The sequence below is a fragment of the Silene latifolia genome, chromosome 7 (genome assembly GCF_048544455.1).
Source record: "Silene latifolia isolate original U9 population chromosome 7, ASM4854445v1, whole genome shotgun sequence".
Classification (NCBI taxonomy): Eukaryota; Viridiplantae; Streptophyta; class Magnoliopsida; order Caryophyllales; family Caryophyllaceae; genus Silene; species Silene latifolia.
Genome location: NC_133532.1, coordinates 83,966,526 through 84,038,614, shown reverse-complemented (window position 1 = coordinate 84,038,614; position 72,089 = coordinate 83,966,526). Strand labels below are relative to the sequence as shown.

Here is a 72,089-nt window from a genome sequence, read left to right as displayed (position 1 = left end):
AAGAATGACAAAGGGAAGAAGAAAGTGAAGGCGTATGTGGACGCGAACTATTCTTCTTCTATCAATACAAGTTCAAGCTCATGGCGATCCAAGAGGACGGTCCGCAATGCTGAAGGAACCTCCTCCAGTCAGAAGCCCCCTTTTGGGCTGTTGAAGTGCTTTGGAAGATAAGCGGGAAATGTCCCATTGTAAAACTTTGTAATTTGAATTTCCGTTAGACTTTTTAAATTGCGTTTAGACTTTTAGACAATAGCGTAGTTAGTTTTAGCGTAAGACCGGATATAGACTGCATATTTTTGTGAATTTGGTATTTGCGGGAAGCATTTTTCTGTGTTTTTATGCAGGTTTGGGGAAGATATGCTGCATTGGGATACGTGCCAAAGGAAAACAACTCGATCGAGCACATTTTGTACTCGATCGAGAGAAATGTCCAGGAAAAGTTCTCGATCGAAAGGTATTTGGTCCTCGATCGAAAGGTCAAAACAAGGAAGTTCTCGATCGAGCAGATTGGAGGAAAAAGCTCTCGATCAAGTGATTTGAAATCACTCGATCGAGTGACTGCTGCTTATACACACGCAAGGGAGTCTTTTCTTCCTTTTCTATTTTCATTCTAATTGTTCATCTTCCCTTTTGTTGCGATAAACCCTCCAAAAATCCCCCAAAACTCCATTTTTTATTCCCCTTTACCAAATTAAACACCCACATTGTGTTTCTTGCTTAGTTCTCGACAAAAGACCTCTACTTTCCCCTTCAAACTCGTGCTATTTGCGGTTTAGTTAGGGTATTAGGTTTGCGAAAATCGGGTCTTAATCCGATTGTTTTGTTGATTTTTGTTGATTCTAATTGCATTTGTTCGTGGGTAATCATCAAGTAAGTCCTTCCCCTTGTTTTTCATTTTTTAATTTGTTATTTTTCGACCTAAATTAGGGTTTTTAGGTTTCGAAATTTTCGAAAATTGGGGAAAACTCGAGTTATTGTAAATTAATTGACTGATTTAAGGACTTATTTGACTGATAGGATGGATAGTAGTACCGTACCCTCTTCTAGTTCGACTGCTAGTCCATCTGTTTCTGAGACGGTGGTCCCTGCTGCTACCACCGTCACTAGTCCTGTTGTTACTGTTTACTGCTGCTGATGTCACTACAGCTTCTGTCCCATCCACAGTGTCGACCCCTGCTGCGTCGTCACGTCATCATCCTGTTGCTTTTTTCGTCTGCGCTTGTCCCCGGACCGATCCGAGCCGCACTGGATTGCTGCCGCCGCTTCACGAGGACGGGGATAGGGACGAGGGGTCCCTACTACTGCTGGACGCGCTGCTGCCACGTACCATGGAGACGACTCTCTTGATCCGCTTCGATTTTTTTCCGAGGTAACGTTTCGTGAATTCTATTCATCGTAAACGTTTTAAATCTTTAATGCGCTGTGACATCACTTCCACTAAGTTTTTGTGTCGTAATTCACTTGAGAAATTAGGGATTTACGAGTCTGTGGCTGAACTTTTGAACGGGACGGGGATCACTAGGCTGACCACAATGAGTGCTCTGACTTACGAGCAGCTGACCCTTGAGTTTTTCAACTCTTTTACCTTCTCAGCTGGTGCCTACGACACTGACCCGGAGAGCTCTTGTGTCTCCTTTAGATTGTTTAACCAGACCACCACTTGGACCTTAGCTGAGTTTGGGAGGAGGTTAGGTTTGTCTTCTCATGGCCATCAGGACCCTCCTCGGAAGGTCCTGGCTTTACTTTGGCCCACTTTGGCACAGACTCCCTTTGACCAGCGGAAGTTGGCTCACATCCATCTTCCCCCGACCCGTTACTTTCTTCGTCTTATTGGAGGGACGATCTTCGGCCGAAAGGAGCCTAAAACCGTTAACAACGTTGAGTTGTCTATTTTAGGGGGCTATTTAAACATTGATAGCGCTGGCCCCTTTGTTTTTAACATTGCTTACTTGACAGCTAAACATTTTAACGATGTCGGGCAGAAGAAGACGTGCACGATTTCCTGTGGAGGCAAAGCCTCCTACATTGCTCGTTCCCTCTTCACTGACTTCCCCAGAGGCTTGACACATTTAGATAGGGATGCGGACCTAGATATTAATGCCATGTAGGTAATGTTTTGGTTAACTGCAGACCAGCGGACTTGGAAGATTTGTAGTTCCAGGTCTGTGACCTTACCATTTCTCGACCTATCCCGTCTTGTACCTTTGACCACTGTGTCGGGTAGGTTGCCTCCACCTCTACCTTCCTACCACCTTCCACTTACTCCTTTCACTTCTTTCGCTTCTAGAAAGCGGAAGCGACCTGAGACTAGAGAGGGGTCCACACCGACTCAGGATGGGCAGACGTCCACGTCCACGCCGACCCCTATCCCTACTCCTTCTGTTCCACAGCCGGTTCTGCCGGCTAACTTTATTCCCCCTACTCCCTTTGAGGCGCCTGAGGTCATGGACCAAGGGCGTCGTGACGGTCTTCTTCCTGAGTTTTGCACCAGGCAGGCTCGTATGGAGCGGGACTAGGCACTTGCCTTATTTGCTCTATACGAGTACCATATGATGAGGAGACGTCCCATTCCTGAGGGCTGACCACACCCTTCTTTCTACCGGTACCCGGCGGAGGGGTACCCACATCATGAGAGTGAGGAGGACACAGCCGAGCGGGAGGAGAGGGTACGAGCTGACCTTGCTGCTGGGGGTCGACAGAGGAGAGGAGAGGAGGAGGTAGACCCCACCTACGTGGTGGTTGAGGAGGAGGAGGCTGACGAGTAACTACTGGTCTACTCACTTCCCCAGTTTTCTGGCTGGTTTGGGGAAGTTCGCTTATTTTGTAAGTATTTCTGCTTTATTTATTTTTAATTTCCTTTATTTATTCCTTCATTTATTGGCTGTAATTATCCCGTTCCCTGTATATATACTGCTGGTGTATGCTGGAGGACAACAAGGGCGTTGTCCGTTTTGGTTTGGGGAGGGTATTGCATCCTTTGAGTCTGCATTTGCATTTGTTTTGCATTCACGTTTATTTTTCTGCTTGCATTTGTTTTTAATTTCAAATAAAAAATTGAAAAATCAAAAACAAAAAAAAAAATAAAATAAAAATCGAAAAATTCAAAAAATATCACGTTTCATTTTGCATATAGGTCGAGTCGGAACGGTAGATTTCCATGATGACATTGCACTATAACTTGTCATTTCGCTTATGCCTTGCATCAGATTGATAGTTATTAGCTTTGTCATGCGCATAATCTACGAGTTAATGTCAAAAATACAGCTGAACATATAGACTTGACCTGAAAAATTGGCAAACTACTTTAAAATTTCTAAGATATTAGAGCCGTATGACTGGTGTCATTCATGACCAGTTCATGTAGGAATTGAGAGTAGTATACTCCTTGCATAACATGTTCATCACTTTGCACTTTTATGAAATTCGATTGCTTTTTGCTTGCATACATTCGGGTTTGTGGTCGGTGTCACGTGCAGGGAGGTGCTTGCAATTTTTTTTCCCTTTCTTTCATTTTCACCCATTTAGCTCCACATTAGCCAAACTTAGCCTTTTGACCCATTAACTACACCCAAATTAAGCCTGCCTGTCAAGCTAGTTTAGTGTAATTTTTGCGGCATACTTTCCATTGATGCGAGTTGGCTCGTTCTATTTCATATGGAGTTGGTAGAAAAAGAAAAGAAAGGAGGATATGTTTTTTTTTGGTAGAAGGTAAGTTCTCATTAAGCACAAAAGCAACTATTACAAACTAAGGACAATAATAATTAAGAGTAGCTTCTATATTATAGAAGCCATCCAGTTTGCATCTACACTTGTTACAATCTTACATCTAATCATTCTTAATTTGAGACATTGTTGAATCTGGTGAATCACAATGCTCGGTCTCAAAATAATTCCTTCCAATCTTGCTTGATTTCTTTGATGCGACACTGCATAATAGACTGCCATGACAGCAGCCAGACATACATTCCTCTTCAGCAGGCTCCAGTTTCTTCTCCCCACCCAAATTATCCCATTCACAGGAGGTTTAGGAATACAGAGCCAGTCACATATCCCTGCCAGTACCATTGATGCATACTGACAATCTTGAAAAACATGCTCAACTGTCTCTTGACCAGCATTGCACAGGCAACATATATCATCCTGGCAAATGCCATGCTTGAACAGTCTAGCTTTGACATTCAGAGCATTCCTAAGGATTAACCATGATAGAAATTTATGTTTAGGCAATGCCCAACTCTTCCAAATCAGTTTTGCCCATCCAACTTTCTGTTCCTTATGTCGAATCCAGTCATATCCTGAACACACAGTATACCCCTTCTTATCAGCAAGCCAAGTACCAGCAGCATATCCAGACTGAAAATCATCTCTAATTTTGCAGATAGTCTTCCAGTTCCAGCTCATATGAGTCTTAGGAACATGACTATCCCAACTGCTACCTCTGATATATACCTGATGCACCCATTTGACCCACAAACTATCAGGCTTGCTATATATCCACCATACTAGTTTCCCAATGGTAGCCCTATTCCAGTCAAGGCTATATCTAAGTCCAAGGCCCCCCTCACTCTGAGGAGTACACACCTTTTCCCAGTTAACCATAGGTGTTCTAAGGTAGACACTAGTGCCATCCCATAGATAATTGTTGGAGCTTGTGTCCTCCACAAATTAGTGTGATAACATTTGTAAATCTCTTACAGGTTCACAAGGGTATACTTCGTATATTTAATCAGTTGATTAACGTTTACCTAATAACGGTTGGCTTGCTAGAAAGTTTGACGTTATTATCATACAGATGGCGGTGATCAACTGGTCCCTAAAGGTCACACCTATAGGATGTGTTTGAGAAATGTGGTTATAGAAATATAATCACATTGATGCCCAAAATGACTAAAAAGTTAGTCGATGTGTTGATGAGATAATTATTTAATGAAAATTAAATAATATTAGTTGAGACGAATTAACTGTCAATTCGTAAATTAAATATAATAAGTTATATCTAATTAAATATATGTAATGTTAGCTTGGACGAATTAATCTGTTAATTCGTAATTAAATATAATCAGTTGTATTTAATATCAACAAGTTGAATGTGTCATAGTGGTAATAGTGAGGGTACACAAGCCAAGAGGTCATGGGTTCGATCCTCACTAGATGACAATTTAACAAACTTTATATATTTTTGGAAAGACCAAAAATAAGGAGCTTATAGTCCTTATTTCGGTCTGATGGCCGAAAATTAGGAAAGTATTATTCTTTCCTAATTAACTCGATAATTCGGTCAGTATAAAAAGAAAGGGAGAGAATTATTTCTACCCTAATGCTTTTTCTTGACCTTGCCTCCTCTCTCTCATCACAAAACACAAAAACAACTAAATTTTACAGAAAATTTTAGATCGATTTCTAGCATAATCAAAGGGCATATCTCATATCGTCTTGGGTGCAACTAATAGGCGAATATCAATTTTGATATTGTTCTTAGGCCAATTTTGCTAGGACCGAAGGTTAATTCTAAATCCTTATACTTTGTTTATGTATTTTGTTTATGACCTTTAATCATCATTGTTAAATTCGTTATAATCCTTCTAGTTTAAGGGAAGTATACAGATTATTTCCCACAAGTGGTATCAGAGCACTAGGCCACGATTTTAATCTTGATGATTTTCATAAATTTGTATGTGAACAATAGGATTTTCGGAAAAAAAATTTTTAGGGTTTCGGATTTTTTTTAGGGTTCGGAATTTTTTTTTTTTGTGCCGTTTTTCCTGCCGTTTTTCTTTTAGTTTGATGATATTTTTCCACTTTATTTTTCATATTATAGTTTATAATCAGTTAAAATTATCATATGAAGAATTGGGAGTTTTTGATTTAATGCAGATTAAGTTAAAATTAAATGGAATCGTCATGTTTACGATAAAAAGATTGTTTTTGCTATATAGTTTTTGGCATATGAATCAATCATGTTCATTATTTCATATGCTAATCATGTTCTAATAGCAAAGGTAAACAATTTAGTCATCAAATTTTGTTTTAGGGCATATTGCCGCAAAAGAAAAAGAAAAAAAAAGGAGGGACGGTTCTAGGGTTTGCCGTAGGAAAAAAAAAAAAATTATTTTTGTTTTTTTTTGGTAAACCGAGAAAGAAAAAAAAAAGGGAAAGTTTTGTTTTCTTGTTTTTTGCCATATTGCCGAGAAAAAAATTATGGTAAGTTTTTTTTTTGTTTTTCCTAAATTGCCAAAAAAAAAAAAAAAAGTAGGCTGTTTTTTTTTCGGCCGTGTAGGAGCTGAAATAATAAAAAAAAAAAAAATTTTGTTGTTTATTTTCAGCCGAGACCAATTTTAATTGGTTTTTTTTTTGTTTTTTTATTTTGGCCAATTAGTTATTGTGAATCGGTTCACAATTTAAAGATACCGAGTTATTTTAAAGCGGTTTAAAATTTAGACGGATAGAATTCATATTACAAGTTTAATATGGATTAAGTATGAAATTAATGTGATTAAATTGCGGAATTGTCTCTTAATTTAATTTAAATAGGTGATTTGGATAAATTAATCAACATAATTAATGTATTGTGTTATGTATGTTTAATTTATTTTAGTTGATGCTTTTAATTTTGTTGAATGAATCGAATGAATGAATTTTATTTACGTATTTATTTTTGCAATCGGTTGTAATTTGTAATACTTAGTGTGGCCTTAGTCAAATTATGTTTTCGTAATGGAGGAAACATGATTTCTTATGTAATTATGAGATCTCGAATCTCCTTTATTTTAGTTTTGGGTTTTTGAAATTAGAATGTAATTAATAGGTCAATTATGTAATTTTATTTATTGTAATTTCAAAGAAGACTAAAGATGGAGATTGAAGCTCACTCCCGCTACATGGATCAAGATGGAACATCAAGACAAGCTTCTCGGGTCCAAGGATGGATTCCAAACTTGTATTTATTGTTCATTTTGATAGGATAGGCCACACTAGGACTTTTACAGTATTTTACGTTTTTTTCATTCTTATTGCTTTTCATTCACATGTTAGTTTATGCATCATTTTCCGCCTAAAACCAAACCACCTACTACTAAAATGCATGAAAATTGACTCATATAGGTTGTATGTTTGTTTTCATGGACATGCAGATGTCATAGTCTTTAAGCCATCACCTTAGTTTAATCATTCTCGCATGCTAGATTATAGTTCACTTAAAATGAATTAAAATTAAGTTGATGTGACCTTCCTCTAAAACGGAAATTGAGATTAGTCTTTATAAGGGCAAACATCTATGAATCCCTTCTTCGTCGGTAGGCCTAATATGACCCGTTCTACGTTGGGTAAGTAGTTGTGTTGACTTATTTTACCTCAACATCATAGTCCGAAGAGTTTCTCGTGATTATGATGGACTATAGATAGAATTTACAGAAATTTATCGACCAAGAATTCTAACGGTAGAATTAGCTAAAAGGTTAGCTTATCAATTTACAGAGAATTGAGTCTTGGGGTCATTTATATAATTCTTGAGGGAGGTCAATTGTATAAATGTTTTTGAATCTTCGCGTTATGACATTAGTTCATTAGACTTAAAATAAAAATGATGCACATGCTTATTATTTTATTCTTCTTTCGCAGTGTAGAACACGTTTATTATCGATAATCTTTGTTACAACAAATGGCCGGAAATAACGCAATCCCAATGCCTAGTGCCACACTAGATCGTTCGTCCTGGCTAAAAATGTTCGTGGACCAAATGAATCAGTCCACTCGATCAAGAATGATGGGTCCAATTTTATGGATCGGGAGGCGGCACTACGGAATGCTGCCACTGCTGACGGTAAGCTCAGGTATTTAACTGAGCCAATACCGGTCAACCCAGGCCCAAATGCAGGAGCCGACGAGTCATTCGCTTATAGTGACTTCGTTATGGAAGCAGGTGCGATAAAGAACGTACTCATCTTTGCAATGGAAACCAATTTGCAGAGACGCTTCATTGCCCAAGGTGCAAACAAGATTTTCACCACGCTCACTAACGAGTTCTCAAAGGCACCGAGGATCGTTACATATGAGCATACCTGTCGCTTCTTTGATGCGAAACTCCAGAAGGGCCAACCGGTTAGCCCACACATTCTTCACATGATTGAGAATGTCGAGAAGCTGGAGGCACTGAATTGCAAAATCAGTGAGAGCATTGTCATTGACCGAATGCTTCATTCTCTTCACGATGGTTTTGCCCTTTTCAGGGCGAACTATTACATGAATGACTTGAAAAAGAGTCCTCATGAGCTACACTCCCTTCTCGTACAGACCGAGAAGGATATGAAATTGAGTGGGAGCATGAAGCAGGATGTTCTCACGATTTACAACAAAGGTAAAGGTAAGGGCAAGGCTCATGGCGACCTAGCTGTAGGTAAGCCAAAGTTTAAGAAGCCAGGAAACGGTAAGAGTGCGCCTGGTGAGACTAGTGGCTCACAGGGCAAGACAAAGAGCAAGGGCGGTGACATAGAGTGCCATCATTGTCACAAGACTGGACATTGGAGGAGGAACTGTCCCGTCTACCGTGAGGACATCAAAGGCGGCGCGTCGTTCTGTTGGTATGTCATCTTATATTCATATGATTGAGATTAACCATGCAAGTTTGAACTTGGGTACTAGATCTTGGTTGTGTTCTTCTCATCTGTGTAATCATTTGCAGGGCCTAAAGAACATCACACCTCTCGAAAAAGGTGATGTGGACCTGCGAGTCGGGAATGGAGCACGAGTTGCTGCTGCCTCGAAGGGAACATAAGTAATCCAACTCCCTAGTGGTTTTGAGTTATCTTTAAATAACTGTTACTATGTACCCAGTTTATCTAAGAACATTATTTCTATTTCCGTACTTGCTAAAGACGGTTTTGCATTTTCAATAAAGGATAATAGTTGTATTTTCTCTTTTAATGAAATGATTTATGGCAAAGCAGTTTCCATGAATGGAATTTACATCTTAGATCAAACCACGGAAGTATTACACATGAATAATAAGAAATTAAAGGTTGGTGACAAAGATCAAACCTATCTATGGCATTGTCGAATGGGACACATAAATGAGAAACGCGTGAAGAAACTCGTTGATAATGGGACTATTCCCACATTCGATTTTTCTACATATGGCACGTGTGAATCATGTCTCATTGGCAAGATGACTCGAATTTCCTTCAAAGGTGTTGGAATGCGCGCTAGTGACCTATTAGGACTCATACATACGGACGTATGTGGACCTATGTCAATTACCGCTAGAGATGGCTATAGATATTTTATCACTTTCACGGACGATTTGAGTAGATACGGATATGTCTACTTAATGAAGCATAAAAGTGAGTCCTTTGAGAAATTCAAGGAATACCAGAATAGGGTACAGAACCAACTGGGCAGAAAGATTAAAGCACTCCGTTCAGATCGGGGTGGCGAATATCTTTCAAATGAGTTTGATCAACACATTAAAGACTGTGGAATCGCTCTACAGTTAACTACACTTGGAACACCTCAATTGAATGGTGTGTCCGAACGGAGAAATCGAACCTTACTTGATATGGTTCGATCCATGATGAGTCACACCGTAGTGCCTGATTCATTATGGGGTTATGCTCTTTTGTCATTTTGCTCTTATACTTAACCGAAGTCCGTCTAAAGTCGTCGACAAGACTCCATATGAAATGTGGAAGGAACGGTACCTAACTTGTCCTTTATTCGGGTTTGGGGCTGCGAGGCTTATGTCAAGTGGTGACACGAGGATAAGCTCGGCCCGCGATCGGTCAAGACATACTTTATATGTTATCCAAAAGGAACATTTGGTCATTACTTCTATTCGCCTACCGAACATCGAGTTTTTGTTGCGGCTAGTGCGACGTTCTTAGAGAAAGAATTTCTCGAGAACAAGACGAGTAATAGAACCTTCGAGCTGTCGGAGATTCCAGAACCAACGACCGAGGAACGGATGGAGGAAGTGTACCTCCAAGCGATGATACGGTTAATATTCCGAGGAACCTAGGAGGTCGGGTAGAGACTCTCATCCTCCGGACAGATACATTGGTATGGTCGAGGAGAATGACGTTTTACTTCGAGAAAGTAATGAACCCGCAACCTATAAAGGTGCTATGGCACATTCCGACTCAAAGCTATGGCTTGAAGCCATGCAATCCGAGATGGACTCCTTGTATGAGAATAACGTATGGGATTTAGTTGATTTACCTAATAAGGTAAAACCTCTACAGTGCAAATGGCTTTACAAAATAAAGCGTTCTGTAGACGCGCAACCAGATATCTATAAGGCACGACTTGTGGCAAAAGGTTTCACTCAAGTGCAAGGATTGCATTATGATGAGATTTTTGCACCAAAGAGTCATGCTACGTTCCATTCGGATAATCTTAGCGATTGCCGCATTTCATGATTATGAAATTTGGCAAATGGATGTGAAAACCGCCTTCTTAAACGGTTATTTGGAGGAAGAGTTGTACATGGTGCAACCCGAAGGTTTCATAGATCCTAAGCATCCTAAGAAAGTATGCAAGCTTAAGCGTTCCATTTATGGACTTAAGCAAGCTTCTCGGAGTTGGAATCATCGTTTCGACCAAGTGATAAAAGAGTATGGTTTCACTCGATCGGTCGAAGAACCATGCTTATATATCAAGTCGAGTGGGAGCAAGATTGTATTCTTGATATTGTATGTCGATGACATACTCTTGATTGGGAATGACATTCCTCTCTGATCTTCGGTTAAAGAATGGTTGAAGAACCATTTCCAGATGAAAGATGGGTGAGGCACAGCGTATTTTGGGAATCCGTATCTACCGAGATAGATCACGACGGACGTTATCACTTAGTCGAGAGTCTTATTTGGATAAGGTTCTTGAGAGGTTGCATGACCAACTCCAAGAAGGGGAACCTTCCTATGACGACCGGGATGCAGTTGAGCAAGTCTCGATCACCCACGACGCCTTTGAAGGGATTGAGCGCATGAGTCGTGTTCCTTATGCATCCGCAATAGGATCGATCATGTATGCCATGATATGCACACGTCCGGACGTGGCATATGCATTGAGTATGACGAGTCGGTACCAAAAGACTCCGGGTGAAACACATCTTTGGATAGCGAGTCAAAAATATCCTCAAGTACCTACGGAGGACTAAGGATTGGGTATTGACTTATGGAGGCGATACTAAGCTATGCGCAACGATTCTGTGCAGATGCTAGCTTCCAAACGGATCGAGATGATTTAAAATATCAGTCCGGGTTCGTCTTCACTCTTAATGGTGTCATGCGGTCACCTGGAAGAGTTCCAAACAGAGTGTTGTAGCAGATTCTACATCGAATCCGAGTACTATGCCGCTTCGAGGCGAAAGAAAGGAAGCGATATGGATGCGTCAATTCTTACAAGGGCTTTCGGTAGTTCCTAGTTCGAATGACCCGATCACCATCTATTGTGACAATAGAGGTGCCATCTTCCAGGCTAAGGAGCCAAAGTCTAGAGGCCATGCTTTGTCTATGGGTTTGGGGGAGTTTGAGCTTGTAAACGATGATGTGTTTATACCTTCTGGGGAGTCGGTGTCATGTGTCAATTTGTATAGGGATGTGTCCATGTTGGTTGGAGGGGTTGACTTACCGGTCAACTTGCTAAAGTTCCCTATGGATGGGTTTGAGGTCATAGTCGGGATGGATTGGTTGGGTAAGTATGATCCCAAGATAGATTGTCGACAAAAGAAAGTGTCTTTAAAGGGTCCTAAGGGTATAAGGGTGTCTTATAAGAGGTTTGTTGTGAGGCCTAAGTGTAAGTTCATCGCGGTAATGACCTTAAAGTCATGTTTGAGGAAAAAGTGTCCCTTGATTCTTTGCCAAGTGAGAGATCAACGTGTGGAATAGCTAACAGCTTCGGATATACATGTGGTGGGAGAGTTTAGTGATGTCTTTCCAGATGAGATACCGGGGTTACCACCGAAAAGAGATATCGACTTCAATGTGGAGCTTAAACCGGGAACAAGTCCTATATCTAAAACACCATACCATATGGCACCTAAAGAACTGGAAGAGTTGAAGAAACAGTTGCATGATCTGTTAGACAAGGGGTATGTCCGGCCTAGTGTGTCACCATGGGGAGCACCAGTGTTGTTTGTCAAGAAGAAGGATGGGAGCATGAGGCTATGCATCGACTATAGGGTGCTGAACCGTGTCATGGTGAAGAACAAGTATCTGTTGCCTAGGATTGATGATCTGTTTGACCAACTAAGTGGCGCAGGGGTATTCTCTAAGATCGATCTGAGATCAGGTTATCACCAATTGAGGATAGCAGATGAGGATATTCCCAAGACAGCTTTTCGGTCCCGTTATGGTCACTATGAGTATGTAGTGATGCCTTTTGGTTTGACGAATGCACCAGCAGCTTTCATGGATCTGATAAACCGGGTCTTTAGTCCGTTCTTGGAGAAGTTCGTGGTTGTCTTCATTGATGACATCTTAGTCTACTCTAAGACTAAGGAAGAGCATGAGGAGCACTTGAGGCTAGTTTTGCAGACTTTGCGAGACAATCAACTTTATGCCAAGCTATCAAAGTGTGAGTTATGGTTAGAAGAGGTGGCTTTTCTGGGTCATGTGATATCCAAAAAGGGTGTGTCCGTGGATCCTAGCAAGATTGTGGCAATGACCAAGTGGGAATCACTGAAGAATGTTGCTAAGATTCGGAGTTTCTTGGGTCAAGCTGGTTACTACAGGAGGTCCGTGAAGGACTTTTCTACGATAGCACGGCCTATGACCGCCCTGATGAGGAAAGAGACCAGATTTCGATGGGATGAGAGTTGTGATAAGGTTATTTTCAGTCGTATCACCTTAATCAAAATAAATCCTAGCTTAGTACTAACAAAATAGCTAGCGGTAAGTCAGGGTCGAATCCACAGGGAGGCGGTGATTATCTAGTTTGTTTATATTTAAATTCGTCTTAAAGGTAACAAGTTATGGGTTTTTGATTGGTTTGATTTCTAACAACTAATTGCAAAGTAAATAAAAGATGAATAACAATAATATTAAAGAGTCTAGGAATTCGGGTTCAATAGGTCGTCATCAAAGGGTAAGATTTAATTCATTGATTGAGCAATTTATATTGTTGAAAGTCATAAGATCAGTCGATTCTAATATGTCTTTTTAGATCTAACTTAACATGCAATCGCTATCATTAAGTCGGTCTAATTCAATTATCGTGGCCTATACTAATCTTAACCCTGTCGGTGATAATCCTAGTTTATGCAATACTAATTAATCAATTCTGATCAGTAATCAACTAATTAGAGGTAAAACAATAAATGAACAACAATAGAGAGCAATTTAACAATCAATTCATAATAATCCCTTTTCTAACAACCTAGATCACCTTTCACCCTAGATTAAAGGCTTAGCTACTCATACTAATAACAATAACAACAATAACGATATAAGAAAGCCTAATTAAGAACATAAAAGATGAACAAGTAATTGAAATAATAATTATTGAAAGATTAGAACAATACCGTAAAATAGCAATGTTTAGATCCGAAAGGAAGAACAATAAATAAATTAAACTAAGTATTTGAGAGAGTTTTCTAAGGTAGCTATACTAAACCTACGTAAAATAATGCATAATTAACCTAGGATACGAATTTAGGTATTTATTGTTTAGGTATTTTTTACCGAATTGGTTGATTCAGGTCAATGCGGTCTTCCTCGTCGGATACTTGATTGTTTGTTTGTATGATGATATTTAAATAAGGAAATAAAGTACGAAATATAAATTAACACGTAAGATTTGGTGACGCGGAAAACCCAATGTGGGAACAACCGCGGGAGGGACTCGCACCTCGCCAAATATTGCACTAGCTTTGAATAGGAGGATGATTACAACTGTATCGTAATGCTAATCTTGCTAACACGAGGTATCGTGTTTATAAGATCTTGGATGAATGTATGTGTGCGTAGGTGAATATCCTTCTTTGATTGCTTCCTTGGCTATTTATAGGGTAAGAACCCTAGACATATCCTACCTCGATTATGGAAAGGGAATATAACTTCCATAATAACTCTTTCCATGTTTGACCGTCTCCCTTAATTCTCCTGATCTCTCTGACTTCTCCCTAACTTCTCCCTGAATCCTCTTTCCTAAATCCAGACGCTTCCTTCAGTGGGCTTCGATCTCCTCCTGCGCATATGCCGACCCATTCCTTCTTCCCCATGCTTACTCCTACCGCGGGCTCCTCTTCTCCTTATATGATCCATTTATTTATTAAGTGGGCCTTTCCCTTTTGAGTGATTTTTAGCCCAAACAGTTTGCCCCAAATTTCTTGTGAAGTACGCTTCGAGGTGTCGAGCAAGGAATTTACGTAGTCGTCTGCTAAAACCCTAAGCCGTCATTTGCACCCCTTTTCATGCAAATCCATCATTTCAGCCGCCCACCTCCTCTTTTCTCGCACCCTACTCTCTCTCTCTCTCTCTCTCTCTCTCTCTCTCTCTCTCTCTCTCTCTCTCTCTCTCTCTCTCTCTCTCTCTCTCTCTCTCTCTCTCTCTCTCTCTCTCTCTCTCTCTCTCTCTCTTCCTTTATAACCTCAACCTCCACCCTCCACTTCCATTAATCTCAAATCATTTCCAATAAAAACTCTCTCTCTCTTTCTCCAAATCCTTAACCCTCTTCTCTTTTTTCCATGCCGGCTCCACTACTCCACTCTCCGTCCTTCTCACCAGGTATTTCTCCCTTCTTTTCTTCTTAATTCCCATTTTCTCTTTCTTCACCATGGGCAAAACCCGACACTCATCATCGACTTCCACTCCCACTGACCGCAATCCTGACCCGGTCTTTCCTTCTCGGGGACTCTTCACTTACCCTCATGACTGTGACTCCGTCTTGACTCCTGCTGACATCCCCATGATCAAGGGTTTGCTTGGTCTTGGTGACGGGGTGGATATTGCCATCCCTGAACCGGGTCAAAAAGCTGATGCCCTTCGTCCAGGATGGGTTTGTTTTTATCTATACCCGTTTAGATATGGTCTCCGCTTCCCTTTCCCCAAACTCGTCCAAGACTTCATTTTCACAAACAACTTCGCCATGGCACAAATTTTCGCCACTGTCTGGAGGGTTCTTCTTTACTCCTTGGCCGCTTGTCAAAACACCGGTAATTATATCTCCCTGGGCGATCTGGCCCATATGTACAACATCAGGTCCCTGGGTAGGGGCCAATTCTCACTCCGGGGCTCTGGAGAGGCTCCATACAGGCATGTGTCTAAATTTCGAGATGAGAAATGGTTTGAGGACTTCTTCTTTGTGAGGAAGGACTCTATCCAGCCGCCTGCCGACTACATCTTCGAGAAATGGGTCATAACTTCGAGTAAGTAGCCTCCCTGTCACCTGATTCATTTTATCTTGCTGCTTACTAGCTTACTTCATCGCCCTCGTGCAGGTCCCTGCTACCTGACTCGTATTGGTGCACAGATCCCTGCCCGCAGCAAGTTGTTCTGTATCCCTGAATCTGAGAGAAAGTTTCCTGACCTGATTCCTGGTTTCTCACCTGCTTCCTCCTCCAACCCCCTTCAATCAGCTCACAGCATGTCTTCTGGTAAGCCTCTTACAGTTGTTTCAGTTTGCATGCAACTTCACTGACAGCTTTAATTTTTCTGACGCCTGAGATGATGTCTGCTTGCAGGTTCAAAAGTTGATCCTCTGGAAGCTATCATTCAGAGCGCAAAAAGAAAGAGATCCGCTGCCAGTCCTGACGTGGCATCTGCCTCCAAGAGGAGTGCTCCTGCTACCTCTTTCCAGACTCCTCCTACTCATTCCAGTTCTGCCAGGCCTGAACCCTTGGAGGTTGATCCATTGTCTCGCCATCCCCCTACTCCTCCTACCAGTCCTCGTGCCTCAGCTAGCGGAGGCACCATTGCTCACTTCCCAGAGGGTTTTGGGAATGTTGATAAGGTGCCCTACTGGCCAGAGATCGACCATCTGCTCTTCCCTCCTCTAAAAGAGGCTTTTTCAGAATTTTCTCCAGAGGAGATGGCTGAGAATGATGTGTACAACGCCTTTATGGTAAGTGATCTTCGTCTTCTACATGTTCTAAATTTTTTTTTCTTTGAATTCTTCTTGTTGACTTTTAATTTTTCCTGCCCCAGACCCTCCAGTCTGCTCTTTACAATAGGAAGATGATCAACGCAGTGCAGACCACCAGCCGTGCCACTAATGTCAAAAACCAAGAGCTGAAGGGGACAGTTGCCGACTTGGCGCAGCAACGATCTGATCTGAAGGAACGCGTGGTGGAGCTGAAGGCTGAGCTCGCTGGTTCCAAGAAGAAGTTGAAGGAAGAGGCTGATCAGCTGGCACGCACTCAAGAGGTGTGCAACACCTTCTCTGATTCCCTCAAGCGCTCTGACGAGAAGATCAGCGAGCTGATCTCCCTGGCCACCAATGTCGTTGCCTATGCTACCTGGCGGGGAAACATCAGCGGGATACGTGCTGCTCTTGAGGAGGATCCAACCCAGCAAGCTATAGAAGAGGAGGAGAGGCAGCTGGAGATGCTCTACCCCACCCCACCTGATCTGAGTGCGCTGATGCCTGAAGTTGGGGAGGTGAATTCTCCCGCACCGCCGAGCAAGTTTCTCTTTGGAGATCTTTGGATTGCCCAGGATCCGCCGACGGAGCTCAGGAAGTTATGACAGCTGAGGGTGCGCAAGATGATCTGGTACCTGAAACTGAAGGTCAGCAGGCAGAGGAGATGCCAGAAGTGGAGGTCATTAATTTGACCGATAATTAAGTTTTTTTTTATCAATGAACTTTTTGGTAGTCTGGCCCAGTGGTGGCAGACTTGTAAGTTTTTAAACTCTTTCTAGTAGCTTCGCCAAGGTGGCGATTAAACTCTGGGGCTGTATTTTGGCCATGTTTTTGGAATGCCCCTTGCCTTAATTTTGGCAAGTTTAGCTTATATCCCGTGTGATTGTTTCTTAGGTTTCCTTAGTTTAGGAGGTTGTCGTGTTAGCCTGCTGGCTGATTTAGGCGAGTCCTGTCACCCTGAAGAGGCTGACTCTCAAACTCAGCTAGCTGCCGTGTCAGTCTGTTGACTGACTTAAGCGTATGCCGCAATGTAAGGTGGGGTGGCCGTGTCAACCTGAGAGGTTGATTTAGACCAGCCGTGTCAGCCTGAAGAGGCTGATCCAGACTCAGCTAGCTTCCGTGTCAGTCTGACGACTGATTTAGGCGTATGCCGCAATTTTGGACTTCTTAACCTTGTTCATGACGCAAGGTGTGTTCATCACGTTTAAAGCCAACATGGGCGTAGTTTAGGTAAGTTTATCGTCGTTCTAGGACCAATGGGACGCTGCAGGATTCTGGTAGCGCAGAGATCCCTACGTGCCATATATGTGTGCATGCATGTTGGGGCCCTGATTAATTGCGATTAGTGCGAGCTACGTCCAAGGGGTGGTTTCAGGGGTAGCTGGGTAAGCGTGTTTAGCTGTCAACCAGGCTCCCTTTCGTATGTTCCACGGTCGCTTTGGTGAGGGTGCTCGATGGAGAAAGTAGGTTAGGCATGTTGGAGTGCCATATGCCTTGTCACCCGCGTTGGCGGTTGTGATCCGCTAGATACTCTTTCAACGTACCATAGACATTAGGATTCAGGGTGATGTACTTAGAGAAGCCTGAAAACAGAAAAATCCTATTAGAACGGTGTGAGGTACCTGACGCTATCTCATGGGGTACCAGAGCAATTGTGGTCCCAGGACGCTGACAGTCCACACCATCCAATATTAGTTTTAAAATTTGAAAAAGTCAGAGAAGCCAAGAATAAGAATGCAATTGGTAGTATGCCTACTACCGGACTTTCTTTTATTTTAAAATAATTTGACTCTTCATAGTACATTACCCTGCAAGCTAAAATCTACTTATTATTAAAAGTAATATCTCTTCAGGTGAAGTATGTTCCATGGGCGTTGTATGATTTGACCGTCCATAGTCATCGATCAGATGCGCCATGGCCAACAACTCCTTCTTCTACGGTATGGTCCTTCCCATTTGTAGGCGAATTTGCTCGCCTTTCGATTTTTAGTGTTTTGGAACACTTCTCGGAGAACTGGTCTCCTACCTCCAGGAGCCCGACTTTCACATTCTTGTTGTAACTCCCGGCCACCGATCGCTTGAGGCGGCTAGGCGTATTTTTGCACTTGCTCGCAGCTCATCTATTGTGTCCAGGCTCCTGATCATCTCTGCACTGTTCAGTTCCCCTGTCATACATCCATACCTGTGAGTGGGAACTATAACTTCTGATGGAATGACTGCTTCCGCGCCAAACACCAGGCTGAAGGGTTTGGCCTGTTGCTATCTTTGGCGTTGTTCTATCTGACCATAACAACAGTGGCAACTCATCCGCCCACTTTCCTCCTAACTCCTGTAACCTCCTTCTCAGATTGTCCATGATGATTTTATTGCTGGACTCAGCTTGCCCGTTAGATTTTGGAGTCCTGGGTGCTGAATTTTTCAAGGTGATATTCCATCTGGCGCAGTATCCTTCAGCATCGTTGGAGATGAACTGTGAGCCATTGTCACATATGATTTCTGATGGGATACCAAACCTGCAGATGATATTACGTTTTATGAAAGAGATGACTTGTTTGTCCTTTACTTACGTGAATGCTTCCGCCTCTATCCATTTGGAGAAGTAATCTGTCATTGCTAGCATCCATATTTGTTTTCGTAGCTCTTGGTAGGGGGCCTACTATGTCCATGCCCCACGTCATGAACGGCCAGGGGAAATGATAGGATGCAAGGGCTCTTGTTGGTGGATCATTGGTCTTTGAGCGCTGGCAGGCGTCACACTTACGTGCGTATTCTGCTGCATCTGCCTTCATTGTGGGCTAGAAGTATCCTTGTCTGAGAGCTTTATTTGCCAGACTCCTGCCCCCTGCATGGTTTCCACATTCGCCATTGTGGAGAGCATGTAACACAGTCTGCGCCTCCTTCTTGTCCAGACACCGTAAGTAGGGACCTGCCAGTGATTTCCTGAATAGTATATCGTCAATAAGTATAAACTTGGAGGCTTTTATTCTGAAAGCCCTCACTTCCTTCTTGTCATCTGGCAGCTTATTATGCCGCAGCCAGTCTAGGTAAGGTGTGCGCCAATCCCAATCGCCTGCATGTACAACGGGTTGGTCGAGTGGCTGGTTGGCTGTCTGAGAACCTTCCCCGGCCTCCGTGGCTGTCCGAACTCCTATTTTGTCCTGTTGATCCTCCAGCTCTCCTTTATCTATTTCGTCTGTCTTCTGGATTGAAGGTTCCAGCATGTGCGCGATGGGAATGCTGGATAGTTCTGTCGGCTTGAACGTTGCCCCCAGAGTTGCTAGGGCATCTGCTTCCACATTCTGATCTCTGGAGATCTGCTTAAGCTTGCAAGTTTCAAATTTCTGCTTTAACTCCTTTGCTACTTTCAAGTATGCAATCATCTTTGAATCTCTGGCTATAAACTCATCATTCACGTGGTTGACTATTAGTAGAAAGTCACTGGATATATGCGCAGTGTCGACTCCCTAATTCGAGCTAGCCTATTTGCATTCCTAATATCAAGGCCTCGTATTCTGTTTCATTATTGGTTGCCTTGAATCCACATCTTCTTGCTTGTGCTATCGGATCTTCTTGTGGTGACCGCAGATCAACCCTACACCTGCCCCCCTTTGGTTGGAGGCTCCGTCAATATGCATCGCGGACCTCGCCTCCCCGTTCCCCTCTAGGGTGAGGATTTCCTCATCCCCGATTTTGGATGGTGGGCTGGTCGACACAAAGTCCGCTAGTGCTTGCGATTTGATTCTTTGTTCTAGGTTCATACTTTGGATATCATACCCACTAAGGTGTACGAGACCACTTCGACATTCCGACGTGATTCAGGCTTCCTCATGATAGATTTCGGGTAGTTGGTCACAACATGTATGGTGTGGGATTCAAAATAAGGGCGTAGCTTGTAAGATGCTACTACCAGTGCTAATACTAATTTTTCGAGAGATGTGTACTGGTCTGCCGTGAGAGAGACTTGCTCACGTAGTATAACGGCTTCTCGTTCCTTTTCCCGCTCTCGACTAGAACGACACTTACGACCACCTCTGTGACGGCTAGGTAGAGGAACAATGGTTCTCCTGGTTCCGGTTTTGACAAAGAATGGTGGGTGCCGAGGTAGTGTTTGACTCTCTACGAATGCTTGCTCGTGGTCGCAGTCCACTCAAACTTCCGACTCTTTCGAATACATCATAGAATAGCCTCGCACTTGTCGGATGATCTTGAGATGAACTCGCTCGGGTCGCTACCTTACCTAGCCTTTGAACGTCTTTAGGTTTTTCGGGTGACTCTAATTGTAAAACGGCTTTGATCCGCTCGATCTTTGGCTTCTATCCCTCTTTGAGTTACAATATAGCCTAAGAATTTGCCAGAGGATACCCCGAAGGTACACTTAGATGGATTTAACTTCATTTTGTACTGCCTCTGGGTTCTGAATGTCTCTGCCAGGTGCCGCATATGATCTTTGGCTTTTTATGACTTTACCACCATGTCATCAATATACACCTCCATAATTCTTCCTATTTGCTCCTTAAACATGCGGTTGACCAGCCTCTGGTATGTGGAGCCTGCATTCTTTAGGCCGAAGGGCATAACATTGTAACAATATATTCCTCTTTCAGACATGAGTGCCGTCTTCTCTTGATCTGCAAGATCCATCTAGATCTGATTGTAGCCACTCCATGCGTCCAGAAATGTCAGCATTTCATGCCCAGCTGTTGCATCCACCATTGCATCGATATGAGGCAGGGGGAAGGGATCTTTAGGGTATGCTTTGTTGAGGTCGGTGAAGTCCACACATACTCTCCACTTTCCATTCTTCTTAGGCACCACTACTACGTTAGATAACCACTCTAGATACTTTACTTCTCTTATTTTCTTTGCTGCCAGGAGGCTATCTACCTCTTGGTTGATTACCTTGTTTCTTTCTGCTACAAACTTCCTTCTTCTCTGTTGGATGGGCTTACACTTTGGGTCCACACTGAGCTTATGCGTTATGATGGACGGATCTATCCCTATCATGTCGTCGTGTGACCATGCAAAACAGTCCATGTTATGCTACAGAAATTCGATTAATTGTTGTCTCAAGCTTCCTGTGCATCCAGCTCCAATTAGCACAGTTCTTTCTGGGTGCAGCTTGTCCAGGTTAATTTGATCCAACTCTTCTGCTGGGGGCTCGATGTATTCGTCCTAGACAGGCTGTTTCTGTAATTGTTATGCGGGAGGGCTGGCAGTGCACTTTAGTGCCTTCTTATAGCAGCCTCTAGCTTCCTCCTGATCTCCTCTTATTGTCTCTACTCCCCGTGGTGTGGGGAATTTTATGCATTGGTGATACGTTGAAGGGACTGATTTCATCTGGTGCAGCCACGGCCTTCCCAGGATGACATTGTAGGTAGAGGGTCCGTCTATGACCACTGTGCACGACCGCTTATTGACTCCTCCCACGTAGGTTGGGATGACTATCTCGCTTGAAGTGAGTTGGTTGTCTCCCGCTGAACCCTACTAGCGGGATAGTCTTCTTCTCGTAAATCCTTCTCGCCGAATCCCATATTTTCTATGGTTTTTAGCATAATCAGATTGACCGAGTCGCTGTATCTACCAAGACCTTTTAAGCGTGCGCTTAGCCATTGACGGGGTGATAATGAGTGCATCATGATGTTCCGTTCGTCATACGTATCTCCTTCATCAAAGGTGACGGTGGCGGATCGTCGTGAGAAATTTGCAAGAATTTGTCGGTCTATCTCCTTGGTTTCCATGGCATGCCTTTTAGCTGCTGAGTATGTCAGTCCACTCAGGTCTGAGCTGCCTGTTATCACGTTTATGATTTTGGTGCATGGGGGTGGGGTTGCAGGCTTTGTGAAGCCTACTTTATCCTGCTGCTTGCCCCCATGTGGTAATAGGTGGCTCAGCTCTCCTTGCTCATACAGGCGCTTGATCTCTCTTCGTAATGTGTAGCAATCCTCGGTGTTGTGCCCAATATCACGGTGGAACTCACACTTCTTTTTGCTATCCTTTCTCCATGCCTGCCCTTCTACTGGTGGCTTTGGCCACCTTACTCCATCTCCCATTTCCCTGAGTGCTTTCAGGATTCCTCCGATACCTGTAGTGAATCCATATTATGCCAGAGTAGGGAGTTGCTGTTTTTCTTCGATTCTGTTGACTCCCCTTCCATATGGCATGTATCTCTCATCCTTTTTGCTAGTGGTTTGCTTTCTTCCTGATTTTTCCACGGTTGAGGTACTAGAAACACTTGGTGTATTAGGTAGACTGGCTCTGGCTAGGATGTCTTCCTCCGATCGATTGCGGCACGCTTCTCTTGCACTGCTTCGAAGCTATGGCAGGGATGCATAGTCAGCTGCTTGTATAGGTCGGAGTCATGGTGGAGGCCTCTCCTGAAGGCTTCTACTGCTGTCGAAACGTCGCACTCTCGTACTGCCACCTTCTCATTGTTGAATCTAGTATTGTACTCTCCAATGGTCTCTCCTGCCCCCTGGACGATTATGTACAGATCTCCCGCATGCTTTTGCGGCTTCCTGCTGCTTGCAAACTGTTGGGTGAACGCGTTTACTAATTTAGCAAATGTGGATATCGACCTGTTGGGCAGGCTTACAAACCATTGAAGTGCCGGCCCCGTTAAGGTGGATCCAAATCCTTTACACATGCAAGCTTCCTTGACCGCCCTACTACTTTATTCTTGTCATCATCTTCGCTTGTATCTTGGCTTATATGGTCAAAGGGATCTGCTGTGCCGTCAAAGAGAGGCATATTTGGATTTGTGAATCCCTTTGGCATGGCTATGATGGATATGGTGTCCACGAATGGTGAGTCGGCATGGCTGTCAGGTGCTGCTTTCTCGAGTGGGGGTGGCAGTCCTGGGACCCTGCTTAGCATCTCTCTTAGCTCAATCTGCTGGTTCGTTATCTTTGCCCGAGTCGGGGTCCGCCTTTGTCATTCTTGGCCGATTCAATATGCTGCCTCCTGATCCGAATTCTTGAAGGTTCTGATGTGTCCCAGCAGCTAGTGGGGTTGAAGTAACGATCGCTCCCTGCTGCCAGTTTACTTGTTGGTTCCACTCGGGTCCTGCTCCAGGTGTCTGATCAATCGCCGCGAAACTGCTGACAGGGATGCCACCTGTTCGTGCCTCCACACAGCTGGCTGATGGCCAGTTGTCTGGTGTGAGGTATCCCAGCCCCTGTGGGGTTATTCTTCCATCCGTTGGTACTGTAGCTAGATCCAACCTTGTTACCGATTAGCCGGTATCCGCCGAAGTGAATTTCGCCCGATGCCCCCTGTGTCAGATCTACTAGCTGGGACCTTCCTTCGCCTGCCCTGCTTACTGGGGTGACAGACTGCTGTTTTAGGATATCTATCTGCCCCCAGAGCTCTCTGTCCCTCTTCCTTGCCTCAGCTTCAGCTTTCTTCTGGTCTTCTCTCAAGTTTTCCATGGCCTTCTGTAGGCTTTCTACGCCAGCGAGCAAGATTTGTGTGGGACTGGGTGGCGGGGTGAGGCCTGAGCTCGCTGCTCCCTTATCCGATCTGGCTTGGGTTGTGACAGCAGGAGTTTTAGGAGGCAAAAAGGTTTTTGCTGTTGGTGTGGTTCTTGAGGTATGTCCGAGAGCCTGCGTTACCACTGTCGATGCTGGATTTTGAGTAGAGGTCGGCGGTGGTGTTGGTTGTCTGCTCCCTGACACGGCTTCCGATGCTTGCTTATCCATTGTGTACTTCGATTATCAACGATTGACGACCACAATGCCCCACGGTGGGCGCCAAACTGTTTAGGTATTTTTTACCGAATTGGTTGATTCGGGTCAATGCGGTTTTACTCGTCGGATACTTGATTGTTTGTTTGTATGATGATATTTAAATAAGGAAATAAAGTACGAAATATAAATTAACACGTAAGATTTGGTGAAGCGGAAAACCCAATGTGGGAACAACCGCGGGAGGGACGGTACCCTGCCAAATATTGCACTAGCTTTGAATAGGAGGATGATTACAACTATATCGTAATGCTAATCTTGCTAACACGAGGTATCGTGTTTATAAGATCTTTGATGAATGTATGTGTGCGTATGTGAATGTTCTTCTTTGATTGCTTCCTTGGCTATTTATAGGGTAAGAACCCTAGACATATCATACCTCGATTATGGAAAGGGAATATAACTTCCATAATAACTCTTTCCATGTTTGACCGTCTCCCTTAATTCTCCCTGATCTCCCTGACTTCTCCCTAACTTCTCCCTAAATCCTCTTTCCTAAATCCAGACGCTTCCTTCAGTGGGCTTCGATCTCCTCCTGCGCATATGCCGGCCCATTCCTTCTTCCCCATGCTTACTCCTACCGTGGGCTCCCCTTCTCCTTATATGATCCATTTATTTATTAAGTGGGTCTTTCCCTTTTGAGTGATTTTTAGCCCAAACATTTATAATAAAACATAACCGACTTAAGGAAATTGCGGAAAAATATGGAAACTGGAAGGTTCCTCGATCGAGCCTAAGTGCACTCGATCGAGTCACCACTTCCTTGATCGAGCCTGGTCTCACTTGATCGAGGCACCAAAGTTCAGGAACCCCAACTCTCGACATTTGAAAATTTTAATTGATTACGTTGGTTCCTCGATCGAGCCTCACTGCACTCGATCGAGGAACAAAGTTCCTGCTTCACGCATTGAACTTCAACCGGCTGCCATTTCTTTGTTACTTCTCAGAAACAAGCAATTTTTACGGCGTTGGAAAGCTAATAAGATAAGCTTTCACCTCCAGTTGGAATAACTTGAAAATAAGTTATATAACTCGAGATATGGCTCTTCAAAGTAGGCACTAGTAATAAGAAGCTCTTTTCTTCGCGTTTTCTTCTTAACTTCTCTTCCTTCATTCTTATGGATTCTCGTGCCATGCTTCGTATATCCCTTAATGCCCACTCCACGATGTCCATTTCATTCCTTTGCTCCTCAAATGCATCATTCCTGCATTAAACATCAAAAAGCTGAAGTATCGACATTCTAACATAAAAGGCATGTAAATGATATAAACTAGCACGAAAACTGTATCAAAAGTAATTAAGGGGAGGCATAAATATGTATATAATTATGACTCATCAGGTTGTGAGAAAGCGTTCCAGACCTTAAAGGAGCGTTTGACCACAACTCCTATCCTAGCTTTACCAGAGGGTTGTGAGAACTTTGAAGTATATACTGATGCTTCAAAGAATGGATTGGGTTGTGTTCTGATGCAGAATGGGAAGTTTATAGCTTATGCGTCAAGGCAGCTGAAGCCATATGAGGAGAACTACCCTACTCATGATTTGGAACTGGGTGCAGTTGTCTTTGCTCTTAAGATTTGGAGGCACTACCTTTACGAGGCAACCTTTAAGGTGTTTCAGATCATAAGAGTCTGAAATATATCTACACTCAAAGAGAGCTTAACATGCGATAGAGACGATTGATGGAGCTGATCAAGGACTATGACATGGAGATCATCTGTCACGAGGGTAAGGCTACCATGGGTGTAGATGCTTTGAGTAGAAAGAGTGTCCATTCGCTGTGTACAGTGATGTCTTTGCTAAAGCTGAGGGGTGAGATGTCTAAGATGGGGATCCATATGATTCGGAAAGGGGATACCATCGGGGATTTGACGATCGAGCCGGATTTGTATGAGAATATCAAGAGAAAACAAGATCTTGATCCTAAGATCCAAGAATGGAAGTCTAGGGTGGAGAGTGGCACATTTTCCAGGTTTTCTATCTACACAGATGAGAGTATTCGTTTTGATGGGCGATGGTGTGTTCATGATGATGCAGACTTGAGGAGAGTTATCATGACACAGGCTCATTGCACTCCTTATTCGGTTCACCCAGGAGGTGACAAGCTTTATAAAGACCTCAAGAAGACTTTTTGGTGGCCTAATATGAAGAGAGATGTGGCTGAGTTCGTGGCTAGATGTTTGACCTGCCAGAGGGTTAAGGATGAGCAGCAGAGACCACAAGGTAAGATCCAATCTCTTGAGGTACCTGAGTGGAAGTGGGAGTCGATCTATATGGACTTCATCGTGGGGTTACCAAGAACACAGCAAGGTAACAATATGATTTGGGTGATCGTCGACCGGTTAACAAAGTCAGCTCACTTCGTTCCTATGAAGGATACCTGGACTAAGATACAGCTAGCCTTGAGTTACAGGAAACATGTGGTCCGGTTACATGGTATACCTAAGGATATAGTGTCAGATCGAGATGCGAGGTTTATATCAAAGTTTTGGCAAGAATTGCAGGAATTGATGGGTACGACTTTAAAGATGAGTACAGCTTTTCATCCTGCAACAGATGGTCAGACAGAGAGAACTATCAAGACCTTGGAGGATATGTTAAGAGCTTGTGCCATGGAGTTCGGGGTAAGTTGGGAGGACAGACTGGATTTGACCGAGTTTTCGTACAACAACAGCTACCATACTAGTATCGGGATGGCACCTTTCGAGGCTTTATATGGCAGGAAGTGCCGAAGTCTAGTTTGTTGGGATGACAGTTCAGAGGCAGTGGTTTTAGGGCCACAGATGGTGCAGGATATGGTTGAACAAGTTCGGCTAATTCGTCAAAAGATGAAAGCAGCTGAGGATCGTCAGAAGAGTTATGCCGACTTGCATCGCAAGGACATCGAGTTCACAGTGGGTGACAAAGTCCTTTTGAAAGTGTCACCAATGCGAGGAGTGATGAGGTTTGGGAAGAAGGGTAAGTTGAGCCAGAAGGTTATCGGTCCATATGAGATTTTGGATCGTGTAGGTGAGGTGGCCTACATGTTAGCTTTACCACCAGCTTTGGACCGAGTCCATAACGTCTTTCATGTTTTACAGCTCCGGAGGTATGTGAGTGACCCGTCACATGTGCTTGAGGTTGAGAACATCGAACTTGATGAGTCCTTATCTTATGCCGAGGTTCCTAAAGAGATATTAGACCGCAAAGTACGCAAGACAAGGAGTGGTGAGACCGTTTTACTCAAGATGCTTTATTCTAATCATAATATGGAAGAGGCCACATGGGAACCCGAGGAGGCTATGCGAGAACGTTTTCCTAACCTTTCTGATCGGGTATGTTTGGTTACGGGGACGTAACCGTTGTCTTTTTAGGGGGGTAGGAGATGGTCGCATGTTTGTTTTTGAGTTAGTTTGAGTCGGGTTAGTGATGTTTTGTGTTAGTTTAGCTAGTTTTGGGTGTCTTGTTGGGTGTTTTGTCTTATATGCTGGAAGTTTTGTGGGTTGTGTCGGTCTGGTTTTATGTGTATAGTGTGAACTTCGAGGACGAAGTTCTTTTTAAGGAGAGAAGAGTATAATACTACGGATTTCCTAAGCCCGTACTCGGCCGAATATGGCCTACTTGGTCGAGTAAGGGGTGTCATATATCCTGGAATGGCTACTGCCCAGGACTACTTGGCCGAGTATGTGGAATACTCGACCGAGTAGAGGGTACTCGGTCGAGTATACTCTATACTCGATCGAGTATCCGGTCTGACGGGTGTTATTTCCGCAGTTTGATTTGGAGATGATGTTAATCAGTTTCTAATTACATTTTTACAAAACCTAAACACTCAACGACGCTCTAATCCTTTCCAAATCTCTCCCTAGTGTGTGTGATTGTTAGCAAGTTCCTTCATCTTTTGTTCTATCGTCGGTAAGTCCTTGTTTTCCCCTAATTCTTTGATTAATCTTTTAGGGTTTGGCTTGAATTATGAATTGTGAAAAAGGGGGTTTTGCATATGGTGATTGTTGTTTATGTGATTGTGTTAGGTGGGGACTTCGTAGAGGAGCCATTCTAGATTGCCTTGCTTGTGTCTCTTGCAGTTGTGCTAAGGTAGGGTTTCCCTACTCAGTTCCTGTTTAATTGATTTGAGATTGTGTTGTTTTGCGTACGATTGTTTGTCTGCTGATCATTGTTGTAGTGTTGGTGTGGTGATGGTGTTGGTGCTGTGATGATTGTGGTGGAGTCACTTGCGGGAGTGGCTTCACACCCTAGTTCGCCCTCCGTGGAACCCGCCACGGGAGGGGATGTGCACATTAAGGGACAGGGATATTGCTCGTTGATGAGCGGGGCTTAGGTGGGGATTGGTTGCGGTCCCCCACTAGCGGCGAGGATTACCTGTTGCGATGGGTAATCTGGCAGGGCTACGCACTTTGGTGTGTAGTCGGTTACTGTTTGAGATCGGGAGACCAGAGGAGGATGATGATCAGCTGGTTGCCTTTTGTACTTGTCTTACTTTGATTATTCAGTAACTGACCCCGTTGTTGTTTTATAAAATCTGTGATTATGCAGTTCTTTAGCTACGGGACGGTTATGGGGAGTCATCACTCGAGTCTAGCTTCCGCCGTCAAGAGACTTAGTTTGCATTCTTTGTAGTTGTTAGACATTTCACAGTGGTACTTGGTTTGGTTTTTGGAAACATGTAATCGTTAAACTTAGTTGCACTTTAATAAATGTGTTTTGGATTGTTAACTTTGATATACTAACCTCGGGCAACCGAGATGGTAACAGTCTTTCATGCTAGGGTAGTCCTTGGTAAGGTACCTTGGTATGAGGGGGTTGTTACAGTTTCAACCACTCAACCAACCTACACAACAACCCTTCCAACAAGCCCCTCAACAACCATTCCAACAATCCACTCAACCTAAGTCAAATATGGAGCTCATGATGGAGCAAATGATGAATACTCAAACCCAATTCATTGCTCACTCTAACCAAAAACAAGAGGAGACCACGTCTTCTATCAACCAACTAAAGACTCAAATGCAAGCTTCTTAACGAATGACGGATAATCAAATCTTTCAATTGGCTTGTCAAATGATTAAATTGCAAGCCTCAAATGGTAGGTTTTCGGGTAAAACCGAGGAAAACCCAAAGACCACTAATTCTATACATTTGAGAAGTGGTAGGGGATTTCTCAATAACTTTACTTTTAACATTACTTTGTATCATCTTTCTTCTAAAAAAAATGAAGAGATAGAGAGAGAATAGAGAGCTTTTCAGAAAACCCAAAAAAATAGATAAACCCTAACAAAACCCTAAAAATGTCAATCGATTGTTCTAGCGTAGAACAGTTTCCTCCTCTGATCTCTGTTAATAAAAATTCAAAACACGTTTCATCGTCCAATAATACTCCATCGTCTTCTACGGTTGCTCCTGAGGTGGTAGGGGGACCTGGAAGTGCTGATGTGGGGAAAACTAAGAGTGTTAATGAAGTAGTGGGAATTGCTCCCTACGATTTGGATTCCATTGTTCCTGAAGAGCAGAATTGGGTAGTTCAGAGAAGGAGAAAGGGTAAGAGCCCGTTGACGGTGATTGCCGAAGAGCCTACTGAACTACTGCAGTTTACTGAAGAAGATGTTAAGGAGGAGCTTGAGTATTGGAAGAATTCGGTCTACTGCTTTGTACTAGGTGCTAATCCGCCTGTGGAAGTGGTGGATGGCTTCATTAGGAGGATATGGGCGCATTTGCCGATTGATAAGGTGTCCTTCCTCCCGAATGGGGTCTTTCTGGTCCGATTCACCTCTGGTCAGGCTAAAGATAGAGTCTTGCAACAAGGGCACTTCTTGTTTGACAATAAACCCCTTATTGTCAGACCTTGGAGTGCGGATGTGGAGTTGGTGAAGGCAGATGTCAAGGAAGTTCCAGTTTGGGTCAGGTTTATGCATCTTCCTCTGAAATTCTGGGGTAAGTGTTTACCTAAACTCGCTGGTTTGTTGGGAAAATTTGTTCAATGTGATGCTGCAACTAAGGATAAAACGCGCCTTGGGTTTGCACGTGTTATGATTGAAGTTCCGTTTGGTAAGCCTATCCCTGCTTCTGTTAAATTTCTGGATGAGGACGGGTTTGTGGTCAATGTGAAGGTAGAATGTGAATGGAAGCCTATCCTTTGTAAAAAATGTCAAGAGGTGGGGCATGAGTCTGCTACTTGCAGGAAATCTACTCAACCACAGACTCAGAAGAAGAAGGAATCTCAGGAGGGGCAAAAACAGTGGAGACCTAAGGCACATCAAAGGAAGACTATTACTCCTGTGGCTGTTCCTGTAGTGTCCCAGCCTGTACCAATTCAGGAGGGACCCCTGGAGAACCCCTCTGGTGATATCTTGACTACCCCAGTAGAAAAACCAAATCAATTTCAAGTGACTTGGGCTAGAAATGGGAAGTATCATATGGCGGATACCCCTGCTAAGAGAATTATCAGATTCAGTAGGCAGGAGCTGATAGACCGTGGGCAGAGCTCTGGAAAGTTGGGTAATTCTAACCTTTTTGAGTCCCTGAATAATATGACTCCTAAAGCTGGAATTGGTGTAATTGGTAGTGTGTTACCTCCTTCTGGGGGTAATGCATAATTTTGGTTTTTGGAATATTAGGGGATTAAATAGTCCAACTGAACAACATGCTATTAAATGGTTTCTCCATCATCATAAGGTTGGTTTATTTGGTCTCCTTGAGACAAAGGTCAAACCTTTGTCTCTAAATAGTATCAGAATGAATATCTGTGCAAATTGGAGCCTTTCTACTAATACTGTTTACCATAAGGGAGGGCGTATTTGGGTAATGTGGAATCCCTCTATGTATAGTGTTAATTTTTTGGAGTATGGAGCTCAGTTTATTCACATGGAGGCTGAGGATTTGAGTACTAAGTATAAGTTTTATGTAACCATGATTTATGCTTTCAATGATATGCATGAAAGGAAAGCTCTTTGGGCTAAACTTAGTGCTTTTAATAGGAGGTATAAAGGTCCATGGGTCATTTGTGGAGACTTTAATACTGTTTTGGTCCCGTCTGAAAGGTTGGGTGGTCAATCTACTTTTGAGGAAATGGATGATTTTCAGAGGTGTGTCAATGAGTGTGGGGTGGCTGATTGTTCTGCAATTGGTTCTTACTATACTTGGACAAACAAACAGGAGCCTGCCTCAAGGGTTTTTAGTAGGCTTGATAGAATGATGGTGAATGATGCTTGGTTGAAAGATAACCCTCTTGTTTATGCTCATTTTTATTCTGAAGGGGTCTTTGACCATACTCCTTGTGTTGTTCAAGCTCAGTTTGATAAGGAGAAAACTAAGAGGGCTTTTAAATATTATAATATGTGGAGCCAGGCTGTGGAATTTAAGGACTGTGTGCAACATACTTGGAGTCAGGTTGTGCATGGTACTCTTATGTTCCAAGTTGTAAGGAAGTTAAAGGCCCTTAAATGGTCTCTAAAGCAGCTCAATAAGGAGAATTTTGATGATATGGTCAATAATAAAAATAGGGCTTCCTTGAACCTGGAGTTCATCCAGCATAAGCTTAGAAATGATCCTTTTAATTCTGAGCTTCTGAATCAAGAAAGGGAGGCTCTTGATAGTTGTCATTTCCTGGATAAGGCTTGTGCTGCCTACCTTCTTCAAAAGTCTAAAGCTATTTGGGTGGATATGGGTGATGACAATACTAAATATTTCCATAATATTATTAAAGGAAGACAATCCAGGAATAAGGTCATTCGAATTGATAATCTCAGAGGTCAGAGCTGTGATGAGCCTACACTTATCCATGAAGCTTTTTTGGAGTTTTATAAACAATTGCTTGGAACCTCTGATCCTGTCATGAAAGTTAACTCTTCTGTTGTTCAAATGGGGAAGGTGTGCACTAGTGACCACCATACTGTACTCCTTGCTCCTGTGTCTAAGGAAGAGATAAAGAAGGTTATGTTCTCTATTCCTAGTCACAAGGCTGCTGACCCTGATGGCTACTCTAGTGCCTTCTTTAAGGATGCATGGGATGTGGTGGGGGATTCAGTCTGTCATGCCATTCAGGACTTTTTCCATTCTGGAAAACTTCTAAAGCAGGTGAATCATACACTCATCACTCTTGTTCCTAAATGTGCTTTACCTCAGAATGTCACTCAATTCAGACCCATCTCATGTTGCAATGTGCTCTATAAATGTATTTCTAAGTTGTTGTGCAATAGATTGTCTGAGGTACTGCCTGATGTGATAAGTGTTAATCAAGGGGGGTTTGTCAAGGGGAGGAGCATAGTGGAAAATATCCTGATTTGTCAAGATATAGTGAGGTTGTATAATAGGAAAGCAATATCTCCTAGATTCCTCCTGAAAGTTGACTTAAAGAAAGCTTATGACTCTGTTAGCTGGGATTTTCTGGAACAAATGTTGGGTGCTCTAAATTTAACTGCTCATTTTATTTCTCTGCTGATGGTGTGTGTAAGAAGTGCCAGCTATTCCTTAGTGCTCAATGGGGATATTTTTGGTTTCTTTATGGGGAAAAAAGGGCTTAGACAAGGGGATCCTTTGTCTCCTTTATTGTTCACCATTGCTATGGAGTATCTAAGTAGAGTGTTGGCTTTTGTGACTGAGCATATTCCCTTTAAGTATCATCCTATGTGTGGTAAGCTTAAGCTTTCTCATTTGATGTTTGCTGATGACTTGCTATTATTTAGTAAGGGGGATGTGGGCTCTATTATGGTTTTGTTAAGAGCTTTTGCCACCTTTTCTCGAGCATCTGGTTTGCAAATGAGCCCTTCTAAGACAGGTGCATATTTTAGAGGGGTTCCAGGGTGGGTGAAAAGGGATATTCTGCTGGTGTCTGGATTTCAGGAAGGGGAGTTGCCTTTCAAGTATTTGGGGGTCCCTATCACTGCTGGTAGATTGACAAAAGCTCAGAGTCAGATTCTGGTTGAGAAGGTAATGGATAGAATTACAAGGTTTGGAACTAGGCACTTGTCATATGCTGGAAGATTGGTTCTAGTGAACTCTGTTCTTACTACCTTGTACAATTACTGGATGAGTATTTTTATCATTCCTAAGGGAGTCCTGAGGAGGATTAACTCACTTTGCAGGAATTTTCTGTGGGATGGTAAGGTGGATTACATGAGAGTCCCACTTGTTAACTGGGATAGTGTATGCTCTCCCAAAGAAGACGGGGGTTTGGGAATTAAAAATAGTTTTGTTTGGAATGTGGCAGCTGTGGGTAAGTTAGTCTGGTGGGTTTATTGTAGTCCTGATAAGCTTTGGGTGCAGTGGATCAATCAGGTTTACTTAAAAAGTCAGAGCTGGCATGATTATCACCCCAGGGGGGATGTTAGTTCGAGCTGGAAGAATGTTTGTCGTGCTAAAGACAAGCTTATTCCTGGCTTCTCTCATGGTTCCTGGTCTTTGGATAGTAAAGGATACTCTATGGGCAGTGGCTATGATTTCTTAAGAGCTAGGTCTCAGGTTGTGCCTTGGCATCAGTTTATATGGCATTCTTGGACTGTGCCTAAGCATAGGTTCTTGGGATGGTTACTAGTTAGGAAGGCTTTGCAGGTTAAGGAGAAACTGGTTGCTCTGGGAGTATGTCAGGATGATCTTTGTTTGCTCTGTGGTAGTGCCACTGAGACTCATGAGCACCTGTTTGAAGATTGTGAATACAGTAAGCGTATCCTTATGGGGATGGCAAACCTCTGTAAAGTTTCTTTACCAGGTGGAGATATCTTGCAGGGGTTTTGGCAGCAGAGGAGGACTCAAGTTCAGAAGAGTGTGCTCATGTGTGCGTTTACTGCTTGCTTCTACTTTATTTGGAAGCAAAGGAATACTGTTAGATGTGAGCAGGTTTTAGTGCACCCTGATATTGTTTGTAAACAAGTTCATCAGGTTGTAAAAATGAGGCTTAGGGTATTTAGTAACCGAATCCTGGGCATGGATAGGGTTTGGCTGCAAAGTACTGAATTATGTAAGTAGAGACTCAGTCTCTGAAATCTGTTTGTATGCAAAAATTGTAGGTTGTAATAGCCTTGTTTGATCTTAATGGAATTCTTACATTTCATCAAAAAAAAAAGAGAAGTGGTAGGGAGTTGGAAGACCGGGTGTTCATAAAGAGAAGAAAGAGTAGTAAACCGGAAGTTGTGGTTGAACCACCGAAAGTGGTTGAAGATGATATTGTAGAGGTTGTTGTGGAAACTCCCATGGTAGTTGATGAACCTACCAAGATTGTTGAAGAACCCAAGCAACAAGTCGTGAGAACATATGTGCCACCAATTCCTTTTCCCCAAAGATTAGCTATATCAAAACTTGAGCAACAATATGGGAAGTTCATGCATATGATGAAAGGAATGAGCATCACAATGCCTTTAATTGATGCTATCAAGGAAATTCCAACATATGGGAAATTATTGCAGGAGATGATTGCCAACAAAAGTTCATTGAATTCCTCAACTACGGTGAAAATATTCAAAGAATGTAGTGCTATTCTAATGAATGAGTTACCTCAAAAGCTTGAAGATCCGGGGAGTTTCTCTATACCTTGTACCATTGGGACCGTTCAAATAGAAAGAGCTCTATGTGATTTGGGGGCAAGCCTTAGCCTCATGCCTCTCAAGATTTTCAAGAAATTGAAGGATTTTGATCTTTCACCAACTAGAGTTTCCTTACAACTTGCGGATAGATCGGTGAGGTATCCAATTGGCCTTGTGGAAGATGTCCCACTCAAGGTTTGCAAACTTAAAATTACATGTGATTTTTATGTAATGGATATTCCCGAGGATTCAAACATACCCATCATATTAGGGCGCCCTAGCCTTGCTATAGGGGGTGCCTTAATTGATGTGAAAAATGGGAAGCTATCTCTTCAAGTGGGTGAGGATAAGGTAGAGTTCTCTTTGAACAAGGCTATGAAGGAGCCTTTGGAAGCAAAATCATGCTACATGATTGATATGGTAGAAGAATGGGTTGACATGAAATGATTTGAAGAGGACAAGGGGTTACAAGGATTTCTTGAGGGTAAAGTGAAGGACTGCAAGGAGCACCGGGAATATGCGTTGGCTATGGATTCAACAGTTGTAGAATATCCAAACAAGGAATTTGAGAGCTTAAGGAAGGACGGTAACATTGAGGAGAGATCAATGCCTCCTCAAGTGGAATTAAAACCTCTTCCCTCTACTCTTAGACATGTTTTTCTTGGCCCTAATGAGACTTACTCCATCATTGTCAATAGTGCACTCAATGACATTGAACTTGAAAAGTTGCTTGTTGTTGTGAGAAAATTTCGAAATGTCATTGGGTACACAATTGATGATATTAAGGGTGTTAACCCTTCCTTTTGCACCCACCGGATTTACTTAGAGGATGAGGGCTCATCTTCTATTGAGCCCCAACGCCGCCTTAATCCTAACATGAAGGAAGTTGTGAGAAAAGAAGTTCTCAAACTACATGATGCCGGGATTATCTATCTTGGACCAGATGTTGGAGCGTTTGGCTCAACATGACTTCTTTTGTTTCTTAGATGGATTCTCGGGATTTTCCCAAATCCCTATCCATCCAAGTGACCAAGAAAAGACCACCTTCACATGTCCTTTCGTCACATATGCCTATAGAAGAATGCCGTTTGGATTATGTAATGCACCTTCGACCTTCCAACGTTGCATGATGTCAATCTTCTCCGACTTCGTTGAGAATGAAATTGAAGTATTTATGGATGATTTCTCGGTGGGTGGGAAATCTTTTGAAAATTGCTTGACGAACTTGGAGAAAGTCTTGACTAAATGCCAAGAGTGTCACTTTGTTCTAAATTGGGAGAAGTGTCATTTTATAGTGACCTCCGGGGTGGTTTTGGGACATGTTGTGTCTAGTAAGGGTATAGAAGTTGACCAAGCTAAAGTTGAAGTCATCAAAACCTTGCCCTCTCCCACTAATGTTAAAGGCATTAGGTGTTTTCTTGGGCATGCCGGTTTTTACCGACGGTTTATTATGGATTTTTCTTTGATTGCCCGTCCATTAACTCACTTGCTTGGTAAAGATGTACCATTTTAATTCACTAATGAATGTCTTGTTGCCTTTAATAGGTTGAAGAAAGCTCTTATCTCCGCTCCAATCATACAACCCTCTACTTGGGGAGAACCATTTGAGTTGATGCGTGATGCTAGCGATGTTGCGGTGGGAGCGGTGCTTGGATAAAAGAAGAATGACATACATCATGCCATATATTATGCAAGCAAGACTTTGGATGAAGCTCAAGCAAATTACACCACGACCGAAAAGGAGCTTCTAGCGGTCATTTATGCTATGAACAAGTTCCGTTCTTATTTGGTGGGCTCTAAGGTAATAGTGCATACCAATGATGCGGCATTGAGACATTTGCTAATAAAAAAGGAATCAAAACCCCCCTTGATTTGGTGGATACTATTGCTACAAGAGTTTGATATTGAGATAAGAGATAAGAAAGGTGTGGAGAATGTTGTAGCCGATCATCTATCTAGGCTATTGAATGAGAATTTTAAGGATGAGCTACCTATTGATGATTACTTGGCGGATGACCATTTGTTTGCACTTGCTATAGTGAATGCTCCTTGTTATACAGATTTTGTTAACTACTTGGTTTCGGGGATCATCCACATGATTATGATTCCCGTAAAATAAAGGAAGAGGTTCTTTCATGATGTCAAACAATACTTTTGGGAGGAACCATGCCTAGGGGTGAGCAAAACCGGTTAACCGAACTGGATTTGAAAACCGGTTTTTCCGAAACCGAAACCGCCCCGGTTTTAAATCGGATAACCGGTTTTTTAGCAACTTAAAAACCGGATCCGAAAACCGGTTATCCGAATCCGAATTTATAAACCGGTTTTAACTTTTTTTACTCCCAAATTGACGCTTTTCAACACACCTCTCCATCCTAACTCTTAAATTCCTACCTAAACCATCATGCATCCCCATTAATTCAACCAAATCATACGTCTTTGTTTATTTTATGTCATTTTTTTATTGTTTTTTTCCGGAAAAAAACTAAACCGGTTTAAAACCGGTGCCCGGTTTTGCTTTTTTAGGACCCGAAACCGAACCGGATATCCCAAAAAAAACCGGTTCGGTCACCGAACCGGAAAAAAACCGAATTATCGGGTTTCTTAATTCGGTTATCGGTTCGATTTCGGTTTAAAAAATCGGTTCGGTTTATTTTGCTCAGCCCTAACCATGCCTCTATAAATCACGTGCGGATGGGATTATTAGGAGATGTATTTCAAATGAGGAGGTGAAGCAAATCATATCTCATTGCCACGATATGCCAAGTGGTAGGCACGGAAGTTCAATAAAAACCGCCGCAAGGGTACTTCAATGCGGGTTTTATTGGCCCACCTTGTTTCATGATGTGGCAAGTTATGTGAAGGGATGTGACAAATGGCAAAGGAGTGGGAACATGTCAAGGAGGCATGAAATGCCTATGAATTATGTTCTTAAAGTGAATTTATTCGATGTGTGGGGAATTGACTATCAAGGTCCATTTCCCTCCACCCATGGAAATTAATATATACTTGTTGCGGTCGACTATGTTAGTAAGTGGGTTGAAGCAATCCCTACCAAAACGTGTGGTGTGAAATCAGTGACCAAGCTCATGGAGACCATCATATTTCCTAGATTTGGAGTGCCAAGAATTTTTATTAGTGACCGAGGAACCCATTTCTGGGAGCGAACTTTGGATGCCCTTCTAAGGAGACATGGAGTGCAACATAGGCGGAGCCTTGCCTATCACCCACAAGTTAACGGTCAAGCCGAAATCTCCAATCGTAAGATCAAAGTTATTCTCTAGAAGATCGTAAGTCGGTCAAGGAAAGATTGGGCCATCAAGCTTAATGATGCATTATGGGCATACCGAACAACTTTCAAAACACCGATAGGAACTTCACCATTCCGATTGGTATATGGGAAGCCATGTCATTTGCCGGTGGAAATGGAACACAAGGCTCATTGGGCTATCCGGCTTCTTAATTTCGACTTGAAGAGTGCGGGGGAGAAGCGACTCCTTGACCTTAATGAACTTGAAGAATTTAGACTAAAGGCTTATGAGAGCTCTAGATTGTACAAGGAGAGGACAAAGCGATTTCATGATAAAGCCATTATAAGGAGAGAGTTCAAGGCCGGAGACTTGGTCCTCCTCTTTAATTCAAGATTTAAGCTCTTCTCGGGTAAGCTAAAGTCGAAGTGGTCGGGTCCTTTCACCGTAGTCCGAGACTTTCCCTATGGCTCGGTGGAAGTGACCGATGGAGATCAAGTTTTCAAAGTTAATGGGCAACGGCTCAAGCACTACATAGCTGGATCACCTATATTGAAGAATGTAGATGCCATTGGAACTTTTTTTTTTGGTGTAATGTTAAATTGCATTAATGATAATCATTGAAGTACATCATTCACCATATTACATCACCAATCTTTACGACATTCACTCTATTACAATATCATTGTGCTGACACCCTTTTGCCTTTACATTTTGGGAAACCATTATGAAATTCAACTAATACGCTTACACCATTCAGAATCTATCCTATGTGGGATAGACCCTAGTTTCATTCGAGCCCTCATCTGGACTTGATGTTGCACCTGCTTTAGTATCATCTTTGGGTGCACTACTACTTGATCCACACGACATTTGTTCCTCACCATCCAGATCTGATAGATTAAGACCATCACCACCGTGTACACCAGCTGCTTCTTAAGAAGAGATCTGCATCTTAATTTGCAGCACCATTGAATGCAGTCCTGTACTGGTATTAAACAATCTAACCAGTCATTAACCACAGCTAAACACCTCTGGCTATAAACACATCCAAAAAATAGATGATCAGATGTCTCAGGGACATCACCACATAGCTCACATTCACCAGTAGTAACAACCCCAAACCTCTGCAGTCTGTCCTTAGTAACATGCCTAATGCATACAACCAGGATATAAATGAGTGTTTTGGACTTGTTATTTTGTTCCAGATGACATGATACCATCCCACCTTCTCCTGCTCACCCATAAACCATTTATACCCATCTGCTGGTCTATACTTAGCACAGTCTACCCCCCATTTACCAGCCTGATAGCCTGCCTTCATCTTTTCCTTCACTTTGCAGATTTGTCTCCACGTCCAGCTAGTGTTAATAGAAGGTTGATACTCAAACCAGTCTTGATGCTTTATATAGACATATTTGACCCAGTGAATCCACAGATGGTCCTCCTTACAGGCCACCCACCATGTATATTTTCCTATCAATGCTGTGTTCCAAACCAAACTGTTTGTAACACCAAGACCTCCTTTCCTCTTCTCCCTACAAACTTTTTCCCATGAAACTGAAGGCACTTTATGATATTTATCAATCCCTTCCCATAAATAATTGCGACAAATGCTCTCAATCCTCTTGATAATACCCTTTGGTATGATGAAGATCCTAGCCCAATAAGAGTGAACCTGTGACAAGACAAACTTGACAAGAACAAGTCTCCCAGCATAACTTAACTTCCTGGACCCCCACCCTCTTATATTTTCCACCATCCTCTCCACCAGCTTAGAGCAATCCCTAATAGCTATCCTTTTGTAAGATATAGGAATCCCAAGATACCTAAAGGTAAAGTTGCCCAATCTAAACCAAGACATTCTGAGGATCATATGCAAGGTAACCTCTTGTAGCCCATTACAATAAAGTTCAGACTTGTCCCTATTCATCTCAAGACCTGAAGCAACTGAGAAAGTAATAAAAGCTCTCAGGATAGTCTTCACAGACTCCCCATCACCCCTACGAAACAACAATAAATCATCTGCGAAGCACAGATGACAAAGTTTAAGTTGTTTGCATAGAGGGTGGAATCTGAACTCCCTTTTATCTACATCCACATCCAAAATACGAGAAAAATATTCCATACACACAACAAAAATTAGAGGAGACATAGGATCCCCCTGTCTTATGCCCCTCTTCCCCTCAAAGTAACCAAATATTCCCATTAAGAGATAGAGTAAAGGTAGGAGTAGAAATGCAGACTATAATCAAACTAACCAATTTGTCTGGAAAACCAAGAGCTCTTAGCATATGCTCAATGAATGGCCATTATATTGAGTCATAGGCCTTTTTTTAAGTCTACTTTCATTAAACACCTTGGTTAACAAGCCTTCCTGTTGTATAGGCGTACTAGATCTTGACATATCAATTTGTTATCGACAATCTCTCTACCCTTTATAAACGCACTCTGATTAGCACTGATAATGTCTGGGAGAATATCAGCCACTCTATTGCAGATGATTGGCCTAAAGTCTGTCACAGATTCAGGTCTAGATTTCTTAGGTATTAGAGTCAAAATTGTTGAATTGATTTGCCTAAGCAACCTACCATTCACAAATACCTCTTTCACTGCCTGGCAAACATCTGACCCAATGATCTCAAATGAGTCTCGAAAAAACTAGCTTGAGTACCCGTTTGGTCCAGGAGATTTGTTTGCAGGAATAGAAAATAAAGCTGCCTTTATTTCCTCATCTGTCACAATTTGCATCAACCTCTGCCTATGCATATCATTAAGCACCTTCCCTCATTGAACAGTAGGATAGTGCACCTTCCTCACATCTTTATTAGTCCTCAGCAATCCCTTATAGTAGTCTAAGAAGGCTCTTTCAATACCTCCCCCCTCAACACACTTCTTCCCATCACTATCCAGTATAGATAGCACCTTGTTTTGGATCCTTCTGCTTTTGATTGCAGTGTGGAAGTAATGGGTATTAACATCTACTTCCTCTAACCACAGGGTTTTGGCCTTTTGAGCTAGGAATTCATTCCTAGCTTTCTCCATAGCCTTATAAAGCAAACCAGCCTCCTTCTCTTGCCTTATAATGTAATACCCCTCCTATTAGAGACCCGTTGACCGTCGTTGACTGACCTTAGGCACTTGTCTAGACCTTCGGAAACCTTACGAGCTAACCTTGTGACGTTATAACCCTTTGAAGTTTTGGTTACTCGATCTAGCGGAGGCTACTCGATCGAGTAGCTTAGTCACTCGATCGAGTAGCTTAGTCACTCGATCGAGTAGAGGCCTCTCGATCGAGTAAGTCGTTTACTCGATCGAGTAACGTGAGTTCAGCGGGGAATTATAAATCGTGTTATCGTGAAACCCAAATCATTTCTCCACCTTTCCTCCTAAACCTAGATGCCGTCATATCCTTCCTCCTTCACCTTGATTCATCTTGTTGGAGCGTTTGAGAGGGGATACACCATGGGGATGGGATACTTGCATCATGTAGCGGTCTTGTCGCCGGAATGCTATGTATAGGTATGTTATCATCATCATCATCATCGTCTCCCTTGGTTTCAGTTGTATTTATGGTAGTAGTAATAGATGGTTATGCTGGTTGTTATAGGTGGTTATGGTGATTGCTTGTTGTCTTGTGGTCATGCGCAGAATCGCTGCGGTTTGCTAAAGGTAGGTTTTCCTACTCAGTACTGTTGGTTGTCTAGAATGTCGATTGTGTTGTATGATTGGTTTAGTGTCGTTGTTGGTGGTGTAGATTGATTGTTGCTGACCATTGTTGTTGTATAATGTGGTTGGTTGCGATTGTTTATCCTTGGTTCTCGAGGTGCGTCCTCGGCTGAGTGGAGTCACTTGCGGGAGTGGCTTCACGCCCTTGATTCGCCTTCTGTGGAACCCGCCACAGAAGGGTTTGTGCACATTAAGGAACATGGGTTATCGCTCGGATTGGATGAGCGGGGCTTAAGTGGGAACGGCTACGGTCCCCCACTGGCAGTGTAGATTACTGGTTGCGATTGGTAATCTGGCAGGACTGGACCTTCGGGCAGTCAGAGGTGTGTGGGTGATTGGTGGAGGTGGTGTATGTGTGTTACTGTGTTTGTTGTGTCTGCCTTTGTTTTATTCCTGCAGTTACTGACCTTGTGTGGTGTTGTTGTGTTGTCTTCTTGTGTTGTGTCTGTCGTGATCCACTATGGTGAGCATTCGTTCTTAGCAGGTTGATGTCAGGACCATAACTGGGTGCTTGGAGGGACAAGTCTACCACGAGTCATGGCAGAAATAGTTTCACATAGTTGATAGTTATCACGAGTTGTACCTTTTATTTTGGTTTATATCACTTGTAATTTAATATAACTGTTCTTTTATCGGCATTTGATTATTAATGTCCTCGGGAAACCGAGATGGTAATGTCCTTATCTGCTGGGGAAGGTCTTTTTAAGGCTCCTTGGTAGATGGGGGTGTTACAAGGTGGTATCAGAGCGACGATTTTGGAACTTGTAACTAATGAGCCCAATGAACGTAGTGAGTCTAATAAAATGAAGTTGGTGTATATATGTTGGGAGCCCCGGCAGATGCTTGATTTTGGGTGAGAAGGCACCCTCATTTCAAAATCATGGCCCCAATATGCTTAAGCCAGCCACCGAGTATGGGGATATCGAGTCGGGAATTGTGTGCATAAATGTGTATGATAAATAGATTAGAAATAGCTGTGATGGAGTCTATGATAATGTCTAAGTGTGTACAAATAGTAATGATGAACCGCGTAGGGCTATGAATAGATGGAAGTGTGTATGTGGATGTGATAAAGATGGTAAATGTGCCAGGAGTCGCATACGAGTATTGGATAATGTCATGGTGATTATGAGTTGTGAGTCCTTATATGCATTCTAATCAGTATAAGTTGGTAAGTAGTGTTTGGATGAATGCTGTAGTGTACCTTTGTGACATGGCATAGTCATGTTCGATATCTGGTTGACGAATTGTCGTGACATGTTTGAAACCTTGAACAAACTTGTGTAGTAAGTGGTAATTATGTTGCCAAATGGATGCTTGGTGTAGTGTAATCACATGTCGAATGACTGAATTTGCATACACGTAAGTAAGTGTAGAATGACGTGTTGGTTGTATATATGTATGAATTGATGTCATAGTTGGATTGTCTTTCATAATGTTCGATATAGAATGGAATGATATGTGTAATGTTCGGATGACATAGTTGTGTTACATTTGAGTTAGTATTAATGTATCGTAGTTGATGAAATAATCAATGATGAGTTCCAAATATACTTTGGAATCGACACGAGTTGTTGTTTTGCAGGAATCGTTAACCGAACTCGTAACTTCTGACCTTGTTCCTAAATTTACTCGACCGAGTATGAGTGCCTACATGACCGAGTAGACCTTACTCGATCTAGTTGTGGGATTATTAGATCGAAAACGTTGGAACTGCCAGTGAAAACTCGATCGAGTAGCTCCAACTCAATCGAGTAGAGGCCACTCGATCGAGTAGAGGCCACTCGATCGAGTACCCAACTTACTCGATCAAGTAAGTGCTACAGTACCCGGACTAACGCAGGATTCTTATACTTTCCCAACCTCTTTCTTCTCTTATTTCTTCATACTCTAAACCCTAATTTTCTATCATCATCCTTTTTCTCTCAACACCTTGGTGAAATTGTGCTTGATTTCTTTGTTTTCTTCTTGCTAATTCGTTCTATCCATTTGCTAATCATTCAAGGTAAGAATGCTAATTTTTTTTCTTTGTTTTTAATCGATTAGAACCATATAAAAGTGTTAGATTTTCTGAAAAATTCGATTTATACTCATGTATTTTTGTTTATAATTGTTGTAATTTGGTAAAATTGCTCTAGTTTGTTGATTATTGATGCTAGAAGTAGGAAAATCAAACCTATATGAGAACATGTATTGACCGAAATTTCTAGGGTGTGGGTTACAAATTGAATTTTTGTTTGTCTTTTGAGTATGGAAGAAGGGAAATTGAGTAATGTATGTTGTGGGTATCATATTTGGTGTTGATTTTGACTATTTTTACCCAAAATTTTGTCTTAAAACTCCGTCTTAAAAGTGCCCCAAACTGAATTCGCCCCAAATCTTTATGATGATTACCTTTTTGTGAAACCATTTTGAAGGGATTAATACCCCAATTTGCCAATTGATGTTACAATTTCCATATTTTGAAAACTATAAGACCGTCTTTTATGAGTTGTGTGTGTGTGTGGGGGGGGGGGGGGGGGGTAGCATGTTTAGAAAATTGTTGGTTGTTTTGATGAAAGCTAGTTTACATTGTTGTTTCTTCCTCCATAAGTGTACTTGAAAAGTTTATTTCCTTCAAGTAAGTGTCCGTTTGTGTGCCTAAATGTATGTTGAAACATATGCCAAGACCTGCAGCTGCCACCCGTCAGAGTAAGAGGGGAAGGGCTTCTAAGCCCGAAGTTGGGGAGGGGAGTCAGGGACCCACTGTTCCACCGGTTCCCGAGTATCCTACCGTTGTCTTTGCTAACTTTAAGCAAAGAGAGGCTTTTGTTGAGTTACAGAAACGTCGCATGAAACAAACCCGATGTATCGACACCACAATCTTAGAGGACCTTAAGGTAGAGACGGATGTGAGGCATATATTTGAGACCTTGGGTTTGACTGGTTTGTATGACCTTAAGAAGCATTCCTACTCTTTCTTGACCTTGGAGTTCATGAGCTCTTTTGCCTATGATGCGGCAGCTAAGAGCGTACAGTTTCGTCTCATGAACACCACTTTTCTCTTGTCTATGGACCAGTTTGCTTCTCACCTTGGCCTTGCCCGGCCGGAGAAGGGATCCCTCAGGGATATCCCGACTGAGTGTGGGGCCAGTAGTTACATGCCTTGCTTCACCAGCAAGAACGTGTTGGAAAATGTGTCCTCAACAATAGTGCGATCACATGATTTAAATATGATAATTAAATCTCATGATAAGAATACGTAAGGGATGATTCATTTATATAGTCAACTGATCAACATTAATCGGTAACGATTGGCTTGCTAGAGTTTGACGTTACAGTCGTGGGACGGTGGTGGTCAGTTGATCCCTTAAGGTCACACCTAAAGGATGATGCCCTTATCAGTAAAGTTAATTAATTGTATGTCGATACAAGTTGATTAATTCCTTAAATATGAACAATTTATATTTTTTTTTAGGGAAAGTTAAGTATATTAATATCAATGAATCAAAGTGTGTACAACTCAAACATATATGCTATTTACATCAAAACCAAAACTGAGTAAACTGAACCAAAAAATTTTCTCAGGAAATCTGTTGCAGCCAGGCCCTCTCCCGTGACTGCAGATTACTAGTATTCAGTCTCTGAAAACGATGAAGCACATCCTCAATAACCTTCTGTATGACAAACCTTGGACTTTTTACCAGGCCATTTATCCTAGCATCATTCCTGACAAGCCAAATAGAGTATAAAAGATCCACATAACATGCCCCGACAAACCTCTTTTGGAACTTTGTAATGCCTCTGCACTTGGAAAACCAGGTGATCATATCAGTCAAGTCCATAGGGACTTGCATTTTCAGTTGAAAAAGACTCAGACACTGTCTAGTGTACTGACAATCAGAAAATATATGCTTGTGATCCTCATTAGCCGCTGCACAAATTTCACATCCACCATCCACAATGATACCCATTCTCAACAAACGATCCTTAGTAAGCAAACGTTGATGCATGATCCCCCAGCAGATAAAAGAGGATTTAGGAATATTTAAAGTATTCCAACAAAGGAATCTCCATCTTACCTTAGGCTGGTTGCCACAAAGCCATGAGTATCCTGCTTTCACAGTATACTCAGTAGGAGAGTTTAGCCACTGGTTATTGGTGTATGCTTGCTGAAATTTTTTCATAATATGTGTGATCTTCTTCCATGTCCAGCTACAATCAACAGGGGGACTGTAACTAGACCATTCGCAGCCTTTCATATAAACATGAGAAACCCACCTGACCCAAAGATGATCCTTTTTTTTAGCAAGCCACCAAACAATTTATATTTATGAGAAGAAATATGTATCTTATTGTAATGTGATTAAATAAGATCCTATTTAGTGGATTAATATGTTAATTCACTAAATTATGTTGAGGTTTTATAAATATTTCGAGGTAGAGGTAATTAGTTATTTAAATTTACAAGGGGTTGTAAATTTAACTAACTAGTAATTATGGGACCCATTATATGTTGATATAATGGTAAAATATTACTCAATAAGTTGAGTGAATATATGTTTATTAATTTGTCATATAATTATTGTATGATTAAATTAATATTTAATTATGTAAGATAATTAAATATAAGACTTATAAGCATTTGTGGGACAAATATTATAAGACAAAAATGGACCATAATAGCACAAGTGTACCATCCAAATAAGAGGGATGCTTGAGTTTTATAGCTTTGTCATTTAGTTGTTGGAAAGATACTCCAACATCTTATGACACAATTTTAATCTAGCTAAAGCCTACTACCTACACAATATAGCATGTGATTTTGAAAGGACCAAAATGGCTCTAATAAGAGCATTTTTGGACGGACCATTTGAGTGGGTGTGAGAACATTTTTGTTGTTCATACTTTTCTTCACTTATTCTCTAAAAAGATGCTTACATCTTTATCACATGCAAAACCTCCATTATTCATAGTTTTCTTTCTATCAAAACATGAGAAGTTTCGATTCAAATTGTTCATAAAGATTACTAATATTATTAGTGTAATATATGAGTATTAGTAATCAATTTTAAGGTAGACTACTAAACAAATATCTAGCACATATTATTTAGTAGTGATAAGGGTTTAATCTTGGGTGCAATCAAAAGGAGTGGCTTCTATACTTGGAGTCTTTGGAGGATCATCCTATTACTCATCATAGCTCAAGAACAAGTGATGATAGGAGACCTTACTTGTGCCCATAAAACCGAAATTAACAATGTAAGGGACATTGTTTTCTTATAAATCTCTTATTTTGTTATGCATGCACTAGATCTAAAGAACAAATAATTAAGAAGTTAATTAGTTCATTATTAGAGGAGTCTAATAAGAGGTAAACAAACCTAACAAGTGGTATCGGAGCATAAGGATGTTGCATGCATAATCGGTTATTATTTTTCCGAGTTAAAATGTTAACATATAAAACTAAAAATTTGAGTTTTATGAAGATAAAGCCACGAAAATTTTTGCATGTTATATATTCTGGTCCTAAAAATGTTTTTAGGTCATTTTTATGATTTATGGAAATTTATTGCTCATTTTAATGATTTTTAGTGATTTTATTACATTTTTATGAGTAAAATGAACTTTTATTCACTAAAATAAGTTAACCTTCACTACTGGCCATGGTATTTTATTATGACCTCACATGAATATTTTATGTATTGCTTGTAAAATATCATATTAATGTGGTTAATATTTCATGATTTATGAATTTTTAGTGTAAAAATGGCATAAATGGAGGTTAAAATGACTAAAAATGGTTAAACTTACTCTCTGACCTTGAAAATTTTATATGACCTCACATTCATATTTACAAGTTGTGTGTAAAATCTCGTATTAATTGAGTTAATATTGCATGATTTATGATTTTTATGAGATAAAAATTGATTAAAAGAGGTAAAATGGTTAAAACTAGTTAAATTTCGAATTAGGCCATAAAAATTTAATATGTTGTCACATGCATAATTTAAAGAGTGTATGTAAATTTCGAGATGAAATGATCTCATTTTGCATGATTTATGAATTTTTAGTGTAAAAATGGCATAAATAGTGACTATTTTAGGTTGCATAAATATCCCACTAATCATATATAAGGTTTTAAAATTAATTGGATTAATTTTTGGATACTTTAGATATTTTATGAGATAAAACCGGTAAAATGCAACTATATTTTCTCATAAATTAATTCGAAAATTTTAACCATTATTTTTGACATTGTGAGTGTCATGGAATTATTCCAAAATGTTCAAAAATTTAAAATTCAAATTTTGAAATTATTGTAATTTAATTTGGATTTATTTCATAAATATTATAATTTTAAGGTAAAAAATGAGCATAAAAATTAAATCAAGTTGAATTATTGTCAAAAATTGAGTGATGACTAATTTTTGAGTCCTAAGAGTGTTAGGATAATTAACTTGAACTTAGATGTGATTTAAGTGTTAATTTGTGATTTTAAGAAGTTATTATCACGCATTTCCATAAAACCGGTTAATATACACGATATAAGTTAAATAGGGGGATTTGGCACATAATTTGGCATGATAGATACATATTATAATGCTGCATATTTCAATTGTTGAATGTCTTTATTTATATAATTTTGAATTATGTAATTTTATCTTAGTATGGCCTTAGTTTTAATCGATATTACCCGTAATGAAAGGGAATATAGATTCGGTTGTAATTTAATGTGATCTCGTATCACTTTTATTTTTACTAGTTTTTCCATTTTACAATTGTATAATAGGAATAGCTTTGTATTTTTATTATTATTTGTAATTATGGAATATCTCCAAAGACGGTGCCATTCGGAAAGGTGATCCGACGAAGACGGAGTTCTTGGGAAGCGTGCCACTTGAAGATTCAAGAGACCAATGGAGTTGGTTTCCGAATATGTAATAGATTATTTGATTTTCTATTTTTAGGAAGGCCATACTAGGAATTTTTATTATTGCTTTGCATTTCTTTTAATATGTTACATGCATTGCCAAATCGCCATAAACAACAACATGCATATCATATCGAGTCATCGACCGTGTCAATTATAATTATCGTAGTTCACCGCTTTAGTTCACTTAAAACGTGATAGATAATAAATTGAGAAGACCTCTCACATATAATAATTGAGAATTAGCCTTACCAAATAGTAGAAACCATGAATCCCAATTTCATAAGGAAGTAGGCTCGGCTCACCGAGGTACTAAACTTGTTACGTTGGGTAAGTGGGTAATAAAATGTTATTACATCGACATTTGGATTGAGCTCAACGGAAGTATTCGTGACCGTAGTCGCATGTGTTCCGGGCTAAAGATGAAAATTAGAGTAATTTTTATCGACCAAGAGTTCTAGAAGTAGAATCGATTAAGAGGTTAATCCACCGAGTTATATTAATAAGGGATGACTCGGCTCACCGTACCCGTATTTGTTGGAGCTGGTGTCCTCTACAGTTAGTACAATAACATTTAAATCTCTAAAAGGATCAAAGGGTATACTTTTGTATTATTATCAGTTGGTCCACGTTTATCAATAACGGTTGGCTTGCTAGATAAGTTTGACGTTATTGTCATACAGATGGCGGTGATCAACTGGTCCCTAAAAGTCACACCTATAGGATACGTTTGAGAGATGTGACATTATGAAAATACAGTCATGTTGATGCCTAATATGACTAAGCAGTTAGTCGGAGTTATTATTGACTAATAATTAGTCAAACGCGATGTTGAGATAATTATTTAATACGAATTAAATAATAATGGCTAAGACGAATTAAGCGGTTAATTCGTAAATTGAATATAACGATTATATTTAATTGATGTATATTGAATTAATTATACAATATTGTCTTTGTCGGACAAGTATTAATATGTCGACTAATCCATGTTACTAGTCGATATTTTAATAACCGATAACCGATGACGATTTATAATAAAATCCCGTCATATACATTTTAGCATTTTCGAGTCGGACCACGAGTTAAAATAAGGAGGAAGTGAAAGCCCACTTCTCCATGAAGCTCACGGTTTTGGCCGAAACAAACAAAAGGAGAGCTTTCTCTCCTTTTGACCTAAGCATATTCATTTGCACAAAAATTAGGTTTTTGGAGGCATTCTCTCTGAAACCTAGATCTCACATCGAAAACCTCACAAAAACTCTCTCAATATTGCAAGGCAATTAGAGAGTACTTTCTAGCACAAGGGGCATAGTCTCAGACGGTCTTGGGTGCAACGATTAGGAGGAAATCTATATTGATTTCTGTTCTTAGGCCGCATTCACAAAGGACCCGAGGTTGATTCTTATACCTTTATCGTTTCTCTTGTATTTTTCGTTTATGACAATAATCACATGTTAAAATTTGCGTTATAGTCCTAAATTTTAAGGGTTTTATACGGATATTACCCTACAGTATTAATATGAATTTGGATCTCGGGATCATTTATAAGAGTTGGGTAGAGGTCACTATATAAATGCAATACTTGTAGTTAAATTTACGAGTATTATTAAAACGATAGATGTTAATTATTTCCTCCATTTCCAGTTTTTGCAGTTAATTATACGCAATGAATTCATCTAATACTCCTACACCAATCACCGTTGATACATGGCTCCAATCACTTGATGAAAAATGCTCCGAGTATGACAATGATACGATTAGAGAATTACGCGTTGGCATTGGTCAGGATGAAAATTTTTGCTTCTTTACCACCTCCACACCACACACTCCCATATTATTGCCCACCACTTTGGTAGGAAAATCTTGTGAAGAAAATCTCAGTAAACCAAAGGCATCCTTGTTTGAAGAAACAAGGAGAAATACTAAATTCAGTGGGAGTTCTAGCAAGAGTGTCCTTGCAACTGAAAGGAGTATTGGTATTAATAAAGGAAAGGCAAAGATGGGTGAGAAACCCAAACCTAATAATGAATTGGAAATGGATAGTGGGACTACCAAAACCAAGACCAAGACCAAGAAGGGTGCCCAATTCTATGAAGAATGTCATTATTGTAATGTCATGGGCCATTGGAAGCGAAATTGCCCCAAGTATTTGGGAGATATCAAAGTTGGACTTATTACTCCAAGTGGGACTTGGAAATGTGGAAAAGCTAAACAAGAGTGATACGAATCTCCGACAAGGAAATGGAGCTAGGGTAGCCGCCACTTCAAGAGGGACTTATGTACTTGTTTTAGTTAATAGCTTTGAGTTGCAATCTACATAATTGTTATTATGTACCCACCTTGTCTAAAACACTATTTCCATTTCTATGTTAGACATGAAAGGATTTATTTTGTTGAAAATAGACATGGCTGTGAGCCATGTTACTTATCTTTATGATATACAAGTTTTAGACACTTCTAACTCAAGCAAAGATATCTTCATAATACGATTCAAAAGACTCATAACTAGTAATCCAAATTATTTGTACATTTGGCTTTTTCGATTAGGTCACATAAATGAGAAACGCATTAAAGGCTAGTGTCGACTAGATTTAATGAACCATTTGATTTTCAATCATATGGAATATGTGATTCTTGTCTCCTATACAAAATGATTTGTACTCCCTTTAGTGGTAAAGGTACAACGAGCAAGAGATTTGTTGGGACTAATACATGACGATGTATGTGTTCTAAATAAGCATCACCGCAAGGGGAATTTATGACTACTTCATCACTTTTACCAATGATTTAAGTAGATATGGGCATATTTACTTAATCAAATATAAAGTGAAGCATTTGAGAAATTTGAAGAATTTTCTAAATGATGTAGAGAACCAATTGAACAAAGGACTAAAGCATTACGATCCGATCGTAGTGGCAAAAGATCTAAGTAATAAATTTGATTTATTAAAGATGGATTATGACCTAGTGTCACTACCCATAAGATCAAACTAATATGAGTCAGTTTGAGTTATTGAACTCAATTTTGGGAATTTGCAATCCAAAACGGACAAGTAATTCTGAACGGATGGTCAACCATGAGATACCTGAAATAGAGAGTCTATTTAACAAATAACATCGATCAGAGAAACTTCCAATACTCCATATATGTTTGTAACTCACAAAGCTATCTCTCAAGAAGATAGATGTATTTCTGAGAGATAGAGTGGGAGTAGATTGGATCGTTACAAACATGTCTTATAGTTAGAGTGTTACTTTGTGAAAGTAATGGAACTATAATCTATAAAGATAGAATGGGAGTATAGTTCAGTGGGAGTTTAGGGCACATGTCTTATTGTTAAAATATTGTTTTGTGAAAGTAATGGTATTATGACCTTATTCCAAATCGACCTTGTTACATACGAGCCGTAGCATTACAGTCCGGAAATTGTTACTCAAGAGTAGATTTACTTTAAAGCGAGGGTCTCTTTAAAAGTAAATAGAGCTTTAAAGTACTCAAATGCATAAGATTGACATGAAGATGTTGATCAAGATTAATTATGTTAGGAATTGCTGCATTTCATTTTAATGAAGAATGGCAAATAAAATTCACTTTTCTAAAATGGGAATTTAGAGAAGGATGTGTTTGGAACACAAAAGCTTAGATAAAGATCTAGGAATCCTAACATCTTATGCGTAGCTTTCTTAAGTGATCATAGAATGGTCTTAAGCAAACTTTAAAGGATTATACTTTTCGTTTATGTGATAATAGTGAATGGTTTTATTCACATGATTGAAGAATCATGATTATACATAGAGTTAAGTGGGAGCTAGAATTATTTCTCCATGTCTTATATGTTGATGACATATTACTTATTGAGAATAATGTACTAATGCTCTCTTCTGTGAAAGAGTGATTGGAGACTTGGAAAGGGATGAAAAGTATTCTAGATTTTGAATCTATGAGAGAGAATATTGGCATAGAGTTGAGAGTCTTATGAGGATAAGATCTTTCGTATCTGTTTAACATCAACAAGGTCGAATGGATTATTCATGTTGATGGAAGTGGACTTACTATGATGGAGTCATAGTCGTTCACTGAATCTATTTAGTTGTTGATTACATGAAATCGATTTCTAATGTTTCCGCCATTAGAATGATCATGTATGCCAACAGACACACATGCCATGGTGTAATATATGCTAAGAGCATAATAAGTTAATAACAAGTTAATTTCCATGATAGGGTTTATGAGAGCCTTAAAGAACATCCTTGAGATTCTTGAGAAGAATTAAGGATTCATTCATATGTTTGGATGATAAACTAAGTTACGTGTTGAAGGGTTGCACAAACTTTAGTTTCCAAACTAAAAAGAATTTGTTGAAATCCTAGGATGTCTTATTTACTTAGGAGTAAGAGACTAGAAAAGTGTTTTAGTTTCGTGCATTGCAAATTCTAAAAAAGGAATCTAAGTAAAATGTGATAAAATGGTCAACGTAGGGATTAAGGGTGAATCCCTCTACAAATGACTTTATCACAATTTATGCGATAACAGTGGGAGCATCTTTCAAGTTAAAGAGCCCAAGTCTAGTAAGAAAACTAGACAAATACTTAGAAATAAATTCAAGTTATAAGAAATAACATTGAATAGAAGGAAATAGCAATTGAAAAAGTTGGAATATATGGATATAGGGTATATCCACATGCCAAGCTTTTATTGCATTTTAACTAGTGTTAATAATACACTAAAGATTATAGGATATGAAGTAGTAATAGTGTATTGACTATTCATATGTGCTAATAGCATTTATCGTTTGAGTTTCATTAAACTCACCCGTTACCTTGTCGTATCCGAATGGGTTGTAGAGACAAATTGAACCCCATTAAAGTGAACTGGATTGACATGGTATTCGCCCCTAGTTACTTATATGAGGTGACGTCTCGAAGTGACTAGAGTGTGATGCGATTGATGGCAAGTTCAAGTGCCATAGAGTCATACGGGATGACTAGTCGATCACATAGGCAGACTGTAGGGGACACTCTGTCGGGCAGTGATCGCTTATAGAGTTCTGGTAATTCATAAAGCCTGGTCGTGGCAAGAGCTACTATAGTATTCTTATGAGTCAATTCTTTTAACTAGAGACTATTCGCCCAAATTGGCACAAATTTCTGATTGGCTTTGATTTATACTCTACGACTGTCGTAAATGAGGTCAAATGGGTATATTTTGGGTTATGATGAACTGTGGCTGAACGAAGGGAATAGTGCGATAGGAATTGTCCACCCCTTGTCAGGGTTGTTTGAAATCTCAAGGCCACTCGAGGAGTAGTTAACTGGAAATGCGTGGCCACGCTCGGAAGGTATCTATGGTAGATAATTCCGGTCAGACAGTTACTCTCCATATCGAGGAAACCACTCAAGATATGATCAAGTGTAAGTACGACCTGCAAGACACCTTACATTGAGTGGGAGATTGTAATAGGACAAGAGAATTGGTGACGCACACTTGTCTCGGACAAGTGGGAGATTGTTGGAAAATGTGTCCTCAACAATAGTGCGATCACATGATTTAAATATGATAATTAAATCTCATAATAAGAATACGTAAGGGATGATTCATTTATATAGTCAACTGATCAACATTAATTGGTAACGATTGGCTTGCTAGAGTTTGACGTTACTATCGTGGGACGGTGGTGGTCAGTTGATCCCTTAAGATCACACCTAAAGGATGATGCCCTTATCAGTAAAGTTAATTAATTGTATGTCGATACAAGTTAATTAATTCCTTAAATATGAACAATTTATATTTATGAGAGGAAATATGTATCTTATTGTAATGTGATTAAATAAGATCCTATTTAGTGGATTAATATGTTAATTCACTAAATTATGTTGAGGTTTTATAAATATTTCGAGGTAGAGGTAATTAGTTATTTAAATTTACAAGAGGTTGTAAATTTAACTAACTAGTAATTATGGGACCCATTATATGTTGATATAATGGTAAAATATTACTCAATAAGTTGAGTGAATATATGTTTATTAATTTGTCATATAATTGTTATATGATTAAATTAATATTTAATTATGTAAGATAATTAAATATAAGACTTATAAGCATTTGTAGGACAAATATTATAAGACAAAAATGGACCATAATAGCACACGTGTACCATCTAAATAAGAGGGATGCTTGAGTTTTATAGCTTTGTCATTTAGTTGTTGGAAAGATACTCCAACATCTTATGACACAACTTTAATCTAGCTAAAGCCTACTACCTACACAATATAGCATGTGATTTTGAAAGGACCAAAATGGCTCTAATAAGAGCATTTTTGGACGGACCATTTGAGTGGGTGTGAGAACATTTTTGTTGTTCATACTTTTCTTCACTTATTCTCTAAAAAGATGCTTACATCTTTATCACATGCAAAACCTCCATTATTCATAGTTTTCTTTCTATCAAAACATGAGAAGTTTTGATTCAAATTGTTCATAAAGATTACTAATATTATTAGTGTAATATATGGTATTAGTAATCAATTTTAAGGTAGACTACTAAATAAATATCTAGCACATATTATTTAGTAGTGATAAGAGTTTAATCTTGGGTGCAATCAAAAGGAGTGGCTTCTATACTTGGAGTCTTTGGAGGATCATCCTATTACTCATCATAGCTCAAAAACAAGTGAAGGTAGGAGACCTTACTTGTGCCCATAAAACCGAAATTAACAATGTAAGGGACATTGTTTTCTTATAAATCTCTTATTTTGTTTTTTTTGGTGGAAATATATGTAATATTAAGCTCATCCCAAAACGGGAAATTCACCATATTACAACCTATTCAAGACAACTAGTCCATCCAATCATAGGAGGAACAAGACATACACCATATGAACTATTACATTAGACCACGCATTCTACACCAATTACTATCTACCTGAGACATCATTTTATACTTATACTTAAGGATAGCCATTCTACCATCCGCGTGAACAGCTTCCAGGATAGCCTTAGGATGGATGACCCAATGTTCCAGCCTACAAACATTCCTAGCATACCAAACATGATACTGAGTAGCCACCACCAGTGAACATAACAATTTCCTGAGAAAACCAAAGTAATGCCTATTCTTCAGCATCTCCTCAGAATTGCCAAAGCCTCCACCTCGAATATTAAGCCAATTGTGAAGTCTGTCATAGCAGAAACAAGTATACTTGCAGTGTCTAAACAGATGGTCATGATCTTCATTCTGCACACCACACAAAAAACACAATTTCTCAGTTGTAACACCCATTTTGCACAATCTGTCCAGTGTAAGTAATCTCCCATGCTTAATAAGCCAGGCAATAAAGCAATGTTTTGGAGTATTAATTCTGTTCCAGACTAAATTATACCAGTTAACTTTTGGCCAAGGTCCCTGCCTGAGCCACTCATAACCAACATCTATCGTGTAAGTCCCATCTTTGCCCAGCCATTTGCCATCAACATAACCTCCCTGCAACTTATCCTTGACAGCACACACCTGTCTCCAAGCCCACGAGCTATTTAAGCTTGGTTGGTAACTAGCCCAGTCTCTTCCTTTCAGATAAATTTTATCAATCCATTTTATCCACAAAATATCCTTCTTGGTTATAATCCACCACACCAATTTCCCTACTGCAACAATGTTCCAGATCCTCCTATCAATTACACCCAGGCCCCCAGCTAAGAGTGGCAGGCAAACAACTTTCCAGGATATAAGAGGAGCCTTGGAATAGCTGTCAGTCCCTTCCCAAAGGAAGTTCCTGCAAAGTGCCTGGATCCTCTCCATGACTCCTATAGGTAGAACAAAGATTTGAGCCCAATAGTTATGCAAAGTCGCCAGAACTGATTTAACCAGTATCAGTCTACCCGTATAAGAAATTCTCTTCTTATTCCATCCTTTAATTCTGTGGGTCATCTTCTCCACCAACATAGCACAATCAACCTTAGACAATTTCTTATGAGAGATGTTCACCCCCAAGTATTTGAAAGGCAAGTTCCCTTTTTTAAAGCCAGTCTTTCTTAAAATAATTTCCTCCACCTCAGAATGCACTCCATTAAACATGATGTCCGTCTTGTCAGAATTGATATGTAGCCCACTAGATTTAGTAAAGCAGTCAAAAGCCTCAACAAGGGTGAAGATTGAGGCTAAATTCCCTTTGCAAAATAAAAGCAAGTCATCAGCAAACATCAGGTGGGTCAGTTTAAGCCCTTTGCAATGTGGGTGATAATGGAACCTAGGACTTTTGCAACCAACATCAAGTAATCTGCTCAAATATTCCATAAAAAGGGTAAAGAGAAGGGGGGATAGAGGGTCTCCCTGCCTTAAACCCCTTTGCCCTTTGAAAAAACAATGAGTATTGCCATTGAGAGCAATAGTAAAAGTTGTAGTTGTTACACAAAGCATCACCAGGTGAATGAATTTGGTAGGGAAATTAAGAGCCTTCATCATCTGAAGCACAAATTTCCATTCAATGGAATCATATGCTTTCCTCAAGTTCACCTTCAACATATACCTAGGTTAAGCACTTGCCCTCTTGTAGAGTCTGACCAAATCTTGGCTTATCAGAATATTACCCATTATGCTACGTCCTTTAATAAATCTCTTATTTTGTTATTCATGCACTAGATCTAAAGAACAAATAATTAAGAAGTTAATTAGTTCATTATTAGAGGAGTCTAATAAGAGGTAAACAAACCTAACAGAACGCCCCCACTTCGAGTAACATGTTGATAAATGACGTTCAACATGTCACTTTGAAGATCTTTCTTCGTGCATTGAGTTGTCTGCTCTATGACTGGAAGGATGTGAGTAAGTTGAACTCACACGAGGTGATGTTGCTAGTTGCCTACCTTAACCCCACCCGAGGCCCCAGAGTTTCTTACAGTGCCCCGGCCATAGTCTGTGCTAGCCTAACTTTGCTGGCCACCTCTGCGACCCGCTACTTGAGTTGTGGTACCATTGTCACACGGTTAGCTGAGCGGTTGACCACCTTTGAGGCCTCTTCGGCCCTTACACCTATGGCTCCCTCTGTGCCTACCTTGGACCGAGACTACTTCCTCGACCAGAAATGGTTGAGAACTTTGGAGGGTGGTGGGTTTGCTGGAGAGTATGGGGTATGAGTTGGATGAGGATACCTGACCCCGAGCACCTCCCTGTGACTGAGCCTTTGATGGCGGCGGTAGTGGCATCAGACTCCGATGATGATGAGGAGGCTCCTGCTCGACAGTAATACCTCATTGATGATACTATTTTGGAGGTGATGCCAGAGCCGACTAAGAGGGATCAGGCTAGACCTGAGGACCGACAACCTAGAGTGGGAAGGGGTCCGAGACGGGTGAGGGAGAGAGTTGCTGAGACCCACCAGAGCAGCCCGTGCCTCCACAACATTAGTTTCCCAGCTACCCTTCGTTCTTTAGTCCTGAGATGCGGGTGAGTGAGCTCACTGAGAGGGTATCTGCCACTTTGATGCTCCGGAACCTACACGAGATGGTATATATGCAGGACATTGGGGCTGCCTTGGCCCAACCGGTGTGGTGGAGAGGTGTTGGAGATGACAGTGGAGTATTTCACTCCTTTGGTGTGGATCCGACTACATGGGGCGAGCCTCGGAGTTACCCCTTCGGTTGCTTGGCACCATGGCGAGTGGGGGCAGACTCGGGTACAGGAGCCACCACAGGCGAGGAGACAGGAGGAGCTGGCACATCTGGAGGAGGTGGTGGAGATGAGGAGATGGAGGAGCCGGCCTTGGAGTGATGTTGTTTCTTTTGTTCTATATATATTTTGTTCCATGGATTTTTCATTAGTTAGTACTTGTTTTGTTGGCACTTGGTGACACCTTGGTTTGTACTTGGCCATAAGGTCGTATTTTGGATGATTTTAAAACTTGTTATGCAGGTGTATAGTGTCGGAAATGAAACTCTGACTTGATTATGTTTCCTTGGTGTTGCAACGTATATATTTGGAAGAATTTGACCTGTGGCCACTCGATCGAGTGCCCCTCACTCGATCGAGTAACTGCAGGTGTGAGTTAGAAATGCTCTCTGGACTCGACGTACTCGATCGAGTAGTTGATGAACTCGATCGTGTAGCGTTAACACGAACGAGTAGCCTCTTAGCTCAATCGAGTGCCCCTGTATACAGCTGTTTAATCCTAAATTGTTTTTAATCTTCGTGCATGTGTACCTCGTGGATAATATGTTCCCTTATCATCCTTGGTAATAGCATCGTCGTGTCTCAAGTATGGTTTATAAAAATATATATATATATATATATATATATATATATATATATATATATATATATATATATATATATATATATATATATATATATATATATATATATATATGTGTGTGTGTGATTTATACAATATAAGTATGGTTTATACACTTTTCCATGCTAAATTGAATTGCCTCAAGTAACATGTTGAATGGTGGTTATAATTCTTGTTTCATATTTTGTAATGTCGCGTAAGAAATTAATCGATGTCATGTATAATAATGGGATGACAGAATGTGTAATTGTGTTGTTCACTTTTCCTATGGTTTTAATATGCAGAATTTCTGTCTAGGTAATATCAATGAAACACCATGTTCGTTGTGAGTCTCTACGCATAGTGTAATCTTTTCATAATGTCAATATGGAATAAAAGTAACGTCTCGTGTAATAGTTATAATTCTTGAAGGTGAACTTCGGGGACGAAGTTCCTTTTGAGAGGGGAAGAGTAATGTTGCATGGGAAAATGACAAAATTATGACAATCTTATAGTATTTTGAGTAGTTGTTTTGAGTAATTGTTATCACATTTTGAATAATTGTTGGTTATTGTTGGTCAAATTCATCATGTGGTTATATTTCATTTTCGAGTAATTGAATTGCAAGTGGTTAAGTAATTGAATTGTTGCCACATCGTTAAGTAATATAAATGGTTCATGGGGGTAATATAAATGATGTGGAATTAATTTGAAATGGAATGTTAATTGTTTGTGATATGAGTGATTGATAAGTTACTGCATGTTGTTGGTTTATACTTGTGTAATGATAGAAATAAGTAGAAGTAACGGTTGTGTTGGTTGTTCTCGTGTATAATGTATGTGTGACGACTTGATAGGAAGCCGTGTTGAATGATGTGTGTTGAGATAGATTACGATGATGGTTGATGAACATTCATATCGGGGTGGTATCCACGAACGGTCGTACTTGTCCTTGTCGGAATGGATAGTTGTGGGTTGCCTTAGCTCCTTTTGCCTTGTGTCGTGAGGGTGGATGAGATGAACTTCGGGGACGAAGTTCTTTTTAAGGGGGGAAGAATGTAATACCCGTCCTATTAGAGACCCGTTGACTGACCTTAGGCACTTGTCTAGACCTTCAGAAACCTTACGAGCTAACCTTGTGACTTTATAACCCTTTGAAGTGTTGGTTACTCGATCTAGCGGAGGCTACTCGATCGAGTAGCTTAGTCACTCGATCGAGTAAGTCGTTTACTTGATCGAGTAACGTGAGTTCAGCGGGGAATTATAAATCGTGTTATCGTGAAACCCAAATCATTTCTCCACCTTTCCTCCTAAACCTAGATGCTGTCATATCCTTCCTCCTTCACCTTGATTCATCTTGTTGGAGCCTTTGAGAGGGGATACACCATAGGGATGGGATACTTGCTTCAGGTAGCGGTCTTGTCGCCAGAATGCTATGTATAGGTATGTTGTCATCATCATCATCGTCTCCCTTGGTTTCAGTTATGTTTATGGTAGTAGTAATAGATGGTTATACTGGTTGTTATAGGTGGTTATGGTGATTGCTTGTTGTCTTGTGGTCGTGCGCGAAATCACTGCGGTTTGCTAAAGGTAGGTTTTCTTACTTAGTACTGTTGGTTGTCTAGAATGTCGATTGTGTTGTATGATTGGTTTAGTGTCGTTGTTGGTGGTGTAGATTGATTGTTGCTGACCATTGTTGTTGTATAATGTGGTTGGTTGCGATTGTTTATCTGTGGTTCTCGAGGTGCGTCCTCGACTGAGTGGAGTCACTTGTGGGAGTGGCTTCACACTCTTGATTTTCCCTCTGTGGAACCCGCCACAGAAGGGGATGTGCACATTAAGGAACATGAGTTATCGCTTGAATTGGATGAGCGGGGCTTAGGTGGGAACGGCTGCGGTCCCCCGCTGGCGGTGTAGATTACTGGTTGCGATTGGTAATCTGGCAGGACTGGACCTTCGGGCAGTCAGAGGTGTGTGGGTGATTGGAGGAGGTGGTGTATGTGTGTTACTGTGTTTGTTGTGTCTGCCTTTGTTTTGTTCCTTCAGTTACTGACCTTGTGTGGTGTTGTTGTGTTGTCTTCTTGTGTTGTGTCTGTCGTGATCCACTATGGTGAGCAGTCGGTCTTAGCAGGTTGATGTTAGGACCATAGCTGGGTGCTTGGAGGGACGAGTCTACCACGAGTCATGGCAGAAATAGTTTCACATAGTTGATAGTTGTCACGAGTTGTACCTTTTATTTTGGTTTATATCACTTGTAATTTAACAAAACTGCTTTTACCGACATTTGATTATTACTGTCCTCGGGAAACCGAGATGGTAACATCCTTATCTGCTGGGGAAGGTCTTGTTAAGGCTCCTTGGTAGATGGGGGTGTTACATATAAGATCTCTATTAGTCACATCCTGCTGAATAGCTATTTGTATGTGCTCCAGATTCACTTTTGCAATTCGAGCAGAGGCTTCAACATTAGCAAAAGCTTCCCTGTTCAAATTTTTCAGCTCAGCTTTTAACAACTTCATTTTCCTAACCACTTGGAACATCTTACTCCCCCTGACTCTTTGCTCCTAGACCTGTCCCATAGTGCTTAAAAACTTCTCATCACTTCCCCACATATTAAAGTATTTAAAGCTATTCCTTCTCTTGGTATGAGTCCTCCATAATTCCATAACACATGGGTTATGATCAAACAACCCTTCAGGCAAAAATTAGTATTAGTATCAGGAAATGCCATGAGCCATTCCATATTAACCAATACCCTATCAATCCTACTGAACCTCCGTCCATCCTCCTCCTGCTTGTTGCTCCAGATGAAAAAGGCTCCCTGAGCTGGAATATCAGCAAGTTCACAATGTGCAGTACATTCCAAAAATCCCTTTATTTCGCCTTCAGTCACCACATAACCAATTCTCTCGTCATACCCAAGGATGTTGTTAAAATCCCCACAAACAATCCATGGCTCTTGTATCAACTCATGAATATTCTCTAAAGATTCCCATAGAAGAACTCTATCCCCTAATCTATTAAAGCCATACACAAAAGACATCCATCATTTAACACCAGTAGGCCTGTGTAAGATCTTACAGTGGATAACCTGTGCTTCACAATGAACAACATCCACTTGAAACACACCATCGTCCCATAACACCCATATTCTGCCCCCCTCACAAGTACTATTATCGGTGATCAAAGACCACTTATTCCCAATCCCTTCATGAACCTTATTTATTGAACAATTACGAACTCTTGTTTCCATCAAGCCAGCTAATCCTATATTATTATTATGCAGATACCACCTAATGTCTCTCTGCTTATTAGGGCTATTACACCCCCTAACATTCAAAAACCCTAGGTTAGCCATGATCTACTGGTTGTTCAATACTTTCCTCCCCACCACCACTCCCTGGAGTATTAAGAGCAGCTAGAAAGGTTTTCTGAATACCATCACCCGTACTCGCTACAGCCTCCTGTCTATTCAGCCTAGTAAGCAATCTAGTAGATGTAGTGCACACTCTGTTACTACTAGGCAATGGGGTAATTAGGGGAACCACTATCCAGTAGTAGCCGGAGTATTCAAAATATCTCCATTGCCAGCATTCAGAGCAGTAGTAATTCCTGGGAACTCCTGGGGATTCAGATTAAACCCAATATCACCAGTCTGCACTGTCTGCTGGTTAACTTATTTCACAGGTCTCCAGACTTGTTTCTTCCTTAGCAGCTGCCCTTTTTTCCTAATCTCATTCCTCCTGTAGTTTTTAGTCTCATGCCCGATGCCCTTGCAATCATCACAACGAGTAGGCCGCCATTCATAATGGACAATTTGATGCTAAGGTATATCCAATTCATCTAAGAACCCTATATAATCTGGCAAATTTTGACCTATTTTAACTTTGACCATTATTCTTCCAAAACCCAAAAAAGTTTTCTTCTGCGTATCAATGTCCAGTCTAACAGGTTCTCCTACTAGTCCCGCAATTTTTAACAGCGCAGGTCCCCAAAATTTTAGATTCAATCCATACAGCCTAATCCAAATAGGTACAATTGTAATATTCATTAACCTCTTATTAGACACATCTAATAACTTTATACACTTAGTTTAGTCATAAACTAATCTAGATCTTATGCATGCATAACAATAAAATGCAAAGTAAGAAAAAAACCGATCTACTTACAATGAGGGCCGAAAGCTTATACTAATTGGACACCTTCCTAATTAGTCTTCTTTACTCCTCAAGAAATTGTACCAAGATAATCACCCTTAATACATGTACTAACTTGAATACTAGAATTAGTATATGAGCTCTTAAAATTAACAATTAATATTATTAGTTTACTACTTCTAGTAATGATAGAATAATATTAGAGATTTGTGAGTTTTTACTTCTTAAGTTTTCTACAACTATTAGAGAGAGTAATTAATTATCCATCTAATAATATCTATAAGAATGAATTATGTAAATTAGAAGAGAAAAAAAAACTCTCCCACTTTACAAGGGGTGGCCGGATGGTATGGGTAGTAATGCCCAATACTTTTTCAAGTTACTCTTCTCAAGAGTCTAGGCATGCAACCGTATGATTAGTAGGGTATGATTGTGTTCCCTTCAATTAAATGAATATAACACAACCAACCCATATACCCTCTTTTACACGACTCAATGGGACTTAAAATGGTCCATTTTAGGTTTGTCAATTGTTCAATTTGTGTAGTGTGACATATTGGACATGTTACTAGACATGGTATTAAATAATGCATTTTTAACTTATTAAAAAACATTATATTAACAAATAAATCACATACAAAAATTAACTAGTAATTCATGATTACAAGTACTTAAAATGGGTCATAGAATCATAAATCACAACAACTTGTATTTATAATAAACCATTCATTCTTATTTTAATTATTTCATAAATAATAAATAAACCTAAGTAATAAAACAATTTAATTACTTAGTACGAATCTTATTTAATCGAATTACAATAAGATAAGTATTCTTACTCATAAAATCATTTGTTTAATTTTAAGGAATTAATTAACTTGTATCAACATACAATTAATTAATTAATTAATTAATTAATCAATTAAGAGTGTTACCCTAGACGTATGACCTTAAGGGATCAACTGATCACCACCGTCATACGACAGTAATGTCAAACTCTAGTCAGCCAATCATTACCGATTAATGTGGATCAGTTGACAATAAAATATTACTTTCCCTCATGCATTCTTAATATGAGATTTAAACATGTGATCACATTATTGTCGAGGACACATACTCCAACAATCTCCCACTTGTCCGCGACAAGTGTGCGTCACCAATTCTCTTGTCCTATTACTATCTCCCACTCAATGCAAGGTGTCTTGCAGGTGGTACTTCCTTTTGATCATATCATGAGTGGTTTCCTCGATCTTGAGAATAACTGTTTTACCGGAATTATCTACCATAGATACCTTGTGAGCGTGGCCACGCATTTCCAGTTCATTTCTCCTCGAGTGGCCTTGAGATATAAGATAACCCTGACGGGGGATGGACAATTCCTATTGCACTCTTCCCTTTGAATAGCCACAGCTCATTATGACCCAAAACATGCCCATTAGACCCCAATTACGAAGATCGTAGAACATAAATCAAAGTCACTCTGAAACTGTGCCTTCTTGGGCGAACAGTCTTAAGTCAAAGAATCGACTCACAAGAATACTATAGTAGCTCTCGCAACGACCAGGCTATAAAAAATTTCCAGAACTCTATAAGCGGTCATTAGCTCGACAGAGTGTCCCATACAGTCTGCCTATGTGATCGACTAGTCATCTCTCATGACTCTATGGCACTTGAACTGGCCATCAATCGCATCCCACTCCAGTCACTTCGAGATGTCACCTCATATAAGTAACTAGGGGCAAATACTATGTTAATCCAGTTCACTTTAATGGGGTTCAATATTGTCTCAACAACCCATTTGGATGTAACAAGGTACAAGATGAGTTAACGATAACTCAAACGATAAATGTGATTATTACATATGAGTAGTCAATACCATATTACTACTCTATGTCTCATAATAATAAGTGTCTTTATACACTTCCCTAATGCAATAAAAGTTTAGCTTGTGAACATACCATGTGCCCAATAGTTCAAACTTTACGTATTGCGATTTCCTTCAATTTCATGTTATCTCTAATAGCATGAACTTTATTAAGTATACGTCTAGACTTTGAACTAGACTGAGGCTCTTTAACTTGAAAGAAGCTCTTACTGTCATCATATGACTTGTGATGCGGGTTTCGGTGGACAACACTACTCATAGTCTTCAAGGTTCACCACCTAATCAGAACTTACTCAGGTTCATTTTGTAGAATCTTGCAATGGATGACAATAAAATACACTTTTCTAGTCTCTTACTCCTTATGTCAATAATCTGCCTAGGGTTTTCACAAATCCTAATGAGTTCGGAAACTTGAGCTTGTGTATCCTCTTAACACACAACTCAGTATACTTCCAAACTTCAGAACAGACCATAAGTTCTCCTTGAGAATTAATGACGGTTCCTTAAGGCTTACCAATGACTATCATATGGGTTAATATGTTATTGACTTATCATGCTCCAAGCACGTGATTCATCTAGGACATGTGCGTAATGGCATACATGATAATTCTAATGGCGGAAACATTAGTAATTGATATCATGTAGACAACAGTTTTTAGGTTCATGTGAATAATTATAACTTTATGATAATTCAATTATTCATCAATATGAACAACCTACTCAACTTGTTGACATTTTGAAGATGAAGGATCATTATCAACATACGATACTTATCTAAGTGCCAATCCAACATCCCATGTTATAATAGATTTGCATAATGTCCAATATCATCCAGAATTGAAAACTTAAATACTTCTTTATGAAAGACAATATTTGCACGTCATTCCCAATGACTAATATGTTATGCAATTCATGAAGGATGATGGCTCCCACTGAACTTCATGTCTAAACATGACAGTCACTAGCTCCCACTCAATCCATATATACACATGTTTCTTCATCGAAACATTACATGATTTGAAATGGTCATTGCTCCTTTAAGTATTAGTTAAAACCATACAAATATGTCATTCACATATCCCTTTCTAAATACCCATTTGGAAAGAGGTTTCAACTTTTAACTTATTCAGTTCCAAAATGAGATGTAGCAATGATTTTAATCTTTAGCATAGTTAGCAATTAACTTAGCTTTCGTAGACATCAACATGCCTCTCTATGCAACTCTTAATCATAAATTTCTATTTGCTTTGGATTGGTCTCAAGAATCTCAAATAAATCCATTTACTTGCATAGATACCATTCTAGTTTCATAAGGCTCTTAAGTAAAATGTCGAAATTTAAAATCTCTATGTATATCCACTTCATAGATCAAAATCTTATTTTCCAAGAACATATTCTTTCGTCTTTTCATAAGTTTGAATTTTTCCTAAGAACACTTTCTTTTGGTCTCCTCACGTAAAGAGTCTAACCTAAGAACATCTTCTTTTGGTCTCCTCACGTAGATCTCATCTAGTCAAGGTTTGTGGCTAAATTCACTCCCACTCTATCTTAAGGAAAAATGCACATTTCTCCAAAGACAGCTTTTGAGCCACAAATAATGATGGTGAAGGAGGAAAACATTTCATATTTCAACTTACAGTGATCTATTTGAGACATATTGAAAAGATAATTTAGACTAGACGATTCAAATTTGATAGGTGTATCAAATAGGATTGGTAACGTTATCTAATGTGAGTTCAATAACTCAATATAACGTCATAATTGATCTTACATAAGTAAGTTGTGATTTTTAGTCACAATCGCATAAGGAGAATCGAATTCATAGCTTATGGACATATAATGATTCAATCATTATATTTGTCTACATGATCAATTTAAGTCGATATAATCTTATGTTTCTCGATGCAAGTAGTGTATAATGACAACTTTTAGAACAAAAGATATGATAAAATGAGTGACTTGGGTTGCAAACCAAGTCACTAATATCCAAAATACAACCATTGTTTAAAGGAAACAAACAAATTTCCAAGTCGTACGAGAAAATTAAAAGGAGTTCTAAAATTTCAAAATACAACACGATAATAAAGACAAAGCAAAATAAGGCAAAGCTTCCATAGATCTAGCACCATGGGCGGCTACATATAGCTTCCCTCAAGATCTTCTAGGCTTGTTTTTCTTTGCCTTTGTCCTTACTTAGATGCCCTACTGGAACAATCTTTCCAGGTTTGATATCGCCAAGATACTTTGGACATTTCCTCTTCCAATGCCCAACACCATTACAATAGTGGCATTTGTCCTCATAGGAGGCACCCTTCTTGGACTTAGAGGAGCTAGCTTCAAAAGCCTTCCCTTTGCCCTTGTTGGGAGTTAGCTTCTTTCCTTTATTGCCACTTTTCTTAAATTTCCCTTTGCTCTTTTGATTAATGTTGAGCACATCCTTGGTGGTGCTAACATTTAGCCCCATATCCCTCTCGGCTTGTACAAGCATTTTGTGCAATTCGTCGAGGGATACTTTCAAGTTTTGCATATTAAATTTCACCCTGAATTGTACATATGCCTTAACCTTGTTCAAGGAATGAAGAATTCGGTCAATCATGAGTTCCTCGGGAATTTATACCTTTTGCATTTTTAAAGTCTCAACATGCTCCATCAACTTGAGCACATGAGGGCTAAATTTTTGGCCCTCCTTGATATTGAGATCGAAAAATGCGGATGCCGCTTCATATTGTATGATCCTTGGAGCTTGTGAAAACATGGTCACAAGCTTCGTATAGATCTCATATGCGGTGCTAATCTTTATAGCACTCCTTTGGAGATCGGCCTCCATAGAGAAGATCAACACATTTCTGATCGTGGCCGATTCCTTTTGGTAAGGCTCATAGGCTTGCCTAGCGGCGGGAGTGGACCTTGCGGTAGGTGTGGCGGGAGAGGCCTCGGTGAGGTAACGAAGCTTTTCGTCACCCTCCGCGGCCAAACGGAGTTGTGCATCCCAATCGGCGAAGTTGGACCCATTCTTTTCTAATTTACAACGATCCATGAAGGATTGGAGCCAAGAAACATTGGTGAGAGTGTTCGAGCTAGTGTTGGTGGATGAATTTGGAGTTGTCATTGCAATTGAGAAAACAATATTGACTACAAAAAGAAGTGAAGGAAATTAATAAATATTTATCGTTTTAATAATACTTGTAAACATTTTAAACAAGTTTTAAGCATTTATATAGTGACCTCTACCCAACTATTATAAATGATCCCGAGATCCAAATTCATATTAACTCGGGGACGGTGAGCCGATTCATCCCTAATCAATATAATTCGGTGGATTAACTCTTTAATCGATTTTACTTCTAGAACTCTCGGTCGATAAAATTACTTTAATTTTTTATCTTAAACCCGGAACACATGCGGTTACGGTCGCGAATACTTCCGTTGAGCTCAATCCAAATTTCGATGTAATAACAATTTACTACCCACTTACCCAACGTAACAAGTTTAGCACCTCGGTGAGCCGAGCCTACTTCCTTATGAAATTAGGACTCATGGTTCTACTATTTGGTAAGGCTAATTCTCAATTATTATTTAGTGAGAGATCTTGTCAATTTATTATCTATCTCGTTTTATGTGAACTAAAGCGGTGAATTACGATAATTATAATTGACACGGTCGATGACTCGATAAAATATGATATGCATGTGTAGTTATGACGATTTGGCTATGCATGCAAACATATAAAATAAATGCAAAGCAAAAAGATAAAATCCTAGTATGACCTTCCTAAAATAGTAAATCTAATAAACTATTTACAAACTCGGAAACCAACTCATTTGGTCCCTTGAACTTCATTTGGCACGCACTTCAAGGCAACACCGTCTTTGTCGGAACGCCTTCCCGAATGGCACCGTCTTCAAGGAACTCCGGGATAAATTAATTACATATCTTTTCTACTTTATACATTATAAAAAGAAAAATAAAAAATAAAATAAAATAAAAGTGATACGAGATCACAAATAATTACAACCGAATCGATATCCCTATTCATTTCGGGAAATACCAATTAAAAACTAAGGCCATACTAAGTACAAATTACATAATTCAAAATTATATAAAATAAAACATGACATTCATACTAAAATGCAGCATTAATATATGTATGAAACATGCCATGTGATGTGCCAAATCGCCCTATTTAAGCTAATATCGTATATTCCGTCCGGTTTTATGGATAATTGTGACTATTAACTTATTAAAATCACACAATATTACATAAATCAAATCTATGTCCAAGTTAATTACCCCAACCTATTTAGGACTCAAAAATTTAGTCTTCACTAAATATTTAACAATAATTCAACTTGATATTTTATTATTGCTCTTTAAACACTTTTATTCATAATAACAAAGAAATAATTCCCAATAAGTCATAAAAATTCAAAAATTCAAAATCATAATTTTGTATATTCTGGAAAATTCCCAACATTCCAAAATTTTTAATAAAAATTTGCCCATAGAATACATTCAACTTATTTCACAAATAAATCGCATAATACGTAACTTTAACCCCTTAATTCCAAATTAAACATAAAATTATGTAAAAAATCAAAATTAAAATTTTGAATATTCTATATAAATTTCTAGAACCTGGAAATGACAAATTTTCAAGCCCAAAAATCGAATTTACAATTATGACTATTTAAAGTTGTTGTTTATCAATTTTACAATATAAAAATCAATAAACATTCAAATCAAACGAAATTTGACATGAAACTTTAGATCTGATGTTCATATCATATATAAAATTTTGGGAAAAAATTATATGCCATAAAATTTATTTTAGCTATTTTTGCTAAAATAGTGACTATTTAAATGATTTTTATATCTAAAAATCATAAATCATGCAAAATAAAACCATTTTATCTCAAAATTTACATACAGTGTGTAAATATTGCATGTGACATCATACTGAAATTTCATGGGAAGAAACGAAGTCTAACTAATTTTAACCAAAATACCTCCAATTAATCCATTTTTATCATGTAAAAATCATAAAATATGCAATATAAAACACTTTTATACGAAATTTTACATACAATAAGTAAAATATGCATGTGAGGTCGTGTTAAAATTTCAAGGTCAGAATCATAGCCTAACATATTTTAGTATTTAAAAGTCATTTTACCATATAAAATGTAATAAAAATACTAAAAATAAATTAAAGAGCAATATTTATACCATAAATCATCAAAATGACCTAAAATCAATTTAGGACCAGAATGTTATTCATGCAAAAATTTTGTGGTATTTATCCTCATAAATCACAAATTTCTAGTTTTATATGTTAACATTTTAACTCGGAAAAACAATAACCGATTATGCATGCAACAACCATTGCTCTGATACCAATTGTAAGATTCATTAACCTCTTATTAGACACATCTAATAAATTTATACACTTAGTTTAGTCATAAACTAATCTAGATCTTATGCATGCATAACAATAAAATACAAAGTAAGAAGAAAACCGATCTACTTACAATGAGGGCCAAAAGGTTATACTAATTGGACACCTTCCTAATTAGTCTTCTTTAAGAAAATCCTAGTCCCCCAATGATGAACTTAGACCCAATGGTAGGATCTACTCCTCAAGAAATTGTACCAAGATAATTACCCTTAATACATGTACTAACTTGAATACTAGAATTAGTATGAGCTCTTAAAATTAACAACTAATATTATTACTTTACTACTTCTAGTAATGATAGAATAATATTAGAGATTTGTGAGTTTTTACTTCTTAAGTTTTCTACAACTATTAGAGAGAGTAATTAATTATCCATCTAATAATATCTATAAGAACGAATTATGTAAATTAGAAGAGAAAAAAAAACACTCCCACTTTACAAGGGGTGGCCGGGTGGTATGGGTAGTAATGCCCAATACTTTTTCAGGTTACTCTTCTCAAGAGTCTAGGCATGCAACCCTATGATTAGTAGGGTATGATTGTGTTCCCTTCAATTAAATGAACACAAAACAACCAACCCCTATACCCTCTTTTACACGGCTCAATGGGACTTAAAATGGTCCATTTTAAGTTTGTCATTTGTTCAATTTGTGTAGTGTGATATATTGGACATGTTACTAGACATGTTATTAAATAATGAATTTTTAACTTATTAAAAAACATTTTATTCACAAAATAAATCACATACAAAAATTAACTAGTAATTCATGATTACAAGTACTTAAAATAGGTCATAGAATCATAAATCACAACAACTTGTATTTATAATAAACCATTCATTCTTATTTTAATTGTTTCATAAACAATAATAAACCTAAGTAATAAAACAATTTAATTACTTAGTACGAATCTTATTTAATCGAATTACAATAAGATACGTATTCTTACTCACAAAATTATTTGTTCAATTTTAAGGAATTAATTAACTTGTATCAACATACAATTAGTTACTTAATCAATTAAGAGTGTTACCCTAGAGGTATGACCTTAAGGGATCAACTGATCACCACCGTCATACGACAGTAATGTCAAACTCTAGTCAGCCAATCATTTCCGATTAATGTGGATCATTTGACAATAAAATATTACTTTCCCTCATGCATTCTTAATATGAGATTTAAACTTGTGATCGCATTATTGTCGAGGACACATACTCCAACAACAATATCTAGGTCTTCCTTAATCAATTTAGCAGTCGGAGTCCACTCTTTGAAAATCATAGGTTTATTCTCAAAAAATAGAGGTCCAGCCTGCAAAACAATATTCTTCCTCTCCACTGTCTTAAATCGGACAAGAAAGACGCCATAAGCCTTAAACGCTATCTTATCAATGCAATCCTGATCCCAGAATCTTTTAACAAACGCATCCACAACACTGCGAGGCGGATTAGCCCCAGAATGTAACAGTAGACCGCATTAGACCAATATAGAAGCTCAGACTGAACATCAGCAGAAGTTAATTGAAGCATACCATTGGATTCCCCAGTGTGCCCCTTACTCCTAACCTCCGTCCATTCCCCGTTCTCATCCTCTTGTTCTTCTTTAATTGATTCCAATTCTGATGACATATTGAACGGGCGAATTCTGGCTCCAGCATCGTCTTCAATCTCCAATTGTCCTACAACTCCGTTACCAGCCGTACTTATAGAAGCCATATTATTTTGTATATTTGTTGTTCTTTTAGGAAAAAACGATGATTTATTGGGTAATTTGCTTTTTTGTAGTGATCTATTAAGAGTAGATTTATTTTGTTTATGAGTAACCATTGTTAATCTCCAACATCATAAACCCTAAGCGTAATATCTCTCTACTTTATCTCCCTCAATTCAACTCAAAGTTTACTTATCATAGTTATGAAGTTAAAGATATGATGCCATTGAAACTTACCTCCTCCCTCATTGAATCTCATTTCACTCTTGACTACATTTCCATTTGTTAAGCTACTTCATGACTTGGTCGAGCCTACGACGTAAAACAAGGGCGCTACATGGGAGGCAACCCATGGATTTTGCATGCATTTAGATAGATAATGAGAATTTTGGAATATTTGTA

General features: G+C 39.7%; 4 protein-coding genes across 4 annotated transcripts; 1 reads left to right on the top strand and 3 right to left on the bottom strand.

The window, feature by feature from the left end:
* Positions 1-3,774: 3,774 nt before the first annotated feature.
* On the bottom strand, positions 3,775-4,599 carry LOC141590307 (uncharacterized). Its single transcript, XM_074410905.1, has one exon. It carries the CDS (start codon positions 4,597-4,599, stop codon positions 3,775-3,777), a length of 825 nt encoding a protein of 274 aa, XP_074267006.1.
* Positions 4,600-37,750: 33,151 nt separating this feature from the next.
* Positions 37,751-38,197, top strand: LOC141590306 (uncharacterized). Its single transcript, XM_074410904.1, has one exon. The coding sequence runs from the start codon at positions 37,751-37,753 to the stop codon at positions 38,195-38,197; it is 447 nt and encodes a 148-aa protein (XP_074267005.1).
* Positions 38,198-44,865: 6,668 nt separating this feature from the next.
* LOC141590305 (uncharacterized) lies at positions 44,866-45,543 on the bottom strand. Its single transcript, XM_074410903.1, has one exon. The coding sequence runs from the start codon at positions 45,541-45,543 to the stop codon at positions 44,866-44,868; it is 678 nt and encodes a 225-aa protein (XP_074267004.1).
* Positions 45,544-61,065: 15,522 nt separating this feature from the next.
* Positions 61,066-61,524, bottom strand: LOC141590304 (uncharacterized). The gene has a single exon (XM_074410902.1). It carries the CDS (start codon positions 61,522-61,524, stop codon positions 61,066-61,068), a length of 459 nt encoding a protein of 152 aa, XP_074267003.1.
* Positions 61,525-72,089: the final 10,565 nt, after the last annotated feature.

Excerpts from the sequence above, each read along its gene's own strand:
- LOC141590305 (XM_074410903.1), bottom strand. The coding sequence starts at position 45,543 with ATGAAAGGCTGCGAATGGTCTAGTTACAGTCCCCCTGTTGATTGTAGC.
- LOC141590306 (XM_074410904.1), top strand. The coding sequence starts at position 37,751 with ATGGAACACAAGGCTCATTGGGCTATCCGGCTTCTTAATTTCGACTTG.
- LOC141590304 (XM_074410902.1), bottom strand. The coding sequence starts at position 61,524 with ATGTCTTTTGTGTATGGCTTTAATAGATTAGGGGATAGAGTTCTTCTA.
- LOC141590307 (XM_074410905.1), bottom strand. The coding sequence starts at position 4,599 with ATGGTTAACTGGGAAAAGGTGTGTACTCCTCAGAGTGAGGGGGGCCTT.